This window comes from Alnus glutinosa, chromosome 1 (genome assembly GCF_958979055.1).
Source record: "Alnus glutinosa chromosome 1, dhAlnGlut1.1, whole genome shotgun sequence".
NCBI classification, from domain to species: Eukaryota; Viridiplantae; Streptophyta; class Magnoliopsida; order Fagales; family Betulaceae; genus Alnus; species Alnus glutinosa.
This window is the reverse complement of record NC_084886.1, coordinates 19,843,674-19,909,235: the sequence shown is the minus strand read 5'-3', so window position 1 is coordinate 19,909,235 and position 65,562 is coordinate 19,843,674. Positions and strand designations below refer to the sequence as shown.

General features: G+C 37.8%; 3 protein-coding genes across 4 annotated transcripts; 2 read left to right on the top strand and 1 right to left on the bottom strand.

Moving 5' to 3' along the window:
• Nucleotides 1–8,530: 8,530 nt before the first annotated feature.
• LOC133851523 (uncharacterized) lies at nt 8,531–10,991 on the bottom strand. Its single transcript, XM_062288001.1, has 2 exons — nt 9,553–10,991; nt 8,531–9,494 (listed from the first exon to the last, which is right to left on the bottom strand). Exons 1-2 carry the CDS (start codon nt 10,989–10,991, stop codon nt 8,531–8,533), a joined length of 2,403 nt encoding a protein of 800 aa, XP_062143985.1.
• Nucleotides 10,992–18,589: 7,598 nt separating this feature from the next.
• LOC133876425 (uncharacterized) lies at nt 18,590–32,132 on the top strand. Its single transcript, XM_062314710.1, has 12 exons — nt 18,590–18,738; nt 18,942–19,111; nt 27,217–27,322; nt 27,446–27,516; nt 27,591–27,640; nt 28,456–28,529; nt 28,616–28,678; nt 29,015–29,102; nt 31,291–31,353; nt 31,427–31,506; nt 31,586–31,657; nt 31,749–32,132. The coding sequence occupies exons 3-12, from the start codon at nt 27,291–27,293 to the stop codon at nt 31,828–31,830; spliced, it is 675 nt and encodes a 224-aa protein (XP_062170694.1). The 5' UTR covers nt 18,590–18,738; nt 18,942–19,111; nt 27,217–27,290; the 3' UTR covers nt 31,831–32,132.
• Nucleotides 32,133–35,836: 3,704 nt separating this feature from the next.
• Nucleotides 35,837–58,561, top strand: LOC133876409 (serine/threonine-protein kinase 1-like). 2 transcript variants are annotated; one of them, XM_062314700.1, is made up of 18 exons: nt 35,837–36,647; nt 36,862–36,950; nt 37,043–37,150; nt 37,241–37,348; nt 37,551–37,641; nt 38,889–38,941; nt 42,797–42,859; nt 43,990–44,034; nt 44,456–44,491; nt 47,919–47,974; nt 49,682–49,763; nt 51,585–51,710; nt 51,891–52,014; nt 56,292–56,445; nt 56,871–57,075; nt 57,478–57,681; nt 57,751–57,836; nt 58,157–58,561. In XM_062314700.1, the coding sequence occupies exons 1-18, from the start codon at nt 35,885–35,887 to the stop codon at nt 58,254–58,256; spliced, it is 2,493 nt and encodes an 830-aa protein (XP_062170684.1). In that variant the 5' UTR covers nt 35,837–35,884; the 3' UTR covers nt 58,257–58,561. The 2 variants fall into 2 exon arrangements, with proteins under 2 accessions (XP_062170684.1, XP_062170678.1); XM_062314694.1 differs by having other exon boundaries at nt 51,864–52,014.
• Nucleotides 58,562–65,562: the final 7,001 nt, after the last annotated feature.

The window sequence follows — 65,562 nt, the reverse complement described above, 5'->3', positions numbered from 1 at the left end:
AGATCAGTAATCTAAATGGTTCTTGAGTCTGGCAAAATATTGATCATGTAGAAAACATGATAAACATGAATTGGATAAAATATTGATCCAAACAAAAAAAAAAAAATAGAGAGTATTATAACCTTGTCAAACTTAATCAAAAAGTATCACTCAATCATGTTACTAAATCTATCAACTACAATCCAATCGTTATGAGTACACATGTTAGCTATTACTTTATTAAGAGTTTAGTCACCTAACCCCTCCCTTTATTTATTTGTCTTAGTAGTTGGTACAAATGAAAGTGCATATTGTGCCTAATCCACAACAAATACATAGAATAGCGACAGTGGTGATCGAGTAGGGCCTATTTGATCAATGATAATGGTAAGTGTGAACCAACAACCGTACCATTCAAGGTTATTGTTAGATATTTAACCCCTTGTACTTTATGACCTTTATTTTTTGCCCCCCTCAGTTTTACTTTTTATCAAATTTGGTACATGTGGTATATGAAAAGACGGAACTGGTACCTCCGTCCAATTTTCCGTCCAAAACTAACGTCCAGCCACGTCATTGGTAGCCGACTAACCGGCTACGTAGATTTTAAATTTATAAGTTTACCACTCGCAATAGTACGTATCGATTGTATTATAGTAAGGGTGATCGAACCACATAAATTATTGGTTGTTTTACGTAACGGAATATTAAAGAGCGTATTTAACTTAACTTAAAGATAAAAATAAAAGCAAAGGTTGTAGAATTGAAGCTACAACAAGTAAGGTAATAAAGACGGAAAATGAAACAAATTTAAAAGAAATTTAGGATATTGGTCTCATCCACTCCTCAACCGATAAAATACATAAAGTCTATATGGATCTTCCTAACATGCATGATATGAGTGCGTAATAGGTGTCAACCATTACGACAACCTCGACATGAAAATACTTTAGTTAAGATGTAATCATAAAGCACCTAGTTTTACATTAAACAACTCCACGTAAAGATTTAAACTACAATTGAAAAACGTTTACTCTACCAAAAGTGTGGAGTGATTAATGCTCCCTAACTTACTACTCTATAACACATCCTAATAAGCATACACAATATATGAAAACCCTTTTTAGGCCACAATGATAAGGTATCTTAATTTCACACCGATCTATTCCATGTAAAGATTAAACTACAATGGAAATACATTCTACACTACCAAAGGTATGAAATGACCGATGCTCCCTAGCATACCCTACAAGGTAACTCTAATAAGTAAACACATATTATGTCAAAAAGAACCATTGCAAAAGACATCGTCCTCTTTCAAGAACGTTGGTTTTATTCAATAAATCAAGAAAACTCATAGACAAGTATAACTCTTTTTCATGAACAAATGGATTGGAATCTTGAAGACAAAACCTTTTAGTATGGGTTTTGCAATCCGCTAGCCCTTCACAATCATCAAACACATCTAGAAAATCCTAAGAACATCAAGAATACTTCATGGTTTTTGGAGAGGATTTTGATCAAACCCTAAGAACTAATCTAACTAGACATAATTGAATCTAATTTAGCATAAAAATTAATGAAAACAGTAAAGGAACTAGAAGAAAATGAATCAAAAACAACTATATTAAAACTATGAAATTCGGATTACAAAAAAAAAAAAAAAAAAAAAAAAAAAAAGCAACTAACTAAGAACTTGAAATTTAACAAAGAAAGTTGTTCTCTGGAACTAAGCCCAGAAAACGTGCATCAAATGAATTACAAAACACTAAAAATTGAGTGATACACTTGAGAAAATCCGAAACCCCTAAAAGATGCATGTCTAAACCTAAATCCCTAATCTCATATATATAGAGAATTGTATTTACAAAAGACCATCCAGAGTTAATTCTAGCCTCACAAACAGAGCTGGTCGGCATCCATTTATGTCCACAAAATCCAACTTATGATTTGAATTGCATAAAGAATTCAAAAAATCTTGAAATATCTGATCTTCTGGAAGATAGAGAATTCGATCGATCGATTATAAAGTCGATCTATCGCATCGCTCGAATGCAGTCAGGCTTATCCTGGTTCAATCGATTGAGTTCTGCTCGATCGACTTTTCTTCGACTGATGAACTTCGATCGATCGATTATAAAGTCGATCGATCGAATTGCCTTGGTCACTTCTTCAACTAACAGGAACAATCTCAAACTCTGGAAATGACTAAAATACCCTTGATGTATTTTCAGGTTTAATTCAAGTGTTTTAAATTAGATTTCAACTAAGACCTGAAATAAGACATAAAATAAAACTACAACAAAACGTTATAGTCATTTCAAGGGGTCTTGAATCGAATAATTCAATACTTATCACACCCCCAAACTTACATAATGCTAGTCCCTAACATTACAACTAAGAATTAAAATACAAACAACTAATCTATATCCTCTTTCGTGGGAAACGCGATTGCATTTAACACATGCAACAAGCCTTTTAAACCCCTAAGCTACCCTAGTGGACGAGTGAAGTCTCGTGAAGGTTTAGCAGAAATGCTACCTACAAATATTATCTTTACAAAATATACATGTTATATAATAGAAAGAAGTATCATCAAAACAATGGTTCATAATTCATGAACAACTTTAAACTAATAAACTCCATCTTCATACAATTCAGAAAATCATAGTCTACTCACTTACAAATGGCCGGCTAAGATCTCACATGTTAGAAATGATGCAGCTTGATATTAACATACAGTTATGAGGCTTTCAAAGAAGATTACTTACATACATGCTCCAGTGTCTCAAAATTCTTTATATCTCTCGCTAGATGGAATAACTAAGGCATAGGCATACTTTAATATTATTTACATTATTTATTATGATTGTGCAATGCTCAACTCCTTTAAGCTTCTAAATGACCTATGTACCAAGTGTTAGGCCAGTGACTCCCAAACCAAATGGCTTTAGGGCACTAAATGTAAAATATCCCTAAGAGCTTAATAACTCAAGTCTAAAAGAACTACGAAGTCAAGCTAACCATTTTTTATTACTTATATCTTTTGACGCGAACACTCAATGCTTAATGAGGCAAGAGGTCCGGTTACTCAATGAAGTTTTTTTTTTTTTTTTTTTTACTATGCCCACGTCATTCATCTAACAAGTAATCTTGGTTTTCCGAAACACTAAAAACCATATGCAAGGTATTAACTTAGGTACATACCCCACAATAATATGCCAATATATGTCATGATTTTTCAAATTTCTACATGTGAAATTCATAGCCAAAAGTAATTAAGCAGACTTAGAATCTCTATTTGTGTGATCATGTGTTCAAAATTTTAAAATTGTCAATGAAAAGCAAATCATAGTTATAAATTAACTAATTTCTACAAAACAACATAGATATTCACAAAGAAATTTGAAAAAATTTTGAATTTTTTTTTTACAAAACTCAGACTAAGTGTACTTCTATAACCCCAAACTTAAAATAACACATTGTCCCCAATGTGTACAAAACGAAAGCGTGGTTAAGGGATAAAGAAAACCTGAATGGGGAGGTATGGCTCAAAGCATACCCTCAAACTTATTGGTAGGAACACTTAACCTGAAAAAGAAAACTAAAAAGAAAGAGTAATATATAAGATAATAAAAAGAAACAACAAAATAAGGCGCACGAGTGTTTAAAAACTGAGCATGTGGCCTATTGGGTGATGTCGATCGATCGACTTAACAAAACTTGATCGATCGAATCTCGATTGATCTCAATAAAACTCGATCGATCGAAATTTAGATCGATTGAAATCCGTTTGAATGAAAACTCATAAAAACAGATCAATAAAAAGCATAAAAACAACAAGCATTAAGTATAAACACTCAAACAAAATGAATGAGGTTCCTCCAGGAGCGCTAAGTTTAACGTCTTCAGCCAGACCCATCAAAACTCACTGCTAATGAATGGATATGTGTCTGGCAGTGGTTGGGCAAAATTTATCGTTTCATGCGCATTCCAATTAGGATCCTTGAGACATAAGGGATATGGCACTTCAGGTTTAAAATGTGCCTCAAAGAATTGTGTTGTGGAGTGTGGTACTTCGGTAAACACTCCCTTACCCTTGGCAAGTTTTGTCTTTTCTAATTGCCCTATTGGTTTGGTCTTCGTCTCTCCCACCTTTGGATTAATAACTACCCCTCCACTCCTAGAATTAGTAACCGGTGCACTAGAACACTACCCTTGCTCTCTCTCATTAAAGGACTTAGCTAGTTGTCCAAGTTGGACTTTTAGCTTTGCTATAGACTGAGAATGAGAATTCAGAATTTGAGTCTGAGACTCAAATTTACTGAGACTGGTCATCACATTTTCCTCAAATGTAGAATTACTAGGAGGTGGAAGGGCTAATTGCTATTGTGGGTTGGGAGGACGACTATTAGGTGGCGGCTGATAAAATTGATGGTTGGACTGCTGATAAGCTTGGTTTTGCAGTCCATTGAATTGTGGAACATTCTGCCGCCACATATTGCTATTGTTTCTCAAACCTGGGTTATAAGAATTATTAAAACGATCACTACCCAGTCTAGAGAAAGCTGCATTCATCTGCTCAACTGGAGGCTCAGAAAACTGTCCAACAATAGGACAATTTCCGGCCTGATGTGATGGGTCGGAGCAAAATGAACATGCATCATGTGGTGTGTGTATATGAGATGCAGTTGCAGGAACAAAACCAGATGCAAGTAATTGATCTAACTTTCTAGATAAAGCATCCACTTTGGCATTCAAGTCCAAAGGTTGGGATACCTCATAGAGAGTTTGGCTCTTAGCACTTGTCCTACGACCGGATGATGAATGGTGTAAAGAATTTTCAGACAGATTTTCAAAAAGTGTTCATGCATCATCCTCACTCTTTAATATAAACGTACCCCCACATGATGCATCTACCATCTGTCTATGAGGCTCAGTCAAGCCATCATAGAAGCATTGTACTAACTGCCACTTGGGAACAGCATGATGTGGACACTTTCGTAAAAGGTCTTTCATCCTCTCCTAAGTCTCATGAAAAGGTTCTCCCTCTATTTGCGAAAAACCAGTTATGGCCTTTCGTATTTGATTTGTTTTCCCTATGGTAAAATACTTCTTAAAGAACTCGTGTTGCATCTGAGCCCAAGAAGTAATGGAGTTAGTCTTTAAGGAAGTCAACCAATACTTAGCTTTTTCTTTTAAGGAGAACGAAAATAGGCGCATCCTCTGAAAAATTCTGCAACCTTATGGTGGAGCAGATTTCAATGAATTCATCTAAATCCTTATAAGGGTCCTCAGTACTAAGTCCGTAAAATAATGGAAGCATTTGAATGAATCCAGACTTAACTAAGAACAAAACAGAATTCAGTTTCAGTCAATTAGTAAAGGCAAAACAAACCCCATAAAAAGAACTCATCCACATATAAGCCAATGTCAATGAATATTAATAGAATTTGCTACTAATGAACTTGGAATATCATTGGAATTGAAATTCAATGTCAAAATATCTTCTTCAGGCTCATCAAACTCCATTTATGTCAATTCTACATCAAAAAATAAGAGGAATTAGTGTAATAAAAAAATAATATAAGTTAATAAAAAAAATAAATATACAAATAACAAATATTACCTTTCTCTTCATATAACCAATCCCGAGTGCATACTAGTGCCTCAACAATATCAGGTTTGAACAAATTCCTATACTGATCAATCACACGTCCACCAACACTAAAAGTGGATTCTGAAGCAACAGTAGAAATATAAATGCTCAAAATATCACAAGCCATAGCAACTACAATAGGATAACGAAATTCATTTACTTTCCAGTAAGAAAGAATGTCAAAATCTCCCTCCGCATCATTTGTCATCCTGGGTTCATCCAAGTAAAGTTCTAATTGATTCTTATTTGCTTGAACATCATCCTCGCCAGAACTAAAAAATGCCTACAATTAAAAAAAGATAATGTGAACATAATTTACTAAGTAGTTAGAAGTATATATGTTATATACTAAGTTACTAACAATAACACATAAATCACAAAATAAACATATAATTTTACTTTCATCGTTGCGGAAGTTTGCTTGACAGCCTTGACTTGTGGTTAGGGTACTCGGGAATCAACATGTCTAGTATCAAGAGACATGGCGCTTGAAGATGTAGATGAGGAACCACCATACTCCATAAAAAGATAGACCAATTTATCACGAACATAACAATACTCTCTAGAATTATTAACTCCATAAAGCCTCGAATAACAGAAATTTACAAGTTGAAGCTTGTAACGAGGATCCAACACAGCTGCAAGAGCCAACACTACACTAAATTCTGACCAATATTTCTCAAATTTAGAGAGCATTTGTATTGCCATTAATTTCTTATATTCATCTTCGCTCTCAACTTCTTCCTTCAAGGTTACATAAATGTCAAAAATCACAGGAAAGTAGAGGTTGGCTGTGGGATACTTGGTATCAGAAAACTCACATGTAGCATGGTAAAAAGGAGCCAAAAAAACAACATATATGAGTCGCTTTTTCCCACTTTGGTGCAGTAGGGCAATGCTTATAGTTTGAATCAATCATCTATAAATAACTAAAAACACTCCGATAATGAATAGCAGTATCAAGCATAAGATATGTAGAATTCCATCTGGTTGGCACATCTTGTTTTAGCCCCTTTTCTACTATCCAATGACATCTTATTCATAGCCTGAAGGAAATTTTGTTTTCTCATTTGTGATCCTCTAACATACTTCACACTGTCACAGATCTTTTGGAGAGCACTATCAATCTCTGTCAAACCATCTTGAACTATCAAATTAAGAATGTGTGCACAACAACGAATGTGAAAAAACTCGCATTCACAAAGAAAGGCTTTATTTATGTTCAATTGATTTCTTAATAAACCAACACAAACATCATTGGAAGAAGCATTATCCAATGTTCTACTGAAAACCTTGGTCTCAATCCCCCACTCTTCTAGCATATTATACGTCTTTTCACACAAAGATATACCATTATGTGGTGAGGGCATGAATAAAAAGTTTAACACCATTTTAGTTAAGACTCAATTCTTGTCAATAAAATGTGCTGTGAGACACATATATCCATCAGTAGACAAAGAAGTCCACAAATCAGATGTTAAACAAATCCTACCAGGACAACCATTCAATATAAATTTAACATTTTTGCTTCTCCCTCATATGCAAATTTTTCAAATCAGCCTTAAGAGTATTCCTAGAGATAAGCAGTGCATCAGGATGCAAGTATTTTATCATCTCTCTCATGCCCTCATACTCAACAAATCGAAAAGGCAAATCATGCTTAATGACCAAAGCAACCAACAGTTCTCTAAATTTTTTGGGACAAAATTTAGAGTTACTTACAGACAGAGATCCCTGACTTCTAGATAAAGGCATCTGCCCAACATCACGAGTGTTTCTCCTTGGATAACTGTCTATGTGACGCTTCAAATTTCCAATTCCATAAGTACTTGGAGCCAAGTATACAGTACCACACAATTTGCATTTTGCCTTTAACTTCTCACCCTCCTTACCACGAATGGCATCAAAATGTTCCCAAACGACTGAAGTCCTCCTACACTTGTGGCCTTTTTTCTCTTTCTCCACACAAACAGAGTCATATTCTTCTTATATTGTAGTCAATTCAACCACATCATCCTCAAAGTCTCTAACAATATCATCACCAAGTACTTCATTACTCATCTGCACATATCATTATTAGTAAATTAGTTCTTCAATCCAAATTAGATAGTATATAAAATCTAGCTCACAAAGACAACTTGAAACTTAAAAGGCTAATAATCTTACCTGCTCAAGCTGTTCTTGATCCTGATTCATGATTGGACACAAGTCACACAATAGATGAGTTGTGTATGCTACTTCGTTTGTCTATAAAAGCTACACAGGTTGCAAAAGAGTATTAGCAATTAGCTCTATTATAGCAGCAACAAATTCTATAAAATAGTATAACAAATTCTATCACAATTTAATTAATGCTCACCCAATCTCATAAATTAATCTCTTGACAGGAATTGATAATTCTTCTCTTTATAAATATAGAAGTATCAGTAACCTAGTAAATCCTCATTTTGTATTTCTTTTAATACAAGTAACACACCTTGTATATATATTGGACTTTCAAGGAAACGAAAATAAAAAATGAAATAAAATGAGTTTATGCTCTTAAGATGCATGAGATCCAGAGATGACTACATAAACAAACTAGGCATAAGGAGCAGGGGCGGAGCCAGGAATTAGTTTAAGGGGGGGCCGAACGTAAATGAATAAATAAATAAATATAGTCCAATGTGCGCCCGCTTGTAAAATAATAATAAAAAAAACAAGTCTTAATAAACAGTTAAACTTAACTTCATAGTAAACCATAAGCTATAACTGTATACAAAAGTTACATGTCTATAAAATTATATTTAAAAATAACTTTTCATCCGAATACAAAAGCGTTCTAGTTTGCTATAGACATATACAAAAAAAAAAAAATCAAAAAAAAAACTTCACATCTCCTTCGAATTGTGCTCAACGTCGACGGTCTTTCATGGAATAAAACTCATCCATTATCATCTCTGTAGTGAAATCCTTAGCAATTTCTTTCTCGATATAAACTATCAAATTATCTGCTAGAAACTCATCTTCCATTCTGCTACGTAATCTAGTTTTTACAAGTTTCATGGCAGAAAATGCTCGTTCAGTAGTAGCGGTAGAAACAGGGAGAGTCAACACTAGACGAATCAACCTGTCAATCAAATTATAAATCTTTGATTTTCTTGAAATTGCTAATCCTCTGCACAACTCAGATAAAGTGGACATATTCTGAAAATCTGAATGTTTTGGCACATCAAGCTTATAATGATCCATTTGAAATCTCAAAATGATTTTCTCTTGCTCGGTAAAATCTTGAGGATAGAACTTCTCAACTAAGTTGCATATATCATCGATCTTAAATGATTTGTATGCATCTTGAGGGCTTAAAGCGGCACTAAGACGAAGAAGTTCCACTGCATGCTCACTAAATCTATTATCCAGTTCTTGCAATTGGAAGTCTATTGCAGCAATAAATACATCAATTTTAAAATGATACTCCATTGTCATGAAAGATTCTTCATTTTGGCGACATGATCTACCTCGAGCTCTAGTGTAACGAGCATTCATATCAGGAACATCAATTTCATTTTTTTCACAAAATGATTTAACAGTATCAAGGAAATGCTCCCACTTTTCATTTCTCAAATTCTGAAGAAGTGATTTTGTAGTTGAAACCAATTTCATGGCATTTAAAATGTCTTGAGAATTTTGTTGCAAAGCTTGACAAAGACAATTAGTAAATCCCATAATCTCTTTCATCAAATGTAATATCAAAATAAATTCAAATGATGTTAATACCATATAAGCCGCTTCAGCATCACCGCGCTGAGAATAGTTGGTTCCATCCTTTGAGATAGTGTCGAGAACTGAACAAGTAGCATGTAACATTCTTATCAAGCTACAAACAGAATTAAAATGAGAAGACCATCAAATATCTCCAGGTCATTGCAAAGTACCAATTTGGTTGGCCCCCCATTCCAGTCTCAATTTCATTAGAAGCAATCATACTTTCAATTTCAGCAACTTGAGCAGATTGCAATTCATCATTGCGTTTTGAAGAACCAACAACAATGTTGATAATAAAATTCAAATTCTCAAAGAATTGATGAACAGATTTTGCTTCTCTAGATGCTGCAACCAAAGCTAATTGTAGCTTATGAGCAAAGCAATGCACATAATATGCATATGGACATTCTCTAAGAAATAAAGCTTGTAGCCTATTCCATTCTCCACGCATATTACTACCTCCATCATATCCCTGACCTCGAATATTCTGAATTTTGAGGTCGTTACAAGAAAGGACATCACATATCTTCTTTTTTAAAGTTAATGCAGTAGTATCTTTGACATGGACAATATGAAAGAATCTCTCTCGAATAAAACAATCTTTATCAACAAATCTCAAAATGATTGCCATTTGCTCCTTTTTTGACTCATCCCGAGCTTCATCAACAAGAATGCAAAATTTAGCATCCCCAATTTCTTTACGAATCACATCTCGTACTTTAGTTGCAAAGATATGCAAAATTTCTTTTTGAATTTGGGGTGATGTATATTTGGCATTCCGTGGAGCATTTGTCAACACAATTCCATCAACTTTATCATTAAAAGTTGCTAAAAACTTTATCAATTCAATGAAGTTACCTTGATTTTTTGAGTCGGAGCTTTCATCATGACCTCTGAATGCACATGCTTGAAATGCTAGCCATCGAACACTATCTATTGAGGTTTTGACCCGCAATCGATTATTCTCTATTTCCCGTGATGACTGTTTTTCAATTAACTTGCCAATATGCCGTGAATAATTCTTCAGATCTTCACAACATTTCACAGCAATTTTATGTGGTGAATTGGGATCTGTCCCCACATGCCCCATTAAAGGACAATTCATTCCATCGTTCACCTTTTTCCAATTCTTAAAACCTTTCACTGTAAATGCATCTGATCCTGGACGACCTGTTGATTTCTTAGCAAAAATGTAACATGGATGACAAAAGATAGCATCCTTTGATTCCGAATATTCCAACCAAGTTGAGTATGTCTGAAACCAAGAAGCTTGAAATCGACGACGATTATTCTCCGGTCCTGAAACTGGATATTCTGTAGGTTTAAGAATAGGTTGACATGGGCCAGCTCTAAGATAAGCACGTCGCATTTCATCTTGTAAGTTTACAGGAAATTCCCATATTTGCAGACGTTTTCCTGGATCACGTTGCAGAGAGGTGGCATCAATTTCTTCAGGAAGGATTCTTGGACATTTGGAAGGCCGTTCATCAGTCACTGAAGCATTAAGATCCGTTGCTAACGGTCTATTTAAAGGTGTATCACTATTAACCTCTGAATGACTCGCACATTTTTTCTTAAAGAATGAATCGATTGTTTTTGGTCTGCTCATATTTTTCTAAGCTGTAAGAAAAATTTATAAATTAATAAATCAACCAAAAAGTACCTAGAAATATAAGATTTTTATTAGAATTTTTTTTACTTATAATAGTTCTTATTAGCATTAACAACCAAAAAAGCAACGAAAAATTAACTAAATCAAAAAACCCATCAAATTATAAAGAAAAAAAAAATCAATAATCAAAGTAACTATTAAAAATCTTAATTTAGCCAAAATAGCAAACACAAAAAAAATATAAACTACTTGACAAATAAACTAAGCACAATTAATAGGGTACAAGAAAAATGAGTACCTTTCAGTGAAGCAATGTTATCTTGAGCTTAAGGAGTTTCTTAAAAACAAATCAAAGACAATAATGTGCTAGCTGAATGCTGCAAACCAATAATAATAATAAAAAAATTAATTAGAAAATTAATTATGGAACACAATAAAAAAGAAAAAAAGAAAATGGCATACGTAATTTTCTTTTTTTGTGTATTTATTTTGTAAGCTTCTTAAGAATTCTATCTAGGCTAAATATTGAAAAAAAAAAACAAATTAAATAATAAAAACAAATATATGTTTTTTTATCATTCAAAGATAAATATTAACAAACCATATTTGATTTATTGATTATTTTTTTACATTAATCACATAAATACATAATCATATTTGAAATTTTAATCATTTGATTCCTAAAGAAAAAAAAAAAAAAAAAATCTAATATATAAACTCAGACCTTCCAGAACGTCTAAGTGTCTTACAAAGCTATTGGTCTTTTTTGAAAAAAAATTATTGGTCTTTTTGAAAAAATCTCTCCATGTCTCCCCAATCCTCACAGTCACGGTCCCACCATGGTTAATGCCTTAATGGTTTGATAGTCCCACGGCCACGCATGACTCATCAGAGCATTGAAAATTTGAAATCATTCGGTCAAAGACTCAAGTGGTTTTTCTAAACTCTATCCTTCTGGCTTTCACAAAAGACAAATCTACAATATTCCATTATTCCTCATTTGAGTCATTTCCTCACTTTGATTTCTCTCCTACGCCTAACGCCTCCCTTACGCCTAACGCCTCCCTCAAAGTCTCAGACTCTCAAACACAACATTTCCTCATCTCACGCCTCTCTCAAACACAGCATAGAAAAAAAATGGCGTAAATACTAGAGGCTAGAGCAGATAACCCACGTTTGTGACGTCTCAGTGTTTCACAGTGATAGAAGACAGTGTCTCGAGGCTAGATGGACAGCTTGGAGGCCCTGGACCGCGCGCTGGACGCTAGTGGTGGTGGGGCGTAGCATCGGGTGCGTGGAAGACGGTGGATGCACAACCTCTCAATCTCAGATCTCAGTTCTCTCCCCTCTAAGCCTCGGTATTTTTAGGACTGCACCACAACTTTTTTTTTCCTTTTTCTTGGGGTTTGGGTGATACTTTTGACAGAGAGTTGGTGAGAAAAATTTGAGGAAGTTAGAAAACTGAAGAGCAATTTGGTTTGCCCCCTTTTCTCTTGTGGAGTGTGAATTTTTTTTTATTGACATTTCAGTGATTACACATTTGCCGTGTGGAGAGGTTGATTGCTGTCTCATGTCTGATTATTTTTTTTTCCCTAGGACCTATCTGCTGCGTAGCTGTGGTTTTTTTTTTTTTTTTTTTTCTTGTTTTTTGTATGGTCTGCTGCTGCTGTTGGTTTTTTTTTTTTTTTAATTATTATTATTATGATTTTTTTTTTCTTTTAAGATTTAAGTGCCAGAACTACCGGCTTGAGGATAATTTTTTTTTTTTAAAGAAAAAAAAATTAGGGGGGTTGAATTCATTTTTTGCAGGGACCATTAGTACATTAATAAAAAAAAAATAATAATAAAAATTTAGAAGTCAATTTTTTTTTGGGGGGGGCCATGCCTCCAACGTGCCTCCGCCCCTGATAAGGAGGGTGCTCATGCAAAGCTAGTGAAACAAACTAGGCATAGGGAGGGTTCTTAGGCAAAGCTAGTGAGACAAGAAGATAGGATTGATATCATTTACTATTTTTTTTTTTTTTTGTTGCCCACTGAAACTATTACTCTATCTTGGTTTAAGAAAAAAATTACATTACTACCAAGAATGAAAAAAATGGTATTCAGTCCTCTATAATAGGAGTTTCATTTCTCCTTTGGAAGGGTGAAATTTCAGTTAATACATGCTTAGGGTAGTCCCAGATTGAGATTATTCTAAGCATGGACAGGGTTCACCTGGCCTCATTATATACTATGTTCTGCCCTTCGCCAGCTTGCCTAATGTATAAGGCAAGTACGAGACATGGTCTCCTTTTACAAAATGCAGCCAGAGCAATGATTTCTTGTCCCAAACTGGACCTATTGTCCTGGAGGCTGGTGACTGGGAAAATTTATTGAACATGATGGTTTCCATACTAAGGGAATCTTATTGCCTCTATTCGAAGGCTGCTTAGCTACATAAGTTCTGATAAGAAAACAAGCTCAGTTCAAATTCCATATAAACAAAAGAAGTAACAGAGCCATGGATTACAGAAATCATGTTCCAATATGAAACCATAAAGTGACAATTACATATCACCAGATAGTTAGTAACTGGACAGTATAAGCATCATACAGCTTAAAAAAGTGAACCTTCCCTGCCATCACGGACTTTTTTTATGCACGATTCATTGCATTTTAACGACGCGGGGCCTGAGCGTTTCCATCAATCTAATGCATTAATTAGCCTGTTTAGAGTAGTATAGAAACCTGTCGACCTCCCCCTCTCACCGGGGAGAGGGCACCTCAAACGAAAATAATAACAAAATAAATTATTTAGTCCTATATGAATCATACTACTCTAAAATAGTGAATGAGTCCCCTACAAGTGAAAGAAGTTCTAGAATCTCTATTGTACTAATTCTCTATTAGTGTTGTAATGTTTATTGAACTGAAAGCTTGTTTTCTGAATCCTACATGTCGACAAACAACAACATAATGAATGAACAATGTCATCAACAAAGTTCATAATAAGGAAATAAATTTGATTACCTTGTATTGAGACGGCGAGCTCCTTAAAAGCTTCACTCGCAAGCAAAGACCGAGCAAGAAAAAGACGACTGCGTGAGATTGAAGGGAGTCAAGCTAGGGACCGAAGAGTGAAACTTGAAAGTTTGAAGCACTGAACTGAAACTCTGAAAGTCTGAAAGAGAAGACGAGAAGTGCGAATGCGCAGGCGGGCGGGCGGGCGTGCGGCTAGCTGTGGACTACTGGGCTAGGGTTCCAACTTCCGTTCATTTCTTATTTTCTTTCTCCAGTGAATAAGTGAATTCGCAGAATCACAATTGGGCATTTCGGGTTTCTAGTTCTTTCTTCTTTTCTTTCTTTCTTTCTTTTTCTTTTCTTTTTTTTTTTTTTTTCTTTTTTTTTTTTTAATATAACAGGGTTAGAATCGTGTCTGGCAGGTCAACCAGGGGGTTGACCCGCCAAACACGATTCTAATCGGGTTGACTCGATTATGACCCGACCCCGATTATACTAAACTCAAACCCTATTTTCTCGTGTCGGGTTCGCGGGTCGTGTCAAAAATTACCAACCCTAATAATAATAATTCTCTAGATGACTTAGTTATTTTGTTCGTGCCCTGCGTGGCACAAGACTTATCTTATGTGTAATGCCTTAATTACACTAGCTTTTATTATATGAGGTATTTTTATTAGAAGCTCTAATGTGTTGGCTATGTTTTAACCTAGATGTTAATTAAATATAATCCGCTGCTATTTTATACTGTGATGATGTCATAACGACACGTATAAAAATAAAAAATTTTCATTTACGCTTTTTTTGAAAAAGGCGGCTCATTACATAATCTACCATTGAATTTTAATGCTGAAACTTAAGGATTGGAGTTGAAGAACATCCTTATGAATCTCTAATTGTGGAAAACTCAAGAGATTCCTTTTAAATCTTCCACGCTTAATGTTAACGAAGTTTATGCTTTTTGTATAGAACGGGATCTAGGATTACGTCCTCCGATGTAGGACTATCCAGTCAATCGACGTGATGAAATAAGAATGGCTTATTTGAAAGCGTGTCCATATCAATTTCTTCGTCTAGACTATCCACTTTCTAGACTAGAAAACCATCCCCGTCGTTTTCAAGCTTCATGGTTCACACAATTTTCATCTTGGCATAAGTATTTTCCTACTACGGATGCCGCATATTGTTTGCCAGTTATCTTTTTACAACGAAACTAATTGGACGTCCTGGATGTGATGTATTTATTACCAAGAGATTTAGAAATTGGAAAAAGGTTCATGATGGAAAGAAATGTGCCTTTTTGACTCACATTGGAGAGGATCCTTGTTCAGCCCATAATAATGCTGTGAAATCTTGTGAGGATTTAAAACAACAATCACGGCATATTGATAAATTATTGAATGCACAAAATACTGAACAAATTCAAAATAATCGACTACGTGTGAAAACTTCTATTGTTGTTGTTCGATGTCTTGCATTTCAAGGATGTGCTTTTAGAGGTCATGATGAGACTCCTGATTTAAAAAATCGAGGTAATTTTCTTGAGATGATTAAAATTTTGGCATCATGTAATGAAAAAGTTGCAACAGTTGTTTTGGAAAATGCTCCTAAATCTGCAAAGTATACTTCACATAGAATTCAAAATGAGATTTTGCAAGTCATGGCAAGTAAATTGCGAGATAAAATTCATGAAGATATTAGAGACTCTAAATTTTGCATTATTGTTGATGAAGCACAAGATGAATTTAAAAGAGAACAAATGGTTATTGTTTTGAGATTTGTTGACAAATATGGTTTTATACAAGAACACTTCTTTGATCTTGTTCATGTTGAAGATACATCGGCATTTACTTTAAAGAATAAAACATCTAATGTTCTTTCTCATCATGGACTTGATATTCAAAATATTCGTGGACAAGGATATGATGGTGCTAGCAATATGCGTGGTGAATAGAAAGGATTTTTGGCATTATTTTTTAATGATTGTTCTTATAAATACTATGTTCATTGTTTTGCTCACCGATTGCAATTGACATTAGTTGCTGCATCTAGAGAAGTGGTTTATGTTCATGAGTTCTTCACAAATTTGAATTTCATTATCAATATAGTTGGTCCTTCATGTACACGCCACGATCAACTACAAGTTGCTCAAGCAAAAAAAATTGCATATATGCGAGTTATTGGTGAACTTGAAACTAGAAAATGAGCTAACCAAATTGGCACTTTGAAACGAGCTAGTGATACTCGTGGGCCTTCTCATTATAATTCTATTTGTAGCCTAATAAGTATGTGTTGATGCTACTTGTTCAGTGCTTGACAAAATTAGAAGAGAATAAGCCAATTACTCTCAACATGGAGATGCTAATGCTGCTTATAAAATGGTTATATCCTTCGAATTCATATTTATTTTACATTTGATGAAGGAAATTATGGGTATTACTGATGTTCTTTGTCAAGCTTTGCTGCAAAAATCTCAATACATTTTGAATGCTATTAATTTAGTTTTTGCTGCGAAAAAACTTATCCAAAAGCTGAGAGATGATGATTGTGATAAATTGCTTGAGAATGTTGTCTCTTTCTCCAAGAAATTTGAAATTAACATCCTAGACTTGAGTGCTCGTTATATTGAAGGTCGAGGTCATAATCAACAGAATCACATTACAGTAGAGCATAACTATCATTTTGACATATTCAATGCTGGTTTAGACTTTCAACTGCAATAGTTCAATTGTAAGTTTGGTGAAAGGGCAGTCAAACTTTTGACACTTAGCTTAGTTTTGGATCCAAAGGATGGTTATAAATTGATGATATATGTAGTCTTGCAGAGGTGTATTATCCTCTTAATTTTTCTGAGCAGGAAAAAATTAATTTGGGATTTCAGTTGAAGTATTTTGAACTTGATGTGCATAAACATAATGATTTGAAATTACAAAATTTGTCTTCCATTGCAGAATTATGTCAGGGATTGGCAGAGACAGGAAAATCAAAGACATACCATCTTATTGATAGGTTGATTCGTCTTGTTTTGACTATTTCAGTGTCTACAACGACTCCCGAGCAAGCCTTTTCAGCTATGAAAATTGTTAAAACAAGACTTCGCAACAACATGAATAATAAATTTCTCACAAATAGTTTAGTTGTATACATTGAAAAGGAAATTGCTGAGAGCTTCAATTTAGATCAATACTTGATGATTTTCTTTCTAAAATGACGTAAACTAGATTTTGAACGCTTTATATTTCTGTCTTTTTGTACTAGTGCCAATATGTTTTTGTTGCTAATATATTAATTTTGGCACATATTTATGAATTTTTATAATGTACTTTTGTGATATACATTGTGTGACAAATTATTCAATTTCTATTTTAAATTATGTTTATCGGCCCCTCCAATGTCAATTATCTGGGTCTGCCACTAGGCAGACGTAACCATACTTGAGTAGAGGTTACTATAGGCGGACTTCATTAGTGGCTCGGGCCACTCGATGTCAAACTCGGTCGGGCTGCTAGTGATGAATGGTAACATACATATTCGGGCCACCGATGTGTTATTACAAATCCATTGAGATAGCGTCAACCCTGCCGGGAAGAGGTTAAAATCAAGATGCTCATAGATTTATCTTTTTGCAATGTCCCCCATTTGTTAGGATTTTTTGTTAAATCCTAACGGAGGGATGTGAAATTTCCAAAATGCCCTTATTCTTTTCTTAAAAGAAAATAAAAATAAAAATAAATGGTATGTGTAAATCTAACCCACCCAATGGTGTGACTTGTGGCTCTGGTGACTAGACTCAGCTGTGGGTCACAGTTTTTTCTTTTGTTTTGTTTTGTTTTTTTTTTTTTTTAATTTGCAAGTAAGTGTAAATTTGAAATTTTATAAAATTTTCAAGGGTATAAAAGGTCATTTTACCCATTTTGCTGTCTAATTTAACTCCAACTTTTAAGGGAGGGGGACGTTGTAAAAAATTAAAAGTTTGACATAGTAAATTGAGAAATTTTGAACTTTAAGGAAACATTACAAAATGAGTGACAATTCAAGAGATAAGTAAAATTTCCCTTATAAAATATAAAGTCACAATATATAAAGAAACAAGTAATGATAACTCATCTCTTTTAGGCATGGGAACACACTCAAACCAAGAAAGATTTTTCTACCACGACTCATATCTTTTATGACTTTTACCATGATGTTGGAAAAACCAATCATAAGTCGAGATATGTTATTTGTATATTAATTTGGTATATATTAAGTGCACACTCAATGCATTTGATGTGGGTCTCGTGTTGTCAAATGCACCAGGTGTATACTTGATGTACGAATAATATATCTCGTCATATAATTGGGATGATATGAAAATAAAATCAATATTTGAATCAACAAGAACTTTGTTCGTAGAAAATATAAATTTTTAAATCCTTAGTATACGATAGTAGTAGAATAATCTACTTTTATTTTCTCTTAATCGAATCCTACCCAACTCTAACTCAAGTTGGGCCAATTGGGCTCGCGAGCTGATCTGGGCCACTGCCGTTGCCACTAGTCGTGCTCACATACGAAACTCGTTCTCACCAACCAAAATTCATGAGCTACCTGTTATATTCTAAGTCAAATAAAAATAGAATATTCGAATTTACGGCTCTTCGAAACCCTTTGATCCCCCAAAATACCACCACCCAATTCCAAATCCATTAAATTAGAGCACTCCCGCTCAAAATTTTACCATAATTTGAGCAATCTTCTCTAATAGGTACTTCAATCACTCCCTCGACCTTATCTTTTCGTTTCTTCTGCTCTGTTTTCCGTTTTTACTTCCATATTTTCATTCGTATTCGCTTCGCGTTGTGTTTATCACCAATTTATGGAAAATATGGTGGTTTATTTCTTTGCTTGTAACATTTGTAGTGCTATTTAATGGCTGGAATTGTATTGCTTGCTTTGTGTAAATTTCAGAAAAAAATTGACGCGGAGAGATCAGCAGCCACCGCACCACCGGAGTACATCCACACGTCGCACAGATCGTCACCAGCGCCCACCGGAACAGCGCCGACCTCCCACAGAACGAGTCGACGGCGATCCCACATACGCTCAAAGCAACCCAACCACCACACGCAGCACTACAGGTAACGGCTGAGCAATATGCTACTGCCGCACGATCAGCACCACAATCCTCCACCGTCACACGACACTGCACAACGAAATCTTCCAAAAAAGCGCTGCTATGATACCAGATGATAAGAACCTAAGTTCTTATTACCCAAAATCAGAGAAAACCAAATTAAAACAGAGAAAGATATGGCCTCTTCGAGGGGGTCTAGCCTCCACACATTGCTTATAGCAATTGATTGAAATTGTTATTCGATGATTAGCCTAAAGGCACTTACATTGCTTTTATAGAATAGAAAATAACCCTATTCCTAGTAAGAAGAGGAATCAGTAATACTAATCCTGGTAGGAAGAGAAATCCTAACCTAGTAAGGAAATGACTGATTATTTAATAATAATAATATAATTGTAAGGTTCCTAACATATAGATGAAACTTGGTTATGGATATATCTGCTCAATAAGAAATGTAAAAGGACAAAAAGTGTTTAAAAGATATAAAAAGTGGAATGGAAATGGTGAGAAATGTCAAAACATATTGAACATTAATATATTCCAGAATTTTTTTTTTTTTGGGTGCATTTATATGCTTATTCATCAATATTTAGAATTAAAAGCCTGTTTGCTTTGAATATATAAAGCATCTTTTTTCAAGTCCCCGTTTCGAGATGGTAATGTTAATGTAGAAACTTATTCATAATTTTGCAAGTAAGATCTAAGAACATATCATTCAGGTATACACATACATCGTTCTAAGATGATAAAAGCTTATAATTTATTGAAAATTATTATCAAGTTGTACCAAATAATTTGTTTTAATGATTTTTACCTAGTCATTCAATTGAAAATTTTGGGTATATTTGAGAGCTTTTAAAGGAAAATGTAAAACAGGTTAGAGTTTGTCTAGCAAAATTGTATCTAGATTATGTGGGTTCTAATCCTTTGCCTATGCATATAAGGATAGGTTGAGTGGTCAATAGAATTGAAAGCATGTAATAGATAAAAAATATATATGGGGTATTCTCTCTCTGAGGGTGTTATTTCATTAACTATTTTGATGGGGTGTGCACCTTGTAATATTGTTGCATGTTGTTGGGATTCTAGGTATTATGCTAGGATGACCTTTGGATATGATATTATCAATGGCACAATGCGAATGTGGCTCACAAAAAACTTTTATTTCTTTTAATTGGCCTTGCATATTCTCATATTTAGTACAATTTGGTTTCAAGCAATTTTCTTGTTGTCCAGTTTTCAAGCTATGCATTTGAGGTTTTACCTCTAATTACTTCATTTGCCTTATTAGGATCACATTATGCTTTATACTGGCTGTGGTATATTTGGCTATAGACAGCTTTATATTGAACTATCCATGCTTCTTCAATTACTCTTACCCTCCCAAAATAGATGGGGTGATTGCAAGTTGTGTGCATTTTAATGAAACAACAGTAAATATAACAATCTTTCTAAAATTCCCTTAGGTGAGAGTCGAGAAGGTGAGTTCAAATTTGGAAAAGAAAGGGTGGGATCATATTTCAAATAAAGAGTATTCAAATTTAGGGATAATATGCGAAGTTAATTGGATAAATACTTTCCTTTTTTGGAAATTCTTGTATTTTTGGACAGCCCGAAAGGGAAAGCAACCTATCTACTTTATTTTTTGATAAGTAATTTAAAATTCAATAAAAAGCGCAGAGGGGCGCAACCCTAATACACGGGAAGTATACAAGAGAGCCCCTAAACAGGAGGAACAACTAATAAATTAAGAAAGTCTACAAAAGTAGAAACACCTAGGTGGCAAAGATGGGGAGCTATCCATAGATATAGCGTGTTAAGAAGACGCTTCCTTAAAACTACCATTACAGTCTCGACATCTTCAAAAAGTCTCGCATTCCGCTCCCTCCAAATGCTCCACAAAACACAGTGAGGAACTAAACGCCAAACCTTTTTTGCTAGGCCATGCCCTCGAAATGCACCCCAAGTAGTCAACAAACCCATCACCGATTGTGGCATGACCCATTCAACTCCAAATAAAGAAAACATAAAACTCCAAAGCTCACGGGCGGTGTCGCAATGAAGTAATAGATGATCAATAGACTCCCCCTTCTTTTTACACATACAACACCACTCAATAACCACAATATTCCTCTTACGTAGATTGTCATGAGTCAAAATTTTTCCTAAAGCTACAGTCCATACAAAGAACGCCACCCTTGTCGGAGCCTTAGCACACCATATCTTCTTCCACGGGAATGATGGACCTTCTTTCCGACTAAGTGCTTCATAATATGACCTCACTTCAAAATAGCTCCTTGTAGAGAGGTTCCAAACTAACTTGTCACCCTCTCCTTGTCGAATCGGAGTGGAGTACAACCGCTCGAAGAAAGAGAGCACCATCTCCAACTCCCAGTCCTGTAATTGCCGCGTAAAGAGAACATTCCAATGAATATTGCCATTATGAACAGCCATATTATCTACCACCATAGCCGCTTTGTTCCTCACAAGACTATACAGAACTGGAAAACAAAGCTTCAAAGAAATCTCCCCACACCACCGATCATGCCAGAAACTGATATATGATCCATCCCCTACCACAAACCGAACATAATTGCAAAACTTCTCCCACCCTTTCCTAATATATCTCCAAACCCCTACTCCATAGGAACCCGACACCTCAATAGAGCACCACCCACCCTTTAGGCTCCCAAATTTGGCGTCAATCACCAAACGCCATAGAGCCTCTCTCTCCCTACCATATCTCCACAACCATTTACCTAAAAGAGCTTGGTTAAACAGGGAAAGGTTGTGAACTCCCAACCCACCTGAATGCAACGGAGTACAAATCCTGTTCCATTTCACTAAATGAAATTTGGCCTCATCCCCTATGCCACCCCATAGGAAATCCCTCTGGATTTTTTCAAGACGATTAGCCACCCTCAAAGGAATAGGGAACAGCGACAAGAGATACGTGGGGATATTGGACAGCGTGCTCTTAATAAGAGTCAACCGACCGCCCTTTGACAAATACATACACTTCCAACCAGCCAGTTTCCTTTCCATTTTCTCAATCACCCCTTTCCAAGTAAGAACGGACTTGTAAGAGGCACCCAAAGGCATACCCAAATATGTCATAGGCAGCGATCCAACCCTACAACCCATAAGTTGGGCCAACCCTTCAACATCCTCCACCTCACCAATAGGAACAATTTCTGACTTTCCTAAATTAATCCTTAATCCCGAAACTGCCTCAAAACAAAGAAAAATGCACCTCAGATGTCGAATTTGTTCTTCTTGCGCTCCACAAAAAATCAACGTATCATCAGCAAACAATAAATGATTCACTACTATTGCCTCTGACTCACTATGTCCCACAGTAAAGCCTGTCATCGAACCCTGCTCCATCGCAGCAGCCAGCATCCGACTCAAAGCCTCCATAACCACCACAAATAATAAAGGCGACAGAGGATCACCTTGTCGCAACCCGCGAGAGCTAGTAAAGAAACCCGTCGGAGTTCCATTGACAAGGATGGAGAATCTCACCGTAGAGATACAAAAACGAATCCAAGCTCTCCATTTCTCCCCAAAGCCACAACGTTGTAATAAGTAAAGTAAGAAGTCCCAATTCACATGATCATAGGCCTTTTCCAGATCCAGCTTACACAACAACCCAGAATCCCCTGAACGGATTTGACTATCCACACATTCATTAGCAATAAGCACTGAATCCAAGATTTGTCGACCACCAATGAACGCATTTTGGGTGTTTGAAATAATCTTACCCAACACTGATTTAAACCTGTTCGCAAGGACTTTGGAAATAATCTTGTAAATTCCCCCAATAAGACTGATAGGTCGAAAATCACTCACAACCACAACATCATTCTTCTTTGGAATCAGAGAGACAAAAGTAGCATTGAAACTCTTTTCAAACTTGCCTCGAGAGTGAAAATCTGCAAAAACAGCCATAATGTCATGCTTTAAGATATCCCAACACTTCTGAAAAAAAGCCATAGTGAAACCGTCGGGGCCCGGAGCCTTATCTCCATTGAAATCTCTGATGACCTCCCACACCTCCTTCTCCTCAAACCCTCTCTCTATCCAGCTACTCTCATCTTCATCAATTGAAAGAAAAGAAAGGCCCTCTACCCTTGGCCGCCAAGAAGAATTCTCAACATACAAGTTTTTGTAAAATTGAACTATATGCTCCTGAATTTCCTTTGGATCTTTGGAGATTTCACCATCTATACTTATAGAATCCACTTGATTAAATTGGCGACGCGAGTTGGCCATCCTGTGAAAAAATTTTGTGTTCTTGTCCCCCTCCTTCAACCACAAAGCTCTGGATTTCTGTCTCCAAATTATTTCCTCACACAGAAGAGTTTTCTCCAGCTCTCTAGACATATCTATCTTGCGAACCTTCTCTTCCTCCTCTAGGCCTCGGCCTTCATCAACTGCATCCAGCTCACAAATGCCCTCCAATAATTCCTTCTTCTTCTTCCCTATATCACCAAACACTTCAGCATTCCATTTCTTCAAGTCCGTCTTCAATGCCTTCAGTTTAAACGCCAAAATGTGACTTGGAGAACCCGAACACTCATAAGACAACCACCACTTTTTGATTTGCTCAACAAAGCCCTCATAATTCAGCCACATGTTCTCAAATTTAAAAGACCTTTTTCCTCCTCTTGGTGCCCCACAATCCAAAAACAAAGGGAAGTGATCGGACAGAAGTCTTGGAAGCCTCCTTTGGACTACTTCGGGATAGTGTTCCTCCCACTCCATAGAAATTAAGAATCTATCAATTCTCGACCATGTGTGGTTATTCGACCATGTAAATTGGCCATCTTGAAGAGGTAGATCCACCAAGTTCTGCATGAAGATGAAGTCTGAAAATTCTTCCATAGCAGCTGAGAAACTGGTAATGCCCGACCTCTCACTCGGAAAACGAACAACATTAAAATCTCCCCCAATACACCACGGCACCTCCCAACAACTCATCAATCCAGCTAACTCAATCCATAAATCCCTCCTATCCCTGTCATCATTAGGGCCATAAACCCCCCCAAACGCCCAAGAAACATTATCACCAATGTTGCGGAAAGAACAAGCAACCGTATATCTACCTATACATTCCCCCAATTTCTCCACCACTCTCCTATCCCACATAAGTAAGATCCCACCCGATGCTCCATTGGCTCCCAAATAACACCAATCAACCTGATTACACCCCCATAAACTCCGCACCACCTCCCTTGAGATTATTGCCATTTTAGTCTCCACCAAACAAACAATATCCGCCCTCCATTCTCTTAGAAGCCCTCTAATTTCTACTCTTTTTTTCATCTCATTAATCCCTCTAACATTCCACGAAAGTAATTTAGGCATCATAATTGCATACAGAACCCCTACCTTTGATGCGACCTCTAGCCGATAGAGCCCCTTTCTTCTCATAATTCAAGGACCAAGCCAACCTGTTTAGTTCTCTCTTCCCTTTTGCCCCTTTGTTCAACGGACACAAAGTCTGAGGACTGGCCGAGGATCTTCCTCCAGCAGCTTCTATCTCCTCAAACATAGCTAACATTCTGTCCTCAAATCCTTCGCAAGATAATCCGATAGCCTGATAACATCTCATAACTTTTTCCACCACCCATCTAGGTGATATCCTTTGTTTTTCTCCCCCTTTTGCTGCCAAAGGTGTGATTTCCAGCGGTGCACCACTCGCCCCCTCCTCGTTAGAATTTTTTTCTACTAGTTCTAACAGGAGATCGCTTCTAACATCCTGTGTACCACTGTCCAGTAGAACTTCTCCCTCATCTGTTACACCAGCATCTTCCCCAAGGCAGCTCTCCCCTTGATTTCCCACTAAAACAGGTTCACATATCACCATCTGCAAATTGTTAATGTCCATCATCTTTGTCACTGAGCTTGTACCCACAGCAGGAGCACCCATCTCATAACAAGTACATTCTGTTACCAGGAGCTCCGGCAAGACTCCCGAAACCTGCTCCCCTACTTCAGTAATGATGTTACCCTTCAAAGAGCCACCGTCCACCTGAAGAGCCACTGCTGCATCTTCTCCTTCTTCACCACACAACACGACCTCAGGCATACTCAGCCGAAGGGAATTTTCTGGTTTCCCAGCCCTCACGCTCCGACCCACTACCGTGACCTGTCCCTGTTTTCTTGTCCAAACAACCTTAGAAATTCCAGACTTCCGGCGTTGATAAACACGTTGAAAACCACGACTGGAATGATCTGAACCAGACCCACGAGCAGAGGCGCCGGAATCCTTGGCTTTACGCACCTGATGTGCTGCGGATGATGACGCTCCAGCATGCATAGAAAACACAGGGGTCGGAATGGGTCTTAGGCATGATCCAGCTTTAGCTTTAACAATAAACTTGGGCTTTTTAATGGGAAAACCCAGAGGGGCTTTGCCTTTAGAATCATGGGCCACTTTAGAGGATTTGGAGATGGGCCGGGTATCCTTGAAGCCCATAAAGGCCTGCTTGGTCTTAGGAGCAGCGTGAGAAGCAAACTGCTTCTGACTGAAATCCAGGTGTCCTTCCTCCAGCAAGAGAAGATCCGTGAGACAAAGGCCTATCTCCTCGTGCAGAACTGCCAACGACTCCCTTAGCCTACGAACACCTAGCCTATCACCAGAGAAGACCTTGCGTGAAGCAACGGAAGACGTGTTGGCAGACCCAACAGCTTCTCTCCTTGGGAATGAGTCCTGCGACTTTCCCGATGCGTGAGACATCGGGGCTGGTTTCTTCTTCAAGCCCTTCGCCGGAAAAAATTCTCTGGACAGGCTATCGTTAGCCGCCGTAGGAGGAAACATCGACGAAGAAGGGGCCGGAGACACTGGAGCCTTTGCATGAGCACGAAAATCCTTAACCGGATCCTGCACCTGATAAAGTTCCTTCTTCCCTATTTCCTTTGAACCTTCCAACCACCTTGGAATTCTTGCTAAATGCTGACTGGAAGGACCAAACGGCTCTTCATTCCCTGGCCGAGTCGAAGTTAACACCTCTGCAAAACTCCTCCTTGTCTCCGCTTTAGTCCCAGCTAGTAGAACTTTCGGTGCACTAGTCTGCTTTGTGACCCTGGACTGATCCGCTTGAAGATGACTGATGGCTAGGCGGAGCTCCACCTCAAACCTCTCCCAACCCTCACCGTATCTCCCTTTCGGCACTAAAATGGAACCATTTTTCTTCCTGCCCTCATATTCTTCAATAAGCAGGAAAAAACCATGCCTATTAGAGCATTGTTGTCCAAGAATACGTGGGAAGCCAGCAACGGATTGATTCCAAAAGACTCTAGAATCCTGAACCGAGACTAACTCATCAAACGACTTGAACAACCAGACTGCCTCATCTCTACGTAGAAGGATAGACCTCGTCACTCCTTTGCATTTCTCTCGTATCCGAATCCCAGTACAACCTCCCACCACCGACAAGTCGAAGTCCTTAGACTCAACAGACAAACGACTCACAGACCTCACCATACTTAGTTGATCCTACTCAGTCTAAAATGGTTTCTGGCCGAAAAGCCTTTAATAACTTTCAAAAGAAAGAAAAGGCCAATAGCAACCTATCTACTTTATTACAGAGGGGGTATATATTATTTCCTTCCAAGGATGATTCGTAAATAGTTTTTGGGTGTAATTATGTTCCTTTGGCACCACATTTCTGATTTGTTGTTTTATCAGCTTGGTAATGTTGGTAACATTGGCACAAACTTTCTCCCATTTAACGCGATATTTATTAAAGTGGTCTTCCAGATGAGACTTATTTGAGCTTTGTTTCATGGGTTGGAAGTAGCTTACAAACAGCTTGGAATTAGGTTGCGTAGCAAAATTACTTGGACATATTCATTTTAAAAATATGATTTCTTTGGTGGTTATAAATTAGTTCATAAGCAGGCTGGAACTGTATTTCATTAGATATTTCAATTTTTTTTCTCTCTCTCCATTGTGGCTGTGATGTAGTTGATAAATATGCATGATGCTGAGGTTGATATTTTGCAACCTCAGGCCTTTCCAGAAAGCTTTTTAACTGATCTATTTCATGGTTCTCTCTTTATCTAGCTTTCTCTCTATGCTAATAGTTATTTATCATTCAGGATCCCTGGACATTTCCATTGCAAGTGGTACCTGCCACATCAAAATCATTGCATCCATTTGAAGTTTACTCAACATGAAGTTCTTGGAATACACTCCTTTGGATCGGTAATTGTTAAATAATTATATAAAGAAATTAAATTTTGATTAATTCATTTCATTCAGTCAACCTTTTATTTTATTCCTTTCAAAGTTGATATCTAGTATTAAGTTTTTATGTTATTCTTGCAGGTTAAATGATTTCCTAAGTCATTTAAACCTTGGAGAGCGTACCATTAAAGGATGCCTTGAAGCTTACTCCTGTAAGAACATTACAAGTTCTAGAAGTGTTTGGTATTTGTTCAAGATCAACTTAGTTCTTTTTTGTTTCTTCTAGGCAAACACACGGGAACTGATAAGAAACTGTCTCTCAGCTTGGAGAATGAGGTAAATTAGGCACATGAAACACACACACACACACACACACATTGTGTGTGTTTGATTATTTTAAACTCTTGCAAGACAATTTTGATGCACAATTTCTTAAAACATGTACTACTTTTCTTGTTCCTTTTAGATTTTTTCCCATCCTTTTTTCTCCTGTTAGGTTTCTCTGTCCTATTGGATTGACCATCTTAGCTGTGTGTGTTTGATTATTTTAAACTCTTGCAAGACAATTTTGATGCACAATTTCTTAAAACATGTACTACTTTTCTTGTTCCTTTCAGATTTTTTCCCATCCTTTTTTCTCCTGTTAGGTTTCTCTGTCCTATTGGATTGACCATCTTAGCTGAGTATTTCTCCTACTATTAACCTATATAAAGAGGAAGGTCAAAAAAGAAAAAGTCTCTTCTCATCTTTCTTGATTAAAGCAAGATTTCTTTGCTAAATGCACACTTGATTTTTTTTTTCTCCCTGTTTCATGTTAATGATTCCGCTTGTGCTCTGTATGGTTCTTTTTCCGTGCTTGAGATGGTGAAGCTCTAAAGTGTTGATAGTGAATCATACTGTTCACACTTTATTTACTTCTCTTATTATCGTTTTCTTTTCAAGAGCTGAATTGTGGTACTTTGTTTATCTCTGTGTTTGTGTGTGTGCTCTTCACGACTCTTTATCCGTACTTGAGATGGAAAAGCTTTGAAGAGATACATTTCTTGACTATTTTGTCCTAACGTCTTTTCTATTTGACAGCAGATTTTGGTTCTTTGTTTATCTTTTCAGGATTCTGCATATATGTGTTTAATTCTTACTTTTTACTTCAGATGCTTGATTATCTAGGGAAATCTTCAGACACTGACTCTTCCTTGCCAGCTGATTTCCTGTTGAGCAGATCCAGGTGGTGACTGTTGCCTAGATTGGCTTTGGAAAGTATAGTTTATCTCTTATGTTTGTTTGACTGGTTTTCCTTTATGTTCATTCCAGCCGGAAGACATTGATCTACCTGGTTCTTACACTGAATCACATGTATCCGGATTATGATTTCAGGTATCTCTATGTACATTTTTATTGCACATATGGCTGAAAAGAGGATTATGGGTAATGTCATTGTCAGCTTATTGGGCGACTTGGCAACCCACTAAATAATCCTCTTTCAATCACTGGGAGTGTTGTCAAAGGGTTTGACAGACAGTTCAGAAAACTGTTGCTCTAGGAGCTGAGAGTTCAAATCTCTCCATTTCCCAAGTCTAATGTGGTCAATCATACGGTTGGTTTATTTAACACGTATTAGTTTTATCAAGTGCATGCTATAGATGTGTTGCTTTGGGCTATTTTGTGGCTTCTTTATATTACGATATTGCCTTCGTCTTTGCGGTTTTCTAGTGCGGTGAAAGCTCACCAGTTCTTCACGGAGGAAAGCTGGGACATTTTTAAGCAGATTTTTGATACCTACATGTTTGAAGCATCAAAGGTATTGCTATATAATGTTTTGTTTTGTTTTTCTCTTTTTGTTAACCTTACTTTTTCCAGCTAAAGGTATACTACTTTCTAATCTTATTCGAACTTTTAAAAGTAACACGCATGTGCCCCTCATCTTTTTCCATAGATTTACACTTTTTTGGGTAGGGGGAATAATTTATTGGTGCCCTTAAGCATACAGGAAATATACAAAAAGGACACCAAAACAGGAAAAAGAAAGAAAAAAGAAAAAACACCTGCAAAACCCAAAAACAAAAGCAAACCCAAACACCCCAACAGGAACCAGCCCACAAAACTTAGATACCATTACACCACAACAAGGGCACTCTTTGCCTTTGTCTCGGCTAGAACCAAAATCCCTAGCATCATAATTAATTGAGCACTGTAGGTTTTTCACCCCTCTACTCCCTTTAAACTTAAGAGTGAAAAATGAAACCTCTTGATGCTGCTCCATATCAATTTGAGCCATTAAATCCAAAAAGCCCTTCACATTCCCCTTGTGGGAGACCCTCAGAGTCTGGAAATAGAAACCAACTTCTATCGTGGCCCTGGGAGAACCACCAACCCCTTAAAAAAATCTCCTCTCGAAGATTCACCCACCTCTAAGGAAGACGACAATTTCTTTGTTGCTCTTGTTTTTTTGTATACTCTTCATCTACGAGGATATTCCTCTTTCTTCAATAAAAATTATTATTATTCATAAAAAATAACGAAGACGGCAACAGAGGAAGGCCCCCAAGCCTTGGCTGGGCACCAATGCCCCCCATCTTCACACCCATAGACTAAGCCGAAGAGAGAGAAGACCCACCCACTCTGTTTGGGAGAAGGAAGCCACGCCAAAGAAGGCTACTCGAGGGAAACTTACTGACCATTCCCCCACCAGGCTCCGATGAGGGTTGGGCACCAAAAGGCAGCGCCATCAGAGCACGGATCGCTGTCAAAGCCTCGTCAATCAGAGAAGCGTTCAACTGAGCTCCTCTGCCTACCTTTGATCTACGGTAATATCTCAGCACCAATTTGGACTCCGATGGGTAGATAGGAGCCCCACACTCCGACATCACCGGAAGTGAAAAGCAGAGCCTTTCACCCAAAGCGGTCTGTCCAGAGGAAGCTTGATCAAAAGGGAGAGAGGCTTGCATAGAAGATTTCGGCCTAGAAGACTCCAGAGCATGACCAAAGGAAGTCAGGACAGGACCAAAATGCAGCCACCGATGACGCTGAACCTGAAGTTGTAGAACCCGTAATCACAAAAGCATTTGATCCGAAGGATTGCACAAAAGATTCCGGCCCAGAATACGCCAGAATAGGACCAGGGGAACTTGGAACAGGACCATCGGCAGCCGCCGGAGACGACAGACCAGGAATCACATGAGTAAACCAAGACCCACCCATCAGCCGCTCCAAAACCCGATGAAGACACCAAGCTCGAATCCACAACAGCGTCAGAACCCACCAAAACAGCCTTCTTGGTATCGGACTTGGAACCCAAGCTACTGGACCCTACCCAAAACCGGGCCCTTCTTAAAACCACCTTAGCCCTCTTGAGCATCTGGCCCGCCTTGCGCTTAAGCCCAAAACACTTAAGGCCCAATATCGGCGTAAGCCTGTGAGAAAAGAAAAATCACGTGTTCTTACATGATCCATGAACGTTGGATTTGAATCAGATTTTGTTTTGGTGTACACTTTTTGCCTTCTACAACTAATATTTTTCACTCTATTAATTATTTTGTTCATCTATTGAAGTTCCACTTTAGACATTACTGAAGACCATATTATCATATTTTGCCTTCTCTGTTATATGGACTTGTAATTTTTTTTCTGAAGTATGGTGTTCTGATGGGTCAATGCCTGAATTAGAAAGAAGTATAGACCATCTGATTTACTTTTGGATATTCTTGCCATTTCTGAACTAAATTGGCACAAGTGTCTTGATTCCTTATTGCATCAATTGGAGGCAAGCAGGGATGGAGGTAAGAATTTATTTGGGGGTCCCCTATTGCCCCCTCCCCCCCCAAATCCATTCATTGAGAGAAGTTGTTGCTTGTCTGTTTCTACTAGTGATGATGCAGAGTATAATGATGCATGATAATGTACTGTTTCGCATGACCTTATGGTTGGCTTTATTATGAAGAATACCTCTCTCAGCCTTGGGTGTTGGTTGTTGGACCATTCAATTGCAGGAATGGATCGAGACTAATGGGGGCAGTTCCCTGCTGGAGGCCTTGTACAAGGCTCTTGACGAGGTGAGTTTACTTTTTAGAATTGAATGCCAGTTGTACCAAGAGGCTGGCGATTTTATGATATCTTGTGGTGCAGGTTGTAAAACTAGCGGAATGCGAAATTTACAGTTACAACCCGGACTCTGATGCAGATCCGTTTCTAGAGAGAGGAGCCATGTAAGTTTTGATATCTCCATTGAAATCAGTGCTAGTCAAATAGCTGCAATTATGACTTGGGAACTTCTTGTCTCTTCAGATGGTCTTTCAATTTCTTCTTCTATAACAGAAAACTAAAGCGCGTCGTGAGTTTTCGTCTTTGCTGTTTGAGGTGGGTTAAAATGTTTCTTAGTACTATGGTTTTCCCATCAGCTGTCATGGGTAATTTTTTGGCTTAATTCTTGCTTCTTCTTTTTTTGCAGTAATTTGGTGGCCGATGAATTTCTTATGGTTGAATTACCTTGTGAGGAAGATGGGGAGATTTTTGATGACATGGACATGTGAGTAGGGTGAGCTGTTAAGATGATGTCTATATGTGAAGACCGTCAACATATCTGTAGTTGTGTAACTATAAGTGCTGCACTCTTGAGGCTTGGTTGGTAGGATTAGGTTTTCTACTTTTCATGTATGCATTTGTTGTAGCTGCTGTCATTGAGTTAGGAACGATGCGGTCTATGTAAATGTATGTCAAATATAATCCAGGGTTGTAAGCTGATATGAAACAACTCATGTTTCTGGGAGACATTCCTCAATGTCTCCCAGAAATGATGTTGATATTATCGAACTGTCCGCTTATGTATGTGTCATCCACCACGTATGCATTTGTCTTCTTCTTTTTTTTTTTTTTTTTTTTTTTGTGTATGTTTTTAGACTAGAAAGATGTACGTAGGTGTTTGCCATGATTATCCCTAGCGTTGCAGAATTGCTAAGATAAATTTGTTGACTGACTGGTCAACGTTGTCCCTGAGATCCCGAAATAATTCCATTTTTTTTTTTATATAAAAAAAAAAATTGAATTGGACTCTTTGATCTCCTCTCTAAAAATTTTTGTAAATTTTGGTTGTGCATCATTTAAGGTGCTAATTGCGCCTCGACTTCTGAAAAAGGTTACCAATTTGATTGGTTGCCGAGACGTCTAGTAAGGCGTTGCAATTGACCAAAGAGAAATATTGTACCTACCAAGATAATTGTTGATGTAATGAGTTTTAATCACTAAAATATGTTTAGGTCTTTGCAGTTTGCATTGACGTGATATTCTATCTTTGCAGTAGCAAAGTCTTGTTTTAACAACTTTTATAGTTGAAAAGGCTTGTTCGCTAGTCGTTGTAAACACTGAAAGAGTCAAAATAAGACGAATCAATCTATCAATAAGATGTTATGTGTTTGAATTTTCTATCTTTGCCAATCCTTAACAGAATTTTGCAATGGAAGACAAATTTTGTAATTTCAAGTCATTATGCACATCAAGTTCAAAATACTTCAATTGAAATTCCAAATTAATTTTCTTCTGCTCAAAAAAATCAAGAGAATAATACACCTATGCAAGACTACATATATCATCAATTTTAAAGGATTTATAACCATAATTTGGATCCAAAGCTGAGCTAAGTGTCAAAAGTTTCACTGCCCTTTCACCAAACCTACTATTGAGCTATTGCAATTGAAAGTCTATAGTAACATTAAATATGTCAAAATGATAATGATGTTTCACAGTAATGTGATTCTGTTGATCACGACATCAACCTTCAATATAACGGGCACTCAAGTTTGGGATGTCAATTTCAAATTTTTTGGATAAAGAGACAATATTCTCAAGCAATTTATCAAAATCATCATCTCTCAGCTTTTTGATAAGTTTTTTTTTGCAACATAAACTGAATGAATAGCATTCAAAATGTCTTGAGATTTTTGCTGCAAAGCTTGATACAAAACATCAGTAATACCCACAATTTCCTTCATTAAATGTAAAATAAATATGAATTCGAATGATGTAACCATTTTATAAGCAGCATTAACATCTCCACGTTGAGAGTAAGTGGCTCATTCTCTTCTAATTTTTTCAAGCACTGAACAGGTAACATCAAACATCCTTATTAGCAACTAAAAATAAAAGCATGAGGGAAAAACAATTTCGAAACTATTTTCATTTTTTGAAAATTTATTAGCAACCAAACGGAACCAGAAAGATGAAATTCAATGAAATAATCGAGCAGATAAAATTATGTAAACTACTAAGTTCCCATACAACAACAATTTAAGTTTCTTAAAAACAAAATACCCATAGATTAGAGAAATACAAAGCAGACAAGATTGCAGATGATCAAACGCAAAATTCGAAACCCTTTGATTTGCAGTTTGATGCGTTCAATCAAAGTATTTAATATATACACACACACACACGATAACAAATAGTAATATATCAAAATTTAAATCATTTAATTTTTTCTTAAAAAAAACCTAAGAATTCTAACTTTCGTAATTACACAGGGAAATAAGAAAAAAAATGATTACCTCCTTGAACAATATGCTGAGGGAGTGGCGCTTGCTGTCTTGGTCATCAACCAAGTGGGCACTAGGCGTCATCGGCGTGGGCGTGGATCATATATTCAAAATAGAAGAAGGAAAGAAGAAGAGAAGTGGAGAAGAAGATGCGACGATGTGCTGTGAAGAGCGGAGAAGATACATTTTTTTTAGATACTTGAAAGAGAAATTACATCAAAATTAGGGCTGGACAACCCTAAATAAACACTAAGAATATAAGTATGCGGATGTAATGCATTATAAGACGCGAGCCTATTGATTTTTGGCACGGATACCTATAACCTAAGCCACGAGTGAAGGTGCTTAAAGGTATACGCAAAGTCCAAATGACTTAAACAATGAGTGCATAACCATTACAAAGAACATAAAGAAAATACATAAAACAGATAACCCATAAATACAAAAGTAGTAAAACAAACAACATACACACAACACTGGTCAGTTAGGAGTTGCCGACGCCGCCACAAACTGCCACCATCCGCCAATAGCAAAGGTGGGGGAAGGATAGTGGGTGAAATGTGGCCTCCACGTGTCGGCGAGTGAGATTCACTCATTGGCATGTGTAATCTACGCTCTATTGAGGAGAGTTCCAAGTGGATTGCAGCTAGTCTCGATGGAGGCAGGAGACAACAGGGACCACGGTGGAGAGGCTCGTGTCATCCTGAATCTGATTGAGGAGCGTAGATCTAGCTCCTAAAAACTCAACTTAAGTTCCTAACCAAACGCGACAAAGGACACGGTGGAAAAAGGAGGTGGCCGATGTGGGCTGTGATGTTGGTAGAGAAAGCTAATATAAGGCCTCCATTGAGGCAAGTGGGGCTAAAGTAAACTCTAGTAAGATAGGGGCCTCAAAAAGGCGGTAGTTGAGGAAAAAGGAGGAGGGGAGGAGAAGATAGAGAAGAGGGTGAGGAGGGGGAGGGAAGCACCGAGCTTCCTTCCTCCCATGGAGTTTGGTTTTTGATGCGGTTCAGAGGATGGAGGTTTGGGAGAGACGATGAGCAGGAGAAAAGTTTGAGAATTTCGTCCTATTTTATTATCCTTAATTAGTGGAGAAGATACTAGGTCAGGAATGAATTAGGTTTAATATTATTTATACATAAAATAAAAAAACCGGTTACCGGTTATTAACTGGTTTTTTAAAATGCTATAACTGGTAACCGCAACTAAGTACCCGGTTATTTAGTTATTCAGTTGCGGTTATTTTTCGGTTTTTCAGTTTCTCAGTTTTCCTGACTAGCAGTTGTTGGCTGTTATTAGCAGTTATTGGTTATTTTCGGTTAATAATCGCTCCGTTTATACACCTTTATTATATAGTTATCTGGTTATTCAATTGTAGTTATGCGGTTAACAACTAATAACTGCTCCGTTTATATACCTCCATTAGCCCGTACATTAATGATGACCACCTATATCAATAATTTTTCATGGTATGTTGCGCTATTTAATTTTTTTTTTGTTCAGTGAAATTGTTTCATAATTAATTAAAGGGTAAATTAAAATAAATTTTTGAATAAATGCGCCATTTGAGATGACTCTCTGAAATTTAAGAAATTGTATTTAACTGTCTAGTTTTTTTGCGAATTTCAATTGAATCCTTTGTGTGTCTTCCGTTCAATAAAGTGAGACTTTCGTTAAGCCAAACCAGCAATTTTTCACAAATTCAGTGACACATCATTTAACACATCAGCAGAATTTTATGAAATCAATACCACGTGTCAAGCTTCTAGCTTCGCACGTTACCCCCAAACATGCGAAGTAAACCCAAAAAGCACCTGAAATTTTTATTATGAAAATCAAAGAAAGGAATAAAAATCTCTTAAAATGCTAAAAGGATGTTATGGGCCATGTTGAATGCCCCGAAGTGAGGAAAGCTTGGCCCATAAAAAAAAGTCAGAAAGCGCGTTGTTTTCTGTTGGGCCGACACCCTGATTAAGCCCAGTGAGATCTTGATCTGCTCAGCAGTGGCACTGGCAATTTGAGTTCCAAACGCTCAGCTCGGACGCACTCGCTCTGAGAAATGGATCCGAGCTCCACAGGCCGCCGGAGCCGCAAGACCCGGCCCAAGCCAGACCTCTACTCCACCGTCGTCATCCACGGCGACGAAGACTCCAGCTCCGAATCCGAGCACGAACAGAACGAACAGAAAAAGCGAAGCAAAGCACAAACACGAGAGCAACAAGAAGAAGACCTTTACGCCACAATGGTGTACAAGGACGACGACGACGACGACGAAGACGACTCCTCTCTCCCCCCACTCCTCAAACGCCTCCCCAAGGACTTCGGCGGCGGAGACCCAATCGACGACGACGACGACGACAAGGCCGATTTCAGCACAATGATCGTCAAGAACGATCGCACTCGCACTCGCCCCCGCAACCTGTCTTCTCCGTCTTCCTACTCCCCGTCGAAGTCCCAGAGCTCGCCGCTCTCGGAGTACAAGCCCGCGAGACCCGGGAATAGAATGGGCGGTGGTGATGACGGCGATGACGATGAGGTTGATGGTGATGGCGAGGGGTTTTCGACGAGCGGGACCGTGTTGAGGAGGATTGGTGGTGGTAGTGGTAAAGGGATGGGGGATTCGACTATGGGGCGCGCCGTGGCGAGTATGCAAGCGGTAGGGGACTTTGGGTTTGGGAATCAGAGGAAGGGGAGCGGGTCGTCGCAGGGCGGCGGCGAGGAGGGTCGGCATCCCATGATGACGAAGATGTCAACGAGTTCGATTCCGGAGAGTCTTACCCGGGAAGATCCTACTACTAAGTACGAATTGCTCAATGAGCTTGGTAGGTGTTGTAAAGTTTGAGTTTAATCCTTATTGGATATTGGATGAGAGTTTTTGTTGGTTTTGGTATTTACGGTATTTAATTCTACTATTTTGATGCGTATTTTTATGAATAATTGGAGTCGATTGTGGGATTATGTTGCATTTAGTTGATTTAGGGGAGTTTTGTGTGGTTATGTTATTGTGCTGAGTGAGGTTGCTTTTGGGGATTGCAGGGAAAGGTTCATATGGGGCTGTTTACAAAGCTAGGGATATAAAAACTTCGGAGCTGGTTGCTATCAAAGTAATATCATTATGTGAAGGGGTGTGTTTCCTTTTGCCTTTTCTCGCGTTTCTTTTTTCTCTTGGTTTGAATTTGAAATTTTTGAAGTGAATTATGATGTTTTCCATGTTTAGGAGGAGGGATATGAAGAAATTCGTGGTGAGATTGAGATGTTACAGCAATGTAGTCATCCAAATGTTGTGCGCTACCTTGGAAGCTACCAAGGAGAGGAGTATCTTTGGGTAAGAAACATAGAGTTTGATCGATTTACTTGTGAAACAAGTTGCATCGATTTTTTAAGCTTATGATTAGTATTTTGAATATCTTGGCAGATAGTGATGGAATACTGTGGGGGTGGAAGTGTTGCTGACTTGATGAACATTACCGAGGAGCCTTTGGAGGAGTATCAAATAGCATATATCTGTAGGGAGGCATTGAAGGTATGGTTGACTCTAACTTGTTTGAAGTTGGAATAATTATTGAGAATAAACAATTTAAAATATTATGCCTACAGAAAACTGTGCTAAGTTTTGTGCATGAGAACTTTAAGTCTGACTATCCTTGGCTTCTATGTGCTTTATACTTAATATGTTGTTTGAACCTTTTGTTTTAATTATTTATTCATATTCTTATTATATGTAGGGCCTTGCTTATTTGCACTCAATTTTCAAAGTCCATAGAGATATTAAGGGTGGAAATATTTTGTTAACTGAACAAGGAGATGTCAAGCTGGGTGAGTAAACTTCATATACTATTAGCCAACTTCATGTCTATTTATGTGGAACAAACAGTCGTGACATTGTGATTGACGAAACCTAAGTTTCATTCTTGTTTGATGTTGTTGACACTTTTGTTTTATTATACATGAAAACCTTGTTGGCATAGCCAAGTTATTGTAGTATGTTGCTCTAGGTCTTGTGCTTATCTCAGTCTAGCATAGCAAGATAACCATGGTGTCAATAATCTTTTCTAAGCTGGTTGCTATCAAAGTTCATGTTGTTATGAGGGTTTCTAAATTTTATTCTACCTGTGGTCTTTTCTGATCCCTTCTTTTGTTGAGTACTGTATTCATTTCAATCATGTCATCTGACCTAAATAAGGCACACACATGAAAAAATATTCAGATGGTAAAAGATTTATACATTTATGTGATTACCTATACCTATAAAGTGATGCAAAGGGCGAGACATGAATTTTATTTTAATTTATTTAGGTCTTATTAGTTAACTGGGATATTCGTATTTAGTTTATGCTTATTTAATTTTCAAGAGGCAAAGATATTTTTGGTAATTGAATAAATGAGTGTTGCCCTAGATTGTTTTGGATAGGTCAATAAATGGGCATTGCCGTATATTGTTTTTGGTAAGTGGGCTTTCCCCTAGATTTAGGGTTAGGCTTTAGTCAGTGTGTCTATTTATGTGTGATTTGTATTCCAAAGGAGGCAGACTTTGATGGAATAAAAATGTGAATTGATTCTCCTCTTTGTCATAATTTCACCGTGTATTTTTTGTGATTATTGATTGTCCTGCATCATAAAGATATTGTACTAGTGCATATTACTTGTCCAAATACCCGTGTGCAATCTCGGAACCTTGTCACTGTGTCCTAAGTTTGACAAGTCAGACACTTAGACACATGCCTACACCCAACACTTATAGATAAACATAAAGAACGGAAATTAAGTATTCTTGTTTGGATGGAAGATTTGGATGAACAAGTGATGGTAAACATAGAGATGAGTAAGAGAGAATGAAAAGGATTTGGAAATAATTGGATGGGGAACAATTTTTTTTTATAGAAAAATTTGCCTTTTTGCTATTTCAAAATTGGACTGGAAACTAAATTTTCTTATGCAAATGCCTAGAAAATGAGATTCTTTATCTATTTTGGTTTTAAATATTAGAACTTAAATTTAAATGTTGCTTTTGCTTTTAGGAGCACACTGATTCATAATTCAGACAAATTTTGAAATATGAGCAGGTGATTTTGGGGTTGCAGCGCAGCTCACAAGAACCATGTCAAAGCGCAACACGGTACAATATTTGTTTGGCTTAAATGTAGATTGTGTTGCTGACTCAACTATTTAATTTTTCTTTTTCCCCCTGCGATGCTACCTTTAAACTTTTGCTCTATGGGCCAGAAGTTGCTAGTAGTTTACTTGTGGATTCTTGGTGATGCTTGATGATTTGGCATCCCTAGATTAAGAGACTCAGAGACTCAGATAAATGTATAGGCAAGGTTCTATGATAAACATGAGCACTTGTTTATAGGTCCCCAATATTAAGCCACATATACTCACTCTCTCCCCGTCACTCTCCAAGTCGGCAAAGTAAAAGTAAAACTAGAAAAAAAGAGTAAAGTTAAATCGTCTCAATAGTCGATTTCATTGGACGGAATCTAGAAAAATTGCAATTCGTGGTTGAGGAAATTTTCTGATATTTTTCCTTTGATAATGAACCGCTCTTGAGGTCTGCCATTCTGATTTATCCCAACTAATGTGCCCTAAAATGGTCGGTTTATGGCATTAGTTGTGCCGGTGGGATTAAATTTTCAACATGACTCGGGTTGGCTGTTGCGAAAACCAACTTTTCTTTGATCAGATTTAGTTCTGCAGGGTCGTTTAAAAATTTCATTTCTTTAGGTTTTCTGGTTTCTCTTATGCAAGTGTCTGCTCTCACTTTCAAAATCCTCTTTCAATCTCTCGGTCTTTTTTCCTCGGCCTTTCTTCTCCCTTTATCTCTGTCACCGTCCTATTCTTACAGTCGATGAACATCCCTCTTTATGCCTACATTGTACTCCACCTCTAGTTCCAAGCGACTCTGGCGGTTTTCTAATCAGATCGGCATGAATGGGAAAATGCTCAGATTAGATTTGATCTTTGCCCACCAAAGAAGAAAAGCTTCAAACTGCCCTCGAGCACTTGGAGAATACTTTTCAACAAAATGTTTAACCTATAAAGAGATTACAAAGGATTCATTTTTTTTTTTCTTGTAAATTTTGAAAAGATTGACCTGTTTACAATAAATCGAAATCTGTAGAACTTAATGGCTATGTTCGGTTCCAAACAAAATGGCATGAGAAGTCACAAACATTTATGTGATTTCTCAATGAACAGACAGAGAATAGCGAAATCAACGATTCTTGAGGGCAGTTCGAGCATTCGGAGAAAACTTTTCAACAAATAGAGAATAGCGAAAAGTCACAAACTTTTCTGTCGGAGGAAAAATATCAGAAAATTTCCTCAACGGCGATTTGGAATTTTTTGGGTTGCGTATGATGAAATCAACGATGAATGATGGGATTGCACGATTAAACTTTTTTTTTTTGACCTGGAGAGTGACGTGGAGAGAGTTAGTATATGTGGCTTAATATTGGGACTTGTCAAATGTCAAGTCCAAAGTGTATTTTTGACATTGACTAAGCAACCCGGACACGTGTCGTTATATAATTAGTGCTGATTGTATATGAGGGCTTTGCCCTTTTTTTTTACTATAAAACTTATTATTCATAAAAAAAAATATAATTGGTGCTAACATGTCAAGTTAACGGATTCTGTTAACTTTTATGACGGTAGGGACCAAATTTTTTTTTTTTTTGGCTTACCCTAGGAAGTGATTAATCACTTTTTAAACTTTAGGAAACTATTTGTCACAACCCCAAATCAAAGGGACCAAAAATGCATTTTTCCCAAATATTTATTATACTATACAATTCAAGTAAATAGTGACAAATTGAATAGGGTGACATCTACAACATATGGATTTTGCATCAACTTGCACATGACTCAAATGTATATATATATATTGATAAGTAATAAAAATATATTAACAAAGCGTAAGGCGCCCCTAAGTACACATGTAGTATATACAGGAACAACCAAACCATACCAAAAAAAGAAAGAAAACCAACAAACCCGCTAGACCCTAAAACCCTAAAACCTAAGAGGCATTCAACATTACATCATGTGAGCCTTACCTTTCCAACGCCGAGAGGGTGCGCTTGCATCGCCGTAGTTAATGAAGCTGTTTAGTCTTTTGGCGCGCAACCATAGTTTTCCGATGGAACTCCTCATCAATGGCATCTAGGATTTCTAAGGATGGATCCTCGCCCTCATCACCATCCAGTGCCCAATCTAAGGGCATGTCGGGATGTAAAACACCCAAAGGGTAAGGGGATTCTCCATCTTCCCCATACCAAAACTCATCGCCTTGATCCCATACTATGCTCTCCCCATTCAGGCCAAAGCCTACTGCCACTTTTGAGACTGAATCAAACCATTAAACTCGGAATCCTCATCCTTTTCAACGTTAGGAGAGCTGCAACCACCCAAAAGGGAAGGAGTCCCTACCACCCCAACTTCCTTAGCAACAAGAGTCGATGACGACGCGATCGACACTTTAGGCGGGAGAGTGGGTTGCATTGACCGATTGAGAAACCCCCTTTGAAGAAATCCCCTCGCCGGAGAAGATTGCTTAACAACAGCCTTCATGGATTGGAAATTGACTTATTGGGATCCTCCACCTTAGAGCACTGCAAAGACTTGGTCTCACTGACAATATCTATCCTCATTGCACATGACTCAAATATGAAAACCACTTTCGATGTTACCATTGGTATCTATCAAAGTTGCCCTCCATGAAAAGTAAGTCAACTTTGTTAAGATGCCATTATTGCCAGCCAACTTGGTAGGGACATCAGACTACTCCAATTAACAAATGTCATATTGAAGTTTTTGATTGAAGAGTCCCCATATGAAGAAAGCTCTTTCTATGTATCTTGACAAATTGGCCAATACAGGAGCTGTTTGACATTTCAAGCTCAATCTTGCAGGCTTTGACAGTACAATTGACTCTGAGAAAGTCAGTTACCTCTATCTAGAAAATATTGTCGTCGTGACATTACCATTAACAAGCTGAAGATACATTTGGAAAATAAATTTGGGAAAGTGATAGAAGAGAAACCTATCATATGACCTAACCAGCCAAAGATTGAAAGTCTTGATATTGCTGATCTGAAAAAAATTTCTTTGTAAATATACTTTTAACTTATTTTTTAGGCCAAACCTCACCTCCAGACGAGCTGCAACAAGGATCTTGGAGGCTCATCCTCCTCTGAAATCCCCATATTTGCTATGTTGGGGGCTTACCTTTGGGTTTTTGGGGCCTCACTTTGTATTTGGGTTGTCCTTTGTTTTTGTGGGCTAGCTGAGCTGTTCCTCTGTATATTTCCTGTGTACTTAGGGCGCTTTACGCTTTTTTAATAAAATCTTCTTACTTATCAAAAAAAAAATCCCCATATTTGCTACAAGTTAAAAGAAAAAAAATTAAAAAATTTACACTTTTTTTTTTTTTAGCAAAAGTCATAAGGTGGTGAAAATTCAATACTTTTCCTCCACAAGGACTACAGAACCAAAGAAGATGATATCTTTTAGTGGTACATTGATAAGACACTGCTTTTGAAGCCTCTCCAGTCTTGGGGAGTTTCTGGCTGGAAAAAGATTTTTCTTTTAATTTTTAATTTTTATGGCGACTGTTATCTTCCTAACAGAAGCTGACATTTAAGTCAATGAAAGTAATTGATAAAGAAATATTATCTGTCTAACCATCTCATCTTGGGATAAGTAATCTGATTTTTCAAAAGCTGCCTTTTATTAAATATATCTAATATTTGTTCCACTGAAAGACTTAATGATTTGCATCTATCTCAATGTTTTACTGTTGGTGTTCTGATTCTTTTTTTCTTCTTAATGTTTTTCAACTGTTGCAAATTGATAGGTTCCTTGGTGGTTATTGCCACTATTTTAATCTCAGTACTGTGACTTTTGGTGATAATTTATTTGCGCTTGATACTTGGAAATTCTTTTTGATTATCTTTTATATTTTTCTCAGTTCATTGGCACTCCACACTGGATGGCTCCAGAAGTTATTCAAGAAAGTCGCTACGATGGAAAGGTTCATATGCTTGACCTCAGTGGATTTAATTTTCTTTTGAGCCTCTCTACTAATATCTGCCCATTATCCTGCCTTCTCTCTCTCAGGGATTACTTACCTTTTTAACAAAATGTTGAAACACCTTCAAATATAGTGAAAATTTATTAAAAATCCTTGGGGGCCGCAGAGAAATCATACTAGAAATAAAAGCAAAATTTGCATTGTTAGCTGCCACATAAATATAAAGTTGATGTGTATTATTGAAAGCAGGAAGGCAATTGCTTTTTGAGGAAAGAGTTCTGTTATTTATTTTTAGTCAAGCAACATATACCTATTGTTGCATGTAATTTTTGGGAGCCATTACAAGCTTTTTTCCCGTGATTCAATATTTTGCCCTAGTGGCGAGGGAAAAAAAAATTGTACTTATTGTAAAAGTAAGGAGCACATGGATAACACTCAAAAAAGAAAAAAAAAGAATTTATTAAATTCATGCACATGCAAAAGCAAGTGGAAAAAATTAGTAAATCCTAATTTGCATGAGAGCTTGTAAAAAACATTTAATATCAGAATGGGTTCAATTAATTTCATCTCGTATATGTCTATGGAAAGTCATTGGCTCCGTTTTGTTAAATTTTTGTTTTCTGACTTTTATTTTCTCTTCTCAAAACAAAAACATTAACAAACAATCCAAATACAAAATGTTCCTAAAAACTTAAAAACAGTTTTTACCTTTATGTAACATCAGAATACTTTTTCAAACCAGAAACAAAAAATACCCTTAAAAACACATTAACAAACAGAGCCATTGATTGTTAGAAGATGCCTTTGCATAAAAAGATGTTATTGCATAGTCATGACGCCAAATGTTGAAAGAATTGTAAAAGAATCTAAAAGTTGGGATGAGAACGATAGTAATTTGGAATGGTGCTTCTTTACTTACTAAAAAAAAAAAGAGAAGAAAAATGGAAGCCAGGGAAAGTTCCTTTGATTGAATACTACACCTTGAATAGTAAACTTATTCAAATTCAGGTGTTTGGTAACATTTTTGGTTTAATTGTCCGCAACTTTTACTGTTTGTGATGTATAATTGCTCTAATCCACCTTGTGGTCACTCTTAACTTCATGGTACAATTTTATCTTCCTTGATCCAGGTGGATGTATGGGCTCTTGGTGTGTCTGCAGTTGAAATGGCTGAGGTATATCTTCTAAATGCATATGTTATTCAATGATTGCATGGAAAAATATGAAAGCTCAGCTATCTTTTAAAGTTTTACTTAAAAGCTGCTTGCACGTGGACTTTTTTTTTTTTCTTCGCAGGGGGGGGGGAATCTGAGTTGCCAAAGTTGTCCTGCTCTTGTTTAGATGGGATTCATTTCCCACCTGGTTGGGAGTTCTGATAAGCCTTAGGAAGTAATTTTTTAGTCTTGGGTTGATTAGTGGATTTGCATCACCATTCAATTTCCAGTATATTTTAAACAAAGAATTATGGTATTTGCTCATGTGCGATTTATTTATTTATTATTTTTTGCGTTGAATGACATTTTTCTTTTATTCTTCTGTACAAGTCATGTTTCTTGTTATCTCGTAATCCTTTATCTCTTTCCATCTATTTTTCAGGGGCTTCCTCCAAGATCGACAGTACATCCGATGAGGGTTAGTGCATGATTTTTTTTTTAATTATTATTATTTTTTTTTGATAAGTAATGATAGTATTATTGAAAGCGTAAGGCGCCCCTACGTACACTAGAAGTATACAACAGGAAACACCTAACTAGAAAGCGAAAAAGAAGTAAGAAATTCAGCAAAGCTGATAGATAAAGGGTACAAATAAGCCATCGACCAGACATACAAAGTATGGAGAAACAACTCTAGCACCTCCTCAAGGGAGCTTTCTAGATTCTCAAAACACCTAAGGTTTCTTTCTCTCCAAATACACCAAAAAAGGCAAATAGGCACCATCTTCCAAGAAGTAGCGCTCCCAGATCTCCCAGACTTCCACCAACAAGCAACTAAGTCAAGCACACTCCTAGGCATGACTCACGCAATCCCAAAGCGTGAGAAAATGTTGTTCCATAGAGCTGAGGCCAGATCGCAATGCAGAAGAATATGGTCCACTGATTCCCCATCCCGCTTGCAAAGACAGCATCTATCCACAATAATTAAGTTCCTCTTCCTAAGATTGTCCAAGGTCAAAATTCTGCCTAGAGCTGCAGACCAAGTGAAGAAAGCTGCCCTCGGGAGAGCCTGAGACCGCCACACACACTTCCATGGGAACCGAGTACCTCCAGCACACATCATAGAACCAAGAAATGACTTCACCCTGAACACACCTTTCTTGGATGGGACCCATTTAAGACAATCTGCCCTCTCCATATTCACCTTGGTGGAGCCCAGCATCTGGAAGAAAGAGGCAAAAACATCGACTTCCCAATCATGAGCCTCTCTAATAAAGCTCACGTTCCATTGAATGGACCCGCCCAAACTCTCTAAATTATCAGCCACTGACGCATCCTTCACCCGAGCAATGCCAAAGAGATCAGGGAACACTTCTTTCAGAATCGAATCTCCACACCACAAGTCATGCCAAAATCTGATCCTACTCCCTTCCCCCACCTCAAATCTAAGGAGTTTGGAGAATTTCTCCCAACCTTTCCTTATAAACTTCCACAACCCTACTCCAAACGCCCCAGCAACCTCTCGGGAGCACCACCCACCCCACAAACTTCCATACTTGGAGTCCACCGCGACTCTCCACCAAGCATCCCTATCCATGCCATATCGCCATAACCATTTGCCTAGCAATGCGCGATTAAACTGAACCAACTTCCTAATGCCAAGCCCCCCATTCGAAATTGGAGTACAAACCTTCTCCCAACTCACCAAGTGGTATTTAAAAGCTTCACCCATGCCACCCCAAAGAAAATCTCGTTGCAACTTCTCAATGCGAGAAGCAACACTCACCGGAATAGGGAATAGAGACATGTAGTACGTAGGTAAGTTAGAGAGCGTACTCTTGATAAGGGTCACTCTCCCTCCCTTAGAGAGGTATAACCTTTTCCAACTAGCCAACCGTTTTTCAACCTTCTCAATAACTCCATCCCAAATACGAGTAGACTTGTAAGGAGCCCCCAATGGAAGACCCAAATACATCACAGGCAAATAAGCAACTTCACACTCTAAAATGTCGGCTAACCTACCCACATTATCGACATTCCCCACTGGAATAATGCTGGATTTGGCCAAATTAACCTTAAGCCCCGAGACAGCCTCGAATAAGAGCAAGAGAACTCGCAAAGACCGAATCTTTGAGGAGCTAGCATCACAGAAAATCAATGTGTCATCAGCGAACAAAAGATGGGAAAAAGAAGCATCACCCACTCTGAAACCATCCAACACACCCCCACTCACTGCCGCAGTAATCATGCGACTCAGCGTCTCCATAACAAACACAAACAAAAGGGGAGACAAAGGATCTCCTTGCCTTAGGCCTCGAGAGCTGCTGAAAAAGCCATATGGTGAGCCATTAACAAGCACCGAGAACTTAGCAGAAGAAATGCACCGAGCTATCCACGAACACCATTTACCCCCAAAGCCGGATCTCCTCAACATATACAACAGAAAATCCCAATTAACGTGATCATAAGCTTTTTCTAAATCCATTTTGCAAATGACTCCCGGCTCCCTTGATATAATACGACTATCAAGGCATTCATTCGCAATAAGGATTGGATCAAGAATCTGCCTTCCTTTGATGAAAGCACTCTGGGATTTGGAGATAACCTTGTCCATAACCGTCTTCAATCTGTTGGCCAAGACTTTAGCAATAATCTTGTAGATACCTCCTACAAGGCTAATGGGCCAGAAATCTTTGAGAGACAAAGCTCCTGGAGTCTTAGGAATAAGAGAAATAAAAGAAGCATTTAAACTCTTCTCAAAAACTTCTCTAGCATGAAACTCAGAAAAAACCTCCATAATGTCCAAGCGCACCACACTATACTCTATGTCTCTTTATTTGTCTCTGTGGAATAGGTTTGTTACATAGTGATTCATTCTGATTACTTTTATGATGCATTCAGTGCTTTCAATATAAGGTACAGTTAAAATAGCGCAGGACATCTTGTGAAAAAAATGCAATATTGAGAGGGTATCCCAAAAATTATTTGTAGCAAAGTTGCTAATCTTCTGTGGCGTCTGGAAGGGCATCCTAGAATCTGGTGCATACCATGTTTGGAAGGGTAGGGGTCCAAGGCCTTCTGGTTTGTCTACAATTTTGTCAGATGTGTAAATAATTCTTCCTTTGACGCTAATAGGAAAAAGACTTCGACTTCAGAAACTATCTAATAATGTCATAAACTCAATGAGACACTAGTAAAACTCTTAAGGATTTCTCTAGAACTCTAGACCTAGCTTAAATAACATATACTAAAAGAAAGTTCTGTGCAGGGCTTGACAGATACTTCCAGTTCTGTCACTGTGCAGAACTCTTATTACTCTCAAACCAAAGACCCCAACTTAAAACTGATTTCATGCTAGAGGCCTTTTTTATTTTTTATTTTTTATTTTTTATTTATAAGTATTTAATGCTAGACGCCTGGTGACTTAATGTTCAAAATCTGGTAAGACTTGTCTCTATCTGATGTCATATGTGGGCCCTACATATTTAAAACTTCTGATCAATTTTTGAGCTTTATTATGTGCTCATTCTAGACCATTTTCTTGAAGAGCATCTAAAGCAATTTTGAAGAATTAGATGTAGTGTTGGAGTGGAATCCATGTGTATGATGTCCTGTGGGTAAACGAAGGTTCATGGTGTTATAAGGTTTGTCAGTTTGTAGTGCACTGATGGAGTCATTCCTGCATTGCTATACATTCTAGGTTACTGGAAACAGATTCTATATGGTTTCTCCCCTTTCTCCCCTTTATAGCTCCTTTAATTACTTACTGTCAGTATTATGATCTTAACAGTTTAGGAATAACGTTGTATTCTAACTTGCTTGTTGATGCATGTTTAATATTAAGCATGATTCAGTGTTAAAAAAGTGATGAGGAAATATTTGACTTATATATTTATTTTTGATAGGTTTTATTCATGATATCCATTGAGCCAGCTCCGATGCTTGAGGATAAAGAAAAATGGTTCGTTATTAAGTCCATTACATCCACTTATTCAAATCACAGTTTGTGAGTGGTAACTTAGAAGTAGCCGTTGTTTCAGCTACCTGGTATCAAGATGCTTTGATTACAATTCAAAGAGTTAGGCAAGAGCAACAATTTTCCAATGTGCTAGAGCGTAAAGTGCTCTTTTGTCTATCTTTCCTTTAAACTTGTTAGGCACTCATCAGTCGTACAATCCTTTTACTATCATCTCTTGATCTCTCCTTCCCTTCAAATGTGTCTATATGCTCATCTGTATTTACATTATACCCTCAAATCTACTTTCATGAAGGTACAGTTTCATTTTTATATGGTCTACCTTTCTATTGAACCTTTCAGTTCATAAAGTACCTACTCCCACTGCCCCAAAATAAGTTCCTTGCTTTCCCTTTTAGACTGTACCAAAATAAGTTTCAACATTCAAAAAGTTAAAGACTGTTTATATCTAAATCTTGCCACTAAAAAAGAAAAGAAAAAGAAAAGAAAAGAAAAGAAAATTCACTAAAGGTGAAGCCCACGTTTGGGCATTTTAGAAGACTACTTATTCTGCTTCATTAAACATTGTGCCATTTCAAACTAGGATATTAAACTTTACATGGTTGCTACAACATTAAAGGGTCATATCACTGATGTCCTGAGCCTGCCAAGTGAAAATTACCAGTGCTTGAATTCAAAATTACTGGGACAAGTGTACAGCTGTTAGTTCCATTGTGGTGTAACTAATCGTTAACTCTTGAGAGAATATATATTCAACCACTGCTATTACTAGTTTCAGCCTTGGCTAAGCTGGGTGGTTTGGATTCTATGGGTTGGCCTAATAGTTGCGTTTGTTCCAGGAATGTTAGAAAGGTCAGGATACACAGACACACAAACACAAACACAGAGAGAGCACGGTTGTCCTCTCCTACTGCAATGTAGAGAAGAGTTCTTATAGGGCGTCACTGGGATCTCTTTTCTGGACATATCTTGAAAAGGGGTATGTTTGGCAAAGCCTTTTCCCATTTTATTTTTCCTGGAATAGTAATAAGAATTGATTGATGTGATATAAAGGTGAAATGAGTTTTGAATTTTTTATGAGAGAAAAGTAAAGAAAGTTGTTTGTTGATGTGAAGAAAGAAGTTTGACTTTTTTTGGGAGAAATGGAAAAAAGATGGGATAAATGCTTGCCAAACACACCTTCTAGTTTGAAACTGTCCAAAATTTTGAGAACATATTTCGTATTTGAACCTCATCTATTGTGGGTCTAGGTGACTGTCATGAGTAGATTTTTTTTTTTAAATCTTTTTCATATTCACAAATTGGGTCCGTAACCAAGAGTTCTAAAGCCCTGCACGAAATTACTAACCCAATCCCAACCTGAATTAATTCAGAAATGTTCTTAAGTCATTCCTTGTGGAGGTAGCTGTTAAACAAACCAAGTTATAAGCCTATAATAACCCTTGAGGTGTGGGTGTAATAAAATTGGCAAGCTTAACTAACATGGAAAACTTGAGCAATACAAGCTTACGGTGGTTCTTTTAAGTTCTGCTTGAACTCTTGCGAGCGGAAGTTTCTGAATTCATGGTGGTTCTTTCAACTTTTGTTGCATTTATACCCAACTCTTTCTGTTCTTTGTTACGACATTCCTCACGTTAACCATGATAAATATCCTATCTATGATATTCTAACATAAGTTCTCTCTTTTGGCAGGTCCCTTGTGTTCCATGATTTTGTTGCAAAGAGCCTAACAAAAGAACCTCGTCAACGCCCTACTGCATCTGAGATGTTGAAAGTACGTTAATTAGCATCTCTATTTGTAAAATAATACACATTTAGAAAAAAATTTATGCTATAAATTTATATGCTACACGTCTTGTCTCTTTAAGGCCTTATTTGAAATAATGCTAGAAGTCCAGTATTTACTCAGCTGCATCAGTAATCTAGATATTGTTTAAAATTGTTTTCTGTTTTGTCATGCACATGTGTCTTGTTCCATTTTGATAATACTACTTTTTTTATGAATAAAATTATTGAAGAAGAACAGAAGCTCGAGTACACGAAATGTATACAAGAGAAGCGACCACCCTAATGGGGTCGAAAATCTAAAAAGTTAACAAAATCTACAAGATTAGAAGAGGAGAAATTAGGAACAAAAGTAATTGTCCAATCTAAAAAGGAGCTCAAGAAAGAGGCTTTTAATTCCAGCACATTAAACTTGCAGTCATCCAAAGACATCTATTTCTTTTTCTCCAAATGCTCTACATAAGTAAAGAAAGGATGACTTTCCAAATGGCCCTTTTGATTGTCAATGTCCTTGCGTCTTCCAACATTGAAGTAACTCTAGAATATTTTTTTTTGATAAGTAAGAAGATTTTATTAAAAAAAGCGTAAAGCGCCCTAAGTACAAAGGAAGTATACAGAGGAACCACCCAGCTAGCCCACAAAAACAAAGGAAAGCTAAAAGACAAAGAAAAGCCCCAAAAACCCAAAAAACAAAGGTAAGCCCCCAACAAACACCTAAGAAGCAAAAGAAGCACCCCAAAACCGCAAGAAACCCAAAAGAACTCACAAAAAAGGTAAGCCCTCAACAGACACCCAAGAAACAAAGGAAGCTCCCCAAATACAATAACAACCCCTACCAAGCACCCAAACCTGCCCTGAAAGCCCTTATAACTCTAGAATATTGCCCGGCATGACCCATGAGAATCCAAAAAGACTGAGAACCAAATGCCATAGCTCACTAGTAAATTCGCAATGGATCAAAAGGTGGTTTACGGTCTCCTCGCTCTTCTTACAAAGACAACACCAGTTGACAAGTGTAAGTCCCTGCCTCCTAAGGTTGTCAATCATAAGGATTTTATCCAAAGCTGTCATCCATGTGAAGAAAGCATACGAGATGGAGGCTTCACCTTCCAAACGCTTTACGAGATGGAGGCTTCACCTTCCAAACACTCTTCCAAGAAAAAAGTGAAGCTCTTATGGGTTGGAAGTTTTTTTTTTGATAGGTAAGAAAAGATTTATTAAAAAAGCGTAAAGGCGCCCCTTGGTACATAGGAAGTATACATAAGAAACACCAAAAGCTAACCCGCAACAACTGATAGAAAATGGAAAAAGAACCCCAAAACCCAAGAAAGAATGCCCAAAACAACCCACAAAAGAGCCCAACCAGATATATTACTTGAGTCGTATGGAAGAGTTTTACAAATTTCAGTGGGAGCTGGTTATTGTAGGCTCTATGGTGTGATCTATTTACGACTAGAAAAAAAAAATTGATCTAGCATTTCAAGCATCATTTATAGGCTAATGTTCCATAGAGTTTGGGAATCTAATACATTTCTTTTTGCTTTTAAGCATTGATGATTAAAAAATTGTCAGAAATTTTCTTAGAGATCTTTATACACAATGTTTTTTAATTTTAATTGCTGATTATAATTTTAGAAAGGGAGAAAAAGCTATGCAGACTTGAGTTTTAATATAGGCCTCAACACACCTAATGTTTTTAAGCACTTTCTTTTTCTTTAAAAATTGATTGCTTTTGGTTAACCTTGATGCATATGTCATTAAACATCCTTTCATTCTGACTTGAGTTATCTCTTCTGTGTTTAAAACATAGCACAAATTCATTGAGAAATGCAAATATGGACCTTCTGCAATGTCACCAAAGATTGAAAAGTCAAGGCAAATTAGGGCCTCCATGGCTCTGCAAGCACAAAGTCTTCCAACTTTAGCAGGAGATGATGTATGTTGACATTTATTCATCTTTTGCAGTCTCTCCCTCAATCCCTCCATCCTTCTCTTCCTCCTTTCCTTCTTTGCCCCCTGGTCCCAATGGGATGTCTCTTTTCAGTAGAAATATTTTTATCTTGTTTTGACTGTTGATAATTTGAAACAGCCACTACTATCTCCAAATCTGAATCAGGAATATGGAGATACTGTTCCATCAAGGCCTTATAATATTGGGCTTCAAGTTGCAAATGAAGTGCATGCAAATAGCACTTTGAGGAAGCAGCACATATCTGATGGTGTAAAACTGGATGGGGAAGGTATGCATGTCTTACATATTATGTGATTGGTTGGACTTGAATTCTTGTAGGAGAACATCTTCTAGCCTGTGGTTCTGTTAAGGTTCAAGCAGTGTAGACTAATTTCCGTCACAATATCTTCAGAAAAATAAGTGGCTCATTGATTTTATGCAGTTGAATATTCATGGTAATGAACATCACTATCAACTTGAACCTGACCATTTATTTAAATGTAACCTACTTCATAAATTAAAGTTGAACAATCTATTAATGTGTCTTTGAGCGCTCCTCAAAGTCACTAATCTTTAAAGAAAATCCTCAAATGAACTAAAACCGAATTTGGTGATTGGAACATTCCGAAACTGCTTTTCTAAGAGTAGTGGAAAATCCCAATTGATGTTTTGATTGCATGCTTTAACTGACTTTTCTGATTGCATGCTTTAATTTGGTCATCGGTTGTACTTATCAAAAAAAAAAAAAAAAAAAAGGGTCATCGGTTGTTAATAATTGCTAGTCTGCTATATGATGGTAAATCAATAATATGTCTAGGCATAACATAGGACATCCCAAAGCGATTGAAAAGAACACTCTAAATAGCGGAAGCCACATCACATAAGAGATTGGAGAAGAAACCTTAGACCAAATCATTAGGTGATATTTGAACTCTTCACCTAACCCACCCTACAAGAAATCCTGCTGGATCTTCTCAATACGGTTAGCAACACTCACTGGAATAGGGAAGAAAGACATGTAATACTTGGGCATATTAGCAAGAGTACTCTTGATGAGAGTAACCCTTCCACCCTTGGACAAATACGTCTTTTCCAACTGGCCAACCGATTTTCTACTTTGTCAATAACGCCGTCCCAAATATGCTTAGCCTTATAGGAGGCCCCCAGTGGTAAGCCAAGATACTTGACCAGCAAAGAGGAAACCCGACACCCTAGGATTTTGGCCAACCTTCCCACCTGAGTAACATTCCCGACAAGAACCAATTTTGTCTTGGCCAAATTCACCTTTAAGCCTGATGTTGCTTCAAAGCACAGGAATAAGCTCCGCATATGACGCAAATGAGCAGGAAGAGCATTACATAAGATTAAAGTATCATCCGCAAACATGAGATGGGAGAATGAAGTATTGCCCACTGAGAACCCATCCAACAACCCCCCACTAACCGCATCAGAAATCATTCTTCCAGAGCCTCCCTCTCAAAAACAAACCGCAGGGGGGATAAATGATCTCATTTCCTCAACCCAAGGGAACTACTAAAGAAGCTTGTCGGAGTGCCGTTTACCAAAATCGAAAAGCGCACTAAGGAGATGCATTGGGTTATCCACGAGCACAATTTTCCTTCAAAGCCACACTGCCTCAGCAAATACAATAAAAAATCCCAATTCACATGATCATAGACTTTCTCCAAATCCATTTTAGCCAAATCTGAGCCTACTATCATGGCATTCATTGGCAATAAGAACCGGATCAAGAATCTTCCTACCTCTAATGAAGGCACTCTAGGACTTAGAGATGATCTTCTCCATTACCATCCTAAGCATGTTAGCTAAAGTCTTGGCAATAATTTTGTAAATTCCCCCCACAAGACTAATCGGACGGAAGTTCTTGAGATCGATAGCCCTTGGAATCTTCAGAATAAGCGAAATAAACGAAGCATTGAGACTCTTCTCAAACTTACCTCTAGCATGAAAATCACTAAAAACCTTCATAATATCCACTCTCAGCACATCCCAGCAAGCTTGGAAGAACACCATAGAGAAACCGTCAGGGCCCGGCGCCTTGTCACCAACCATCACTTTCACAACCTTACTCATTTCCTCTCCAAAATCTCTCTCCAACCAACAAGCCTTGGACTCCAAAATGGAGTCAAAGGAAAGACTATCCTGACAGCCTCCAACAACACTACTTTGTAAATAACTTTTGATAGAACTGGCCAATGTGCTTGTTGATCTCTGCTTGATTAGAAGAGAGTCTACCGCAAATCAACAAGGAGTCTATAGAATTATACCTTCTATTAGAGTTAGCAATGGAGTGAAAAACTTTAGTGCACTTATCCCCCTCCTTTAACCACAACACCCTTGATTTCTGCCGCCAACTCACCTCCTCCATGAGAGAAGAACTTTCAAGTTCACTAATAACTTCTGCCTTCTTGGTTATCTCCTCCGCGCCTAAGGCCCTCCCTTCTTCAATGACATCAAAGACCCATAATTCTTCTAGAAGATACCACTTTTTCCTTTCGACGTTGCCAAACACCTACTCATTCCATTTCTTCAAATCAAGTTTCAAAGCCTTGAGTTTACGTGCTAAGACAGAACTAGGCATACCTTGGAAATGGTACAAATCCCACCATTGTTTCACCTAGCCCACAAAACCTTCCACCTTTTGCCACATGTTTTCAAATTTGAAGGGCCTATTCCCCCTTAGAGCATCACCACAGTCATAAAGAATGGGGAAATGATCCGAACAAAGGTGGGGGAGCCTTTATTGGGACACACCTGGAAACAACTCCTCCCACTCCGGAAAGATAAAGAATCTATCAATCCTGGACCACCCGGGGGGATTGCGAGAAATCGACCATGTATAAACACCACCCCCAAGGGGAAGGTCCATCAGACCTTGAAGAAATAAAATAAAAAAACTCCATTATGGCAGAACATAAACGAGACGCACCCGATCTTTCACTGTGAAAGCGAGTGACATTAAAATCCTCCCCAATACACCAAGGCAAGTTTCACCAACTGAGCAAGCCAGCCAGTTCATCCCATAAAGGCCTTCTATCCCTATCCGAATTAGGGCCATAAACACCTGCAAAGGCCCATGTGGAATGATCAGCAACGTTCCTGAAGGAAACAACCAAGGTGTAGACCCTCGCACTCAACAACCTTCTCCACTACCCTTTTATCCCACATCATCAAGATACCTCCTGAAGCCCCACTGGAATCCAAACAACACCAATCCACATGACTACAACCCCATAATTTGCGCACAGTACTACGCGACATAGCATCAAGCTTGGTTTCTTGAAGGCAAACAAAGTCCACCTTCCAATTCCTAAGCAAATCCCTAACTTTCAAACATTTAGTCCCCTCATTCAACTCTCTCACGTTCTAGGAAAGAATCCTTGGCTTTATAAAAACACCGGACATGCCCTCACCTTTCCTTTACAGACTAGAGCACTCACCTGTAGCATTGTAGTTAACTGAACACTCCAAATTCTTGAGCTCCCTTCTAACTTCCGAATCACGTTTGGAGAAGGCAGCCATCGCCTCGAGCTGGCGTTCCTCTTCAAGAATGCCAAGAGGGCCAAAAGCATCCTTATGTCCCTCACACGAGATCCCCACAATGGGATAAATAGCCTTTGCACACTGCACAACCCAATTGGAGTGTCCTGGTTCACCCACCGAACATGGAGAATAAGAGTCCAAAGGAGAAAGTAGACCACCTTCTCCAACCCTATCACTCTCAACCTCAAGGCACACATCCCTATCAAACTCATCCCCAAGGCCCAATAAACCAGCACAACCTTCCTCTTCAAAAATTGGATCCTCCTCTTGAGACGGAGCCAAAACAGGGTGCAGCCCAGGAGATATGTTACAGGGGGCAAGAGCAGCAAAACCTACCTTTCTGGCGAGCCCAGCTTTTCCCCACTATCTGGCACCACAGAGGTTGAAGAGGACTCCCCCAACTCAAACTCAGCCCGGAGATCTTTGATAGGGTGATGTTTTCTTTTCCTCTCTTGATGAGGACATAATCCATAAAATGGTAAAAAAATCCCCCCCCCCCCCCCCCCCCCCCCCCCCTAAAAAAGAAAAGAAAAGAGAATGTCGATGCTTCATGGATTGTACTTGGAAACCTGTTTCAGAATTCATATGACTGACTACTTATTGGTATCTTTAATCTTTCGATGCTTCGATGCGCATTGTAGTCCGTCAACCTATAAAACCTGATGTAAACTTGTCTAGCAGCCCATCGTAACATATGTCTTACATACTTTATTTCCATGGAATCTGGTGGAAATGATCATCCCATCTTCTTTTTGTTTTGTATTTACATTTTTGGATTACTTGAACATCTTTTTTAACTGTTATGTGGAGTTAATACAATTTATAGAATGACAATTAAGTTTTTTTTTTTTTTATCTTTTTCTTTTGAGAAAGGAAATCCTCAATAATTGCTATATGGCTTGTGCGTATTAAAGAGCCAGGAGGTTGTAACATCCTGTTAAATGATACTGCTTGTACCTAGTCACTATGTTTTCCGATGCACATGAATTTTATATATGACAGGTAACTTTGACACTGTGATAATTCATGGTGGAGATGAGATAGAAAAGACAGTCACTCAACCACAAGTTTCTGATACTAAAGAACCCTCACCTGCTCTTGAACATGTTGAAAGCCTTTCTGTTCCTGCTGCAGAAGGCAAATCAACTGCATCCCGGTACTTCCCTCACTCTTTATATCTGATGTTCATTTAGGCGCCTAAACCCCACCCCCACCTCTCCCCACCCCCCTTTTCTCCCTCCTTTATTTAAATTGATTTTCAGTCTGTTACAGAAGGGATTATTTTATGGTATATAGATATGCAGCGAGTATTTCTGCAAATCTTTTCAAAGTTGATTTCAATTTTCTAAAATCAGAAATGGTTGTTTTCCAATATATGGTTGCAAACTGATTTTTCAAATTTCCAAAAATGACGTTATTTTGTAGTTTACTGGGTTAAGCAAATGCTCGTGATACATCTCTCTGCTTAACTGTCACCCTTTCATGTCAAGTCTTATCTAGCACTTAAATTATGATATTGTTGCCAATTTAAAAAGTCTGTTTTTGAAACTTCTCACCAAAATTATGGGGATCATTTATCAGGGTGGAGAATATAAGAGGTGTTGGAGAATCAAATTCTGTTACACTGACCATACAAGAATCTCCTTACTCTGTATCTAGCTCCACTGAGCAGAACCTTAAGACTAAAGGTATTTCTCAGGCAGAGCTTGGAGGTGGCAGTGGTATAAGCCATAGCACATTGAAGAATGATACTGTTAGCCGGAAAGCTTTTGCATTGCAAGACAAGGTAGTAGTTCAAAATTTTATATGCTAAAAACTGCTTTAGAAGAAGCAATGGAAAGTCAGTCAACTTTATTTTATGATATGAATCTAATGAGATTATAAATCTTGGACCAGTTTGTGGAGATTCAGTTATTGTGAACAGTTGATTGGATTATTTGCTGATAAAAATCGGGACCATGGGTAGCATAGAATTTTTTGCCTTGAGATTTTGGATTGCTCACCGTTCTTTCATGTTCTCATATCATTTGCTTGGCAAATAACTTACTTCTCATGTTATTGGACACTGCTCTTTTGTTTGTTTGCCTATTTGAATAGGCTTGTTTTCGCTCCTTTTAGAGCCTTTAGAAATGCTTATTGCTGTGTCTGCAAACTGGGCTTGCTAACCTAGGATTCAATGTCATTGCAGCTTTGGTCCATATATGCAGCTGGCAATACAGTACCAATTCCATTCTTGAGGGCAACGGATATATCCCCTATTGCTCTTTTGTCAGACAACGTGCTTGGAGGCATGCAGCGGGATAATAGTGGAACTGTATGCGTGGAGGCATTGCAGGAGCTCTTTACTGGTGGTGATGGACAGTCTAAAAAGGGTCGGAGAGGACAAAATGAGGTTACCTCTCTCTCTCTCTCTCTCTCTGCCGTTTTGATATAAGTTTCTTATCCACTTGATGTGCTGCAGATGCCCCTACCTCCCAGTGTTTACCAAAGGCTCACTTCAAGTTCTACACTAATGAATTTGGCACAGGCTTTAGCATACCACAAAATGTATGGCTTCTCTTTTCCAACTATATTTTCTTGCTGATGACTTGCAGAATCTTCTTTTTTCTAGTGACTTCTGGCAGAACAATCATGCATTCAATTTCTACTTGTGCCATCATAAGATTTTTGACTACATATGGTTATTAGTTCTTTACCTTTGCATGTGGAGCCTATAGCTCAAGAGTATTAGAGCACGCTTCCACATGTTTCCATGCCACTTTTTCTGAATTTCTTCACTGGAATTAAAGCAGACGAGTTAAATGGCTGCTTGTCTTGTTGGGCTACTGTTGCTTAAATTAAATTTTTTATGCGGCCATTCATTGCAGGTGTTATGAAGATATGCCACTTCAGGAAATGCAAGCAACACAGGAGCAGCAGACCATTCAAAATCTTTGTGATACACTTCGAACTATTCTGCGGTTGTAGATAGGGCAAATACTGCTGCCACTTCAGTAATTTCTGATTTGTTTCTACATCTATCTAGTTTTATGGTTTGTTTATTGTTAGTACAAGTGGCAGAGCCAGGATTTTGGTTTAGGGGGGCAAGGTTTTTTTTTTTTTTTTTGATAAATGAAAAAAAAACTATAGTTAATAAAAATTTAATTAAAATTATTAAAAAAAATATAGCTAATGCAATATTGTGAGCCCCCACATGATTCTGTAACTTTTCTTTCTTTTTCCAATTTTTAAACCCTTCAGTAACAAACGAGTTTCCTCCTGCTTGACGTTCATTATCTGGTTTAAAAAGATAACAATATAGGCAACATGTAACATCTTCTAAAATGTTGTATTCCAATCAATTAGCATATTCTGTGAACCATGTTGGATTAAAATGACGACATATTTTTCCATATTGTTTTTTTTCCATATGGTATGGTGTGAACACGGCTTGTCCTTCTGGATTCTTCAAGCTTTCTTAAGAATCCTGCAAAACAAGTAGAACTAAGAGACCCTTCCGAGAGTCTTGCTCCGATGCTCAAGTTAGTTTATGAGAATAATAATCTGCATAATCCAAAAAATTCAATCTGTCTTTATACCTAAGGTTGGGGCCTGTTTATAGGCTGAATGATGAGCACCCTTATTGCTAGGGTTTCGTCTTCTTTGGCTTGGGAGCGCCGTCAGAGTCTGATCTAGACTTGAGCTTCTCTTCCCTCCAATCTCGGGATTCTTTGGCAATGAATCCAGGATTAGCTCAATCCCGAATTTTCAGGGACTCGGGACGATCTCAAGAGATCTGAAACGTAACGTCTATCTTGGTTTGTGGGATTTTAATCTGGATTTCCTGGGATGTGATTAATACCTAAGTTCTCGGGATATGCTTATTTCAGGCCTTAACTGGCTAAGTTGAATTTCAGTCCCGGGATGTCTGCATTTTCGGGACCCAATCTAATTATACCTCCTAAAACTGTTCTCGAGAATAGCTGTCTGGTGTCTATCTCCCAAGTTGGACTATCCCGAGAATTCTGCTATCTTGGCTGCTTAGTGTCTATCTCCCGGGATAAGACGTTCCCTGGAGTTCTGATGTTTATCTTTCTTGGGCCGGTGATAACCCGAAGGTCGGTCTGAATGGAATTATTTCCAACATTTATATTTATTAAGTTTTGAAAAGTCGAAAAACTAGGTGGCACTAGTTGTGGCACTAGTTGTGGCCCAACTTATAGCGCCTCAGCTTTCTGTACGGTTCTGCCCCCAACCTTCTTATAGAGTTAGAGGCTAATAGTTTCCGTGTACAGATTGCAATTCGCACATTTGAATGCTTTTTTTCAAAAAAAAAAAAAAAAAAAAAAAAATCCTCAAATATGTTTTCTGTGTCCGTTAACGGAGGGAGGACTATTATTTATTTTTATTATTTTCTTGAAAAAAGCAAGGCTACAGTGGTCAAGATTTTTTTTTTAATACATCCAGCGGTGTAAATGGTTATTCATTACTTAAAAATTTAAATAACGTTACAACATATTCTCTTGAAGTGAAGACGATGCTATTCCGGCTACCATGGGGTGCCCTGAGCTTTGGGACTGTAAAATTATGTTACATTACTTGTTTTTCCCCTCCCACTTTCTATGAAATAATAACTAGTGTTGGTTCAACTTGGTGGAACTTTGACAGTTGCATGTTTTTTCTCATCTAGTTGAATTTTCTAACAATTTTTTTGTCATTATGTCCTATTCTTTCTATGAATGCTTACTCTTCCTTTTGTAATACAATTGATATCCATCTCCATATAATAAAATAAGAGAAATTTTATTTAGTATATTACTATATAACTCATATATTTGAGATGATATATTAATGAAAATCAATTTTTATTTATTTATTATTATTTTTTTTTATAATTACTACTGCCATATCATCAAGTTGTATGACAATCATATAGCAGTCTACTAGATAACATTACTTCAAAAATAAACATCTCAAAATGTTCTTGAATGGGTATAAGTAAAAAAGTAAAAAGTTAATTCAAGTTTTTTTTAAAAAATGCAAATTTAATTCTCCATAAAATTAATTAGATAAATGTTTTTTTTTTTTTTTTTGTTAACTTGTATACCTTGATAATACAATTCTTTACTTATATAATTAAAAACTTTTTTTTTTTTTTTTTTTTTTTTTTTTTTTTTTTTTGTCACCAAAGAAGAAGAAAAAAAAAAAACCTCAGTACATTATTTTCATGCAAAATTGAACAAAGCTCGCGTTCGTGAATCGTGAGTCGTGACAGGGGAAGTTCCCCATCGACCTAGAAGCTAGAACGAGGAATCAGTGGAATTTTCGGAAGGATAGAAATTTTCTACAAATTGATTTGTAAAAATGTTTTTAGAACTCACATATAAAAAAGATATGTGTTCTTTAAACATGTAAGAAATACATGTTTTTTTATTAATGTTATTAAAAAGCATGTAAAAAACACGTGCTATTTAAATAATGTGTTTTTTACATGCCATGAGACACATATCAATCTTATATGTGCCGGGTTTGAGGTTTCTAAGAAATTTCTTTCCGTCCGGAAATGGTACGTAGGGTAGGTTAGCACAACTTACATTAAGAAGAAACATGCAACGGGCGCGGCAATACTGCTGGAGCGTGGGCTAATTACCTGAACCCAAGAGAACAGAGGGCAGAGAGGCCGAGAAGTGAGAACAATGAAAGGCAGGACCATTCAGGCTGTACTAAGCAGTACTGGCAGGTCGCTTTCCTCTTCCTCTTCCTCCCCATCTTTGTCGTATGTGAAGAAAAGGCTTTCTTTCTTAGCATCCTTCACTAACCAGAGACTGCCCCTCCAAAGCCCTTTTCTTTCTCGTTTGCTTGGCTTCCCTCTTAAACCCAACTCCTCCGTAGTCTCTTCTTCTGTTACTCTTCGGTTTGTGAAATGGAGTTCTCTGTTTTTTAGAATTTTATAGAATTGTATTTGTGATGAGATATTAGAAATGGATAGGAAATAGAAGAATAGTATTGATAAATTGAAGAAACAGAAAAGATAGCTGATTCGAGTTCAGCAAAACTCCATAACTGGGATGATTCGAGCTCACCCAAAGCTCCAAAGTCAGACAAAACTTGCAATCAATTTTCCTAAAACTCCTCCCAGATGCAACTGGGCTTTTATCACTCTTCTATGAACTAACCAACGAACCACTAACAACTTCTAACAAACAAGCCCAAAGAAGGCGTAACAAACAAGCCCAATTACAATACTGAAATGGTGCAACTACAATATCAAAACGGTGCACTTAAGGACTTAATCGAAACGGTGCGTAATAAGCTTTCTATCAATACTCCAGAGTCTTCTTCTTCTGACGACTGAAATGACACTCCCCATCAACTCACCTTATTGCTACACTGCCCAAAGTCTCACCAGTTCAAACCACAAAGCAACGTTCATTTCCATTACTGCCTGATCTTGTCTTCCTACCTCCGTTACAATCGCTCCCTCTTCGAAGCACCTTGCCCTCAAGGTGGGGATACTTTGCTTTCAAAGGCCAAAAATCCTCCCAAGTGGCATCCTCCGGAGTTGTACCTTGCCACTGTACCAAAACCTCAGGAACAGCCTGGTTCTGAAATTTCCGAACACGCCTTTGAAGTATCTTCTGTGGCTCCGGTTGGATTGCACCCCCACTATCCACCGGAGGTAAGGTTGGTAACAAAATGGAGCGCTGACCCAATTTTTTCTTAAGGCACGAGACATGGAAAACTGGGTGGATCTTGGATTCAGATGGTAGATCCAGGCGATAGGCAACCTCTCCAATCTTCTTAGTTACCAAGAATGGTCCATAAAATCTGGGGGAAAGTTTCAAACACTTTCTGATGGCCAATGTCTTCTGTCGATATGGCTGCAACCTCAGGTATACTAAATCCCCTGGAACAAAATTTCTCTCGGTGTGCCGTCGATCATACTGACTTTTCTGTCTTTCCTGTGTTGCCAACAGGTTATGTCGAAGCAAGGACAGAGTCTGCTCCCTAGACCGAAGGGTGTCGTCTACCGCCTGATTCTTGGAAGTGCCAGGTATATACTCTATCAACTTGGGTGGTAAAATACCATATAATGTCTCAAAAGGTGTAAGCTTTGAAGAAGCATGATAATTGGTATTATACCAATACTCAGCCATAGCCAACCAGTGAGACCATGCTTTAGGTGTCTCCCCTGCATAACATCTCAAATAATGCTCTAGACATTTATTAACCACCTCAGTCTGACCATCTGACTGAGGGTGATAGGCCGAACTCATAGCCAAAGACACACCCTGTAGAGTAAACATCTCATGCCAAAAAGAACTTGTAAACACAGCATCTCTGTCTGTGACAATTGAAACTGGCAAGCCATGTAATTTAAAAACATGTTGCATGAAAAGACTAGCAATTTTAGAAGCTGTAAATGGATGTGCAACGGAAATAAAATGAGCATACTTGCTCAATCTGTCCACAACCACCATAATCACACTAGCACCTTGAGAAATTGGCAGATCCTCAATAAAGTCCATGGATATATCAGCCCAAACCTTAGTAGGAATTGGTAGGGGCTGAAGTAATCCAGCTGGAAGAAGAGTCTCATGCTTTTGTCTTTGACACATATCACATTCTCTGACATACCTCTTAAGATCAGCTCTCAGCCCTGGCTAGTAAAAATCATGCTTAGCACGATGAAGTGTCTTTTGATAGCCTGAATGCCTAGCAGCAGGGCTATCATGAACTAAATGTAGGATCTTAGTTCGAAGAAACTCATCATTACCCACTACAATTCTGCCTTTATATAGCAACAAACCACCCCGTAAACTGTATTTAGACGAGCCTTCTGTATTTGCCAATAAATCAGAAATTCTACTCTGCACATTAGGATCTGAAATATAACTTTTCATGATGTCCTCCACCAAGTCGGATTAGGAAATGTGATACTGAATAACACCTCATCATTAAGATTCTGTTCTGGAGTCTCCTCAAACTCTCTGGACAAGGCATCAGCAACCTTGTTTTCAATCCCCTTTTTATACTCAATCAAGAAGTCATAACCCAAAAGTTTGGTCAACCACTTCTGTTGAGTTGGAGTACCAACTTTTTGCTCCAGTAAATACTTCAAACTCTGATGATCAGTTTTGATTTTAAAAGTCTGACCTAACAGATACGGTCTCCACTTCTTCACTGCACAAACCAATGCAAATAACTCTTTTTCATAAGTAGACAAATGAAGAGCCTTGCCTTTCAAAGCCTTGCTGAAAAAAGCAATTGGTTGATGATCCTGCATCAAAACAGCCCCCACTCCTAAACCAGAGGCATCACATTCAATGATGAATGGTTTCTCAAAATCAGGAAGAATTAACACAGGTGGTGTCGCCACTGCCTGTTTAAGCAATTCAAATGCCTGAGTAGCTTCTTCACTCCAAATAAAAGAGTCTTTCTTGAGTAAAGCCGTCAAGGGTGCAGCAATGATTCCATATCCCTTAATAAATTTCCTGTAGTAACCTGTTAAACCCAAAAATCCTTGTAATGACTTGAGGGACTTAGGAACAGGCCATTGGAGCATACTGGCCGTCTTCTTAGGATCAGCTCTAACCCCATCAGCCGAAATAATATGGCCCAAATATTCAATCTCAGAGCAACCAAATCTGCACTTGACTTCTTTAGCAAATAGTTGCTGATGTAGTAACACCTCTAACACCATCTGCAAATGTACTAAATGATCCTCCTTAGTGCGACTGTACACCAAAATGTCATCAAAAAAGACTAATACAAACTTCCTCAAAAAGGGTTTGAACACATGATTCATCAACCCTTGAAAAGTTGAGGGGGCATTGGTCAAGCCAAAAGGCATGACCAAAAATTCATAATGCCCTTCATGTGTCCTGAATGCCGTTTTAGGCACATCCTCAGGTTTAACCCTTATTTGATGATAGCCAGACCTTAAGTCTAACTTAGAAAAAATCCGAGACCCATGTAGCTCATCCAGTAGTTCATCTACTACTGGAATTGGAAATTTATCCTTGACAGTAGCTTTGTTTAAAGCCTTGTAATCCATACACATTCTCCAACTACCATCAGCTTTCCTTACTAATAACATTGGAGAAGAAAATGGTGACTGACTTGGCCGAATAGCCCCTGATTCCAGTAATTCCCTCACAATCTTCTCAATTTCGCCCTTCTGATAATGGGGATAGCGATAAGGCCTAACAGAGATTGGAGCTGAACCCTCCTTAAGCACAATCTGGTGGTCATGGGATCTGATAGGTGGTAAACCTGTAGGTTCTGCAAAAACCTTCTGAAACTGAGCCAACAAATCAGCAAAATAAGGATTCTTATCGGCATTAGTAGTCTGAATGTCTGAAGACACTAATTGTAATACCAACCCCTTCCTTCTCACACTAGGCAATTTTGAAAACAACCCACCATCCTCCAATTTTGATTCAGTTGGGTTTAAACCTTTGAGTAAAATAGCCTTCTTGAACAACGTAAACTCCATAGTCAGAGCAGAAAAATCCCAAACAATAGGGCCCAAAGTCCGTAACCACTGGATACCCAATACCATGTCACAACCACCCAATGGTAAAATGTAAAAATCAGTCACAAAAGAATTGCCTTGCATATGAACATTTAACCCCTCACAGACCCCTTTAGTGTGAATAATCTGTCCATTTGCCACCTTAACTGCAATATTACTGACCTGCTGAATCTCTAAGGCCGACTTTGAGGAAATTGATGCATCCAAGAAGTTATGCGAACTCTCGGAATCAATCAAAATGATTACCCCTTGATATTTAATCATGCCCCATAACCTCATAGTTCTAGGATTAGGAGACCCTGTAATAGCATGTAAAGAAATTTCTGGATTGTCATAACATTCATTAATTCCTTCCTCAGCTATACAATCCGTGGTTTCAAGGAAATCTTCCTCACTCTGTTCACCAAACAAATCACACCCCTCCAAAACATAAATCTTCCCTTTAGTGCACACATGGTTCCTATTCCATTTTTCATCACAAGTGTAACACAACCCTTTCCTCTTCCTATCCTCCATTTGGGCTGAGGATAATTTCTGTATAAGAATATTAGAACGTGGAACCATACTAGAAGAATTATCTTTTTTATACCCCATCTCTACTTTGGCATCACTAGCCATATTACTTCTATTACTCTGCCAATTCAGATTCGTATAAAAACTGAATTTAGAGGTCCTTCTAGAATTTAAGACACATTCCTCCTGAATCTTAGCCATAGCAAATGCCTTATTCAAATTCTGAGGATCCAATAACCTCAA

Excerpts from the sequence above, each read along its gene's own strand:
- LOC133851523 (XM_062288001.1), bottom strand. The coding sequence starts at position 10,991 with ATGAGCAGACCAAAAACAATCGATTCATTCTTTAAGAAAAAATGTGCG. Across the intron at positions 9,495-9,552 it reads ATGGGGGGCCAACCAAATTG|CTTGATAAGAATGTTACATG; the intron begins GTACTTTGCAAT and ends TTCTGTTTGTAG.
- LOC133876425 (XM_062314710.1), top strand. The coding sequence starts at position 27,291 with ATGAAGTTCTTGGAATACACTCCTTTGGATCG. Across the intron at positions 27,323-27,445 it reads GAATACACTCCTTTGGATCG|GTTAAATGATTTCCTAAGTC; the intron begins GTAATTGTTAAA and ends TTATTCTTGCAG. Across the intron at positions 29,103-31,290 it reads ACATGTTTGAAGCATCAAAG|GAATGGATCGAGACTAATGG; the intron begins GTATTGCTATAT and ends ATTCAATTGCAG.
- LOC133876409 (XM_062314694.1), top strand. The coding sequence starts at position 35,885 with ATGGATCCGAGCTCCACAGGCCGCCGGAGCCGCAAGACCCGGCCCAAG. Across the intron at positions 44,492-47,918 it reads CGACAGTACATCCGATGAGG|GTTTTATTCATGATATCCAT; the intron begins GTTAGTGCATGA and ends TATTTTTGATAG. Across the intron at positions 47,975-49,681 it reads CTTGAGGATAAAGAAAAATG|GTCCCTTGTGTTCCATGATT; the intron begins GTTCGTTATTAA and ends CTCTTTTGGCAG.